At 40.7% G+C, this 63,235-nt stretch overlaps 1 protein-coding gene across 4 annotated transcripts; it reads left to right on the forward strand.

Annotated features, from left to right (window-relative positions):
* Nucleotides 1-8,767: 8,767 nt before the first annotated feature.
* LOC135467640 (serine palmitoyltransferase 2-like) lies at nucleotides 8,768-47,659 on the forward strand. Of its 4 annotated transcripts, XM_064745428.1 has the most exons (15): nucleotides 8,768-8,782; nucleotides 21,616-21,696; nucleotides 31,438-31,587; nucleotides 36,847-37,002; nucleotides 37,163-37,317; nucleotides 37,884-38,029; nucleotides 38,345-38,469; nucleotides 39,830-39,923; nucleotides 41,152-41,257; nucleotides 42,068-42,287; nucleotides 44,202-44,328; nucleotides 44,705-44,840; nucleotides 45,090-45,219; nucleotides 45,751-45,890; nucleotides 46,511-47,659. In XM_064745428.1, exons 3-15 carry the CDS (start codon nucleotides 31,465-31,467, stop codon nucleotides 46,557-46,559), a joined length of 1,707 nt encoding a protein of 568 aa, XP_064601498.1. In that variant the 5' UTR covers nucleotides 8,768-8,782; nucleotides 21,616-21,696; nucleotides 31,438-31,464; the 3' UTR covers nucleotides 46,560-47,659. The 4 variants fall into 4 exon arrangements, with proteins under 4 accessions (XP_064601498.1, XP_064601500.1, XP_064601497.1 ...); XM_064745430.1 differs by lacking the exon at nucleotides 8,768-8,782 and having other exon boundaries at nucleotides 21,068-21,787; nucleotides 45,751-45,926; XM_064745427.1 differs by lacking the exon at nucleotides 8,768-8,782 and having other exon boundaries at nucleotides 21,099-21,787.
* The last annotated feature ends 15,576 nt before the right edge of the window (nucleotides 47,660-63,235 follow it).

Raw genomic sequence — 63,235 nt, forward strand, 5'->3', positions numbered from 1 at the left:
CATGATGGTTTTAAATGACAATTCAACCTTACTGTTTTCCTGTCTATTTGTCAGAGAGCTCTTACATGGTCTGATTATTATCCACTGCATTATATACCATTCCCATCAGTCTTAGTGTCATGTTCTGACAGACGGAAATTAGCCGTCCATTCATGTGAAGATCGATGATGTATTTGTGTTGTAATAGCCCGTGGCTGAGCGTTTATAAAAGATTAGTATAGAAAATAACGTCTAGTTACGTCCTTAGAAACCATGCTCCTGCCACAAAGTTAATTCATTAGAATTAGAAATTCGTCCACTAATTCCTTCCGTTTGAACGATAGATGTACGGACGTTAGATGATACATGATGACACGAATGACAAAACATATGTTACAGGCAAATGTATAGTAAACATCACATGTACATTTGCCCACTATATAATGAATGTATTGCCCACTTTGAGCAAAGCTATAGAAGCACTCTGTTGCAGTAATTTAAATCGTGGGTTCATTGATAAATTCGTAGCCTGATACAGAAGCAATCATTTTGAAAACGCTGTCGGCGTCTTGGTCCCGCAGAATGCCGTTCATAGCAAAACAGCGACCACGGAGTTCATTGTTCATTTTTGAAAACAGGTAGTTAGAGGGTTCCAAGTCACGTAAATATGGTGGGTGTTCCATGACTTTCAATCCCCATTCCTGGATGGTAGGATCTTCCATGTGGAATTGCACTCCTCTTGTCAACCTCCCACATGGAAAATTTTTGATTTTGCCCCTTAGTTGTAGAGCTCAGTTTAGTAAACTGACCGTTTATCGGTGGTCCACCAGCAGGACTCCTGTTACATACCTGACCACCACATTGCATAAGAACGTCACTGACCTGAAGACAGGAGCCTGTGTGCTTCCACTGTGTTGACTTGTTTCGTGTCTGGTTGGATGTGTTGCGCCTAATTATCACCCATGGTTACAAAGAACTCGAGAAATTTCTCGGGGTCCGTGATAAAAATGGTAAGATTGTCGGCTGACATGTTGTGCCGAACAGGTCTCTGGTCAGGCCCAAAACGTTTCAGGACCCAAATGAGCTGACATCTTGGTCATTTTGAGCTGCTGACATCTTGATCGCTTGGAGCTCGTGGAAAAAAACTGGATGGATGGGTTTTTAGGAGACACCCAGCTCTGTGACATGTACCGCATCGTTACTGACCTATCCACATGTCAAAATCATGTCATGGATCATCCCAGTGGTCTCCTGTGTCGTGATGATGACAGACCTTCATCGACCATGTTCGTTTTCAGACTCTCATTGCCACTTTTGAATTCAGCCGTCCACTTCTTTACAAAGCTGTATAAAAAGACACTTTCGCTACTGTTGCTACTGTGTCATCGTGCGCCTCCTTCGGTGACAAGCCGTTGAGGACTTGTCCATTTTCTGAGATCGTGTTCACTTGTGCTCACTCATATGGAACAGGGAAACTACAAACATAATTGGCTTCAAGCTTTCTGTGTAATCATTAAAATTGTTGAACTGCAAGTGAATGTTGGCGGGCTGATAATTTTCCTACGGAATAACATACAACGAGCCCTTCTACATAACACTCTTAAGATCTAGAATTTCGAGAGAGCCGGGCTTTAAAAATGACTATTTCCCTGATCATTTTAAGAAGTATTAATCAATGAGGGAAGTTCTTCTGTGGATTTGGTTGTAATGCGTGAGGAAGCTGATAGCGTCCATCTAGACTGCGAATTTAGCAATCTCGTGGAGGGCGCAGTTTTATTAAAACCGCTACCTCCGCAGGTTGCGAAAGATCGGGGTGGCGGTAGTCGCGGAACCGCGCCCTCTGCGACCTCAACGCCTACTGCGACCCCCGCCGAACACGCGGAACCGCGCCTTCCACCAAAACACCCAGAACACGCAAAGGGCGCGGATCCGTGACTTACGCGCCTTCCGCGACTCCGCGGAGGTCGTGGTTTTAACCAAGCCGCGTCCTCCCCATGGTTGCTAAAGGTCTAGGTCAAAAATGGACGCTATCAGCCATCATACGAATTGCTTACAAGTTCGAAACTTACATTAAAATGTCAGATTCCTAAAGAGGCCATGAAGTAGGCACAGCATTGCTGCTTTTGGAAAATGCATCGTTGACAATCTCTATAGGCTATGTTCTTTTAATTCCAGCACGTGCTACCTTTTCATACGGTTGTTCATGGGAAGGTTTTCCAGCAACCTGCGGATGCATGGTCGTGGATTTCCAGAGCAGGGTCTTTAAACTATAATACTCGCTGCCTTCATATAAGTGAAATATGCTTGGGTATCGAATAAAACCGCATTCCGTGGATGCGAGTAAATAAATAAATACTTTCTGGTTATAATACTTTAATGAATAATTGGATTCTGCATATGCTTGTACATATACTAGCTCTGTGTCCCCATGAAGCTTGACACGATTTCCTTGTCTTGGTTTCACCATTTGTTTCCATTATTTGATAAAAAGGCCAAGGAAACTATCCCATTTGTTATGAATATTTCATTTTCTAAAAGCATACAGCTACCACTGCGCCACAGGGAGGGAAATATGCTTGTCCCGCTCAGTAAGTCGCATGTCAAACCATGTGGCCGCGTGCATCTGAATACTAATTTGGATTACAGGACATGTCACAGAACATATGTCGTATATAGATATATGTAGATATGAGTTAAGAATCATACGGGCATTAACCTAGATCGCAGGTTAACCTAGATAGCGGAAGCAAGACATGAGTCTCTCATTAAAATTAACCACATGCATAGTTAATATTCACCGAGTGGACTGATCATACACCAAACCTGACATAAGATTTGCCAGCGCGTGACATTTCACCAACAGATCAGTCCAGACGGCTAACAATAGACTACTGGTCTTGGCTTATTCAATGAACTATGCATTTTAAGTGACCCAGATATTTGTGGTGGGGTGCCCTCCTCTTTCAACACACAAGAGCTTATATTTAGCTTATAACTTATATTTTTACTATAAGCCAATCGTTAAATTCAAAATCTTTAATTTCTCGAATTCAGTCAAGGAGTGTGGTTTACTTCCGGAGCACCCAGATGTGATTGACAATCGTCGGATTTCACTTACCGCCAATGTAAACGTATGGCTACTACACAGCGTGGAGTGGTTAAACACAGCAACTAAACAACAACAACAGTTGCTCTAACCTCAACGTACCAAGTAACGACAAGCACCCTCAGTAAACTACATGTTCACGTATTTACAAAACATCAGTTCTTTCCAAAAGAAAGAGATTTGTTGTATACAGGTGTATCGCTTAATACTGGATTCCAAAAATACATATATCTCCTTACACACCATGTATACTTTAAAGTGAACGTAAAGTCAGCCACTAAAGCTTATTTAATTAATGAAGTGGTATTCCATAAATGTTCTAAAAGTATTTTTAAAATTCTACACTGCTTGTCAACAAAATAAATAATAAATAGTCAGTGCCTACGCACTCATTTGGTGATGCCATTTTGCCATGTAAAAGCTATCTAGTGTGACGTCACAAAACCTAAGAGCTCTACCGTACCGTCGGTATTAAACAATATGACAATGAGAGAATAAAAAAAAAGGGCCGGATATCCAATCAAAGAGTATATCAACTCCGTGTTCCGTGTTCAAAGGATCGATGTTTCTTTTAGTTTATCGCCCCGTGAGGGCGATGTTCGTGGACACAAGCGTCGTGTTTTAGCGGTCCTTCTCGTCTTCGTCCTGCATGGGTGTAAGCATTTGGCCTAGCTGGCTGTACCGACTTCAGGTAATTTACCAAACATAGCAGGACCTTCTGATTGATAACAGACCCTTTCATTCAGATTTTGGGAAGATATTTTCGTAATAAATCTGACTTCGCTAGGGAAAACTAATGCAAAGTCACAATATTTTTCTTCAAGCAATGACTCCTCCGAGGCGGTTTTCTTGCCAGGTCACCCTGACAAGTTACTGCAGTATGCTGCCCAACAGGTACGCATTGTGACACGGGCAGCCGCTCTCGGTTCCCGGCTCATAAATCTCTTGTTCAACATGAATCATTTTAAGACTTAAGCTAGCCGCAAAATCCACTTTATTGCGCCGATTTCTGTCTATCCACAATAAGAAACCACACTGACAATCGAGAGATATATTTCTTGACGTGACAGCCAATTATCACTTTCGGCGCGAGTGATTGGCCAAGTTCATAAGTGCTTCTTCAACATGGCCACTCGGAGTGAAATGTCCGTCAGTGCCACATGCCCAATGCTGAACTTCATCTTCTCGGTTTCAAAACATAATTTTTACATATTTTTCTGTGATAACTGTGTTCTATATCATTTCTTCTATGCATGTATGGTGGCAGACTTTATGTTCACTTTAATGTGGGATCATGTTGTGAAGGTGTCTCTTCATACAGCTTGGTAAAGAAGCTGTACCGTCAAACTTTAACGAAGGAACTATTGTAACCAAAAGTTTGATTTTTGCGTTACTTGTTATATTTACATATAGATATTCCTAGGGATAAACACGTTGCACCCCTCTTGTCATACCTGTATACATGTACATGTTCTCAAGCCGGACTGTATGCCGAAATTCTTTCAGAACTGTGTTTACTATGCTCGATCATCCTCATCCATCAGACGGTATATTCATGATGTGCGAAAGATTTACTGCATAGCAAAGGCTGAGAAAGACACATCCGCCATTACTGGATTTTATCCATGCATTTTGCACATCGAGGTTACAGATCTGGACTTTGGTAGACCATGTGTGTTGTGGGATCTTTTCAACCAACAACTACAGTTGTGTCAATTAAGGAAGTATTTAGGTTGAACAACCCATTAGCAATATTTTAGCCATAACAAAGTGGCAAGAATGTTCATCAAACGCCTTCACTCTATGTTTTTTGATAGGAAATATGGACGAAGTGTCCAGAAGTGTCACAAGGGGACAAGTAGCCTATGCATCGAGTTGAATAAAATATATGAGCAGTTGCAATCAAAGCACAATTGCCAGAGATATAAATTTTCGGTTGGCAGTCACAACGCAGTTATACTGTCTACGTAGCTGCAGAGATAAACCAGCCTGTACTTGCCCTATATCTCAGAAATGCTGCTATATCAACCAAAAAGTGAACCAAAAGATCTGTGGCATGACCTTCAACTTGGATACATAAAGATGCATCATTCATAACTCCAAGTAGAAAATGTCTCCCTTACGCCCAGATCATCGTACAAAAAATGGAGACCTCACAAAAACTGCAAGAAGTGAGCAAGAAAAGTAGTACAAAAGTCTGAGCTTCATTTTTTTTTTCTTGCCTAATGTGACCAAAACACATTGCAATCGTGCTATATATCTGACCCAAACTTCAGGTTATGTAAATTGACTATATAAGAGAGAGAAATTAAGACGGAGTTGCGTTTGACCGTCGAAGCTCCCAGCTGAAAGGCTTATGCTGAATTTCATGGATCCAGTGAAGTTCAAATAACAACGCAGAACATTATACACCTCAATGCAGAATATAGGTCAAGTGGTGGAGTGCTTGATACGGCACCACAATGCAGAATATAGGTCAAATGGCCACGTAGTGCTTGATATATGGCACCATAATGCAGAACACATGTCAAATGGTGGAGTGCTTGATACGCTACCACAATTCAGAATATAGGTCAAATGACTGAGTGTTTGATACGGCACCACAATGCAGTATAAAGGTCAACTGCCCATGGAATGCTTGATACGGCACCACAATGCAGTATAAAGGTCAAATGCTCATGGAATGCTTGATACGGTACCACAATGCTGAATATAGGTTAAATGGCCACGGAGTGCTTAATATATGGCACCATAATGCAGAACACAGGTCAAATGGTGGAGTGCTTGATACGCTACCACAATTCAGAATATAGGTCAAATGGCTGAGTGTTTGATACGGCACCACAATGCAGTATAAAGGTCAACTGCCCATGGAATGCTTGATACGGCACCACAATGCAGTACCGGTATATAGTAAAGTCCCATTTTCAACACATACACCGAATGTGCGAATGTGAGCATGATCTAGGATATATTGTAACTAATCATTTAATAAAGAATTCCGAACGTTATTTATATTTGCACGCCCCAAGATTTGAAACGTTCGTTAAATAACTGAAGCGTATGTTCGTTTACTTTTAACTTTTGACAAGGATTTATTTATTTATTTGATTTGATTAGTGTTTTACGCTATGCTCAAGAATATTTCATTTCTACAGCAGCGACCACCATAATGGAGGGAAACCTTGTGACAAGGAGTCCCGAGCCTGATACATTAAACATACAGTAATAATCCATTTATCTGATGAACATATTTATTCCACATCTAAATGTACATCAATACACTACATATCCCCATGAATCATCACATGTGACGCACATGCCACATAGTTACCATGGTTACACAAATTACGTCTATAAACGTGTGATTTGACTACATGGGGGTCCTCAAAAGCTGACATTTGAATCTCAGACATGTTACCTGAAGCATTTATTTATACACCAGCAAGATTATAAATGGCAAAAACCGAAGACCTTCCTTATATTACATATATAAAAATTAAGAATTTATAGATATCAATGCTACATTTGAACATGGAACTATATAAACACATACCATTTATCCCCGGCCTATGCATGAAGATATCCACGTATGTCGTGCAAATACATAAACTGCTCTATAATTTCAAGTCCACGTTTGATGGAATATTAAGCAAGAACACAGAGATATTATAATTAATGTCATTTCCAATACCGTATCAATCAATAAACAAACAAAAAAAATATAAAATCTGTAATCGATGATAAGCCGTATATGATTTCTGTTGTAACACAGAACTCTGCATAGTTGGATAAGCCTTTTAAGCCGCCAAATCCGTCTATGTGTTATTCAGGCTGTATATAGGTAATTACTGCTTCAATAATTAAAAAGAAAGCTATAGGATATTGTAATGTGATATGCATGCATGCCCAGGTGTATGTGCCTATACGCTGAGGCGGAATCCACTGAAAAACGTATTTAGTCCTGTTTTTACCCATAGCCTATGGCACTATACACTTATATTTATGCAAACGTCATTACGAAAAAGTTACGAGAAATACATGACTTACTACAAAGTTCAGTACAGGAAGGGGTTACGAGTGCTGTCTATACATATTGACTAACAATTCACCGTGTTTAGGCCTACTTCGAAGATATTGATCCGAGGCGATGTATGAATGGTATGCAACGTGGCTAAAATCTACCGTGCATATGGGCAGATTAAACTGAAGCTGCTGGCTTTCGAAGTTTATAGTCGTATTAAGTACCGGTACCGGTATATCAGTTATATAGTTGACCGCCGAGTCGATAGATCGATAGCGTGGACACGAATTAACTGGATGGAACTCGGTAAAATCTTGGATACGATTAAAAAAAAGGTGGGCAGGGGGATGGGGCGGTGCTGTAGGCCTACGTACAAGTTAGGTCTCCTAACCTTTTATAAAAACATTTCTCACCGACATATAAATGTGATAACCCAACGAGCTCAATGTACGTCGTTCAAAAACGAATATTTCACGTAAAGACAAAATTTCATCCCCCAAAAATTAAAAAACACAATACTATAGTATCTCACCCGTTGACACAAGTTTTCATGCAAGAAACCATGGACATGTCTACCCAAGAAGCATGCTACATTAAGCCTTATACACAGGGATGAGTGGATCGTCTTAATTTTCATGAACGAAACTGTCTTTACGAACATCTGTGTCTTGAACGAGAAATGTTTTCTTCCACAAATTTTGGGGTTTGAATATAAAATTTTTCCCCAGCGAGAAATTTGTCCATCCCATCAACTCTCTTTATGATGGGCAGGTGGTAAAAAAAAATCCACTCTCATATAGGGCCCAAGGCCTATAACGGGGGAAAAAAACGTGCTGAACTTCTGTTCGATAGCGAAAAAAAAAAATAATAATATATATATAAATAATAATAATTATATATATACCCTATGGTCACAATAACGATAATCAGCAATCATTTAGTTTTCCCGTAAGAAATAAATACAGAATAACAATAACATTAAAACACATTTATTCTGTGCGATCTGATATATATAACGTTATGTTTATGAGCAAGGTTTGTTGACATGTTGGATTGATCACCTCACCATCCATGTATCACACGGATTCAGTGACGATGTATGTACCGGTACATAACCCATCCTTGCCGGCTCTGCAAAGCTGCTGAGCATGTTTTTGTCCTCAGACGAGTTCTCTGAAGCCTTAACATCTGCCCCTTCAACACCAGCTTAGCCCAGACGAGTCGAGTCATCGTTCAACTCAATCGATTTTCCAACCGGTTTTTCGAACGTCCATCAGCGCATCTCTCTTTCTGTGGTCATGTAATGTATGCTGTTCAAAAGGTAGGCCGGTCGGTCATTCTACTATGCGACGTTCCGAGGGGGAGTAGGATAGACCGAGTGAAAATCGAGCGCCGCTTGAGAGAGATTATATTCTTTGGCCACAATCACAGAAAATCGGGTCATCGACGGCAACCTGACGTGTTGGGAAGTGAATGAATCATAGCCAAGGCCGTCTTTGCGAACAATCCAGTGGGTAATACTCAGAACTCTATACCCCCTAAGGTAATAATAGGTTCGCCTATGTCTTGTTGGTTGTGACGTGCGAAGTCTGGACCAACAGCAACAGCGTAGAGCCCTCATCTTTCACTGGTGCTGCACTTCTTCAGGCTTTACCCCCTCCAAGGATTTCACAGTGAGTACATTTTATAAACGTGAATTTGATAAGCTCCTAGGCCGTAATAATTGAGGCCGATTCTGTCTCACGAGATAAAGCCGAGCAATCGGCTTTGCAGCTGATTCCTCAGTACAGAGCCGAAATGACTGGCGATGTTTCGCAGCCATTCTCGTTCGAGGTGAAATTTGTTTACTGAATAAGGGGTTACTGGGTTCCAGCGTTTGACAAGGAAACCTGCTGTGGAAATTTACAGCCTTTTGTTTATGACCTGCTATGTTTTAGTGTGCAGTGTCTGTAGTGTCGTTCCCCCATGTCATTGGGGGCATTTGTGAAGACTTCTAACGTTGTTCATAGCGTAACATGTTCACGATTTATTGTACTGATAAGAAATATGGAACGTTTATTCTTGAATGCGTTAGCGTATTTTGTTTTCCATCGACGCTTGATTTGCTGACCGTATGTTTGATAGATGAGGAAGTATGACGTGACTAACCTCAGTTGTAGCTAACCATCAGCCGACTCAGAACCGGTACATGTATGCTCTCCGAATGATCTGGCCTGTTTTGACATTGTAGTGTGTTTAATCATGAACTGCTCCATAACGAGTGGACTCCTACTACACGTGTATTAAGAAATGTAGACTATTATATAGTAATACGACCTCTTGGGATCCATATCAAAACTGCAAACCCAGAAACCAGAGTAAGCCCGGTTAACTGAATACATGAAATGCGCAAAACATTGAACAAGGGTATGTCTTTTTCACAAGACCCTGCCAGGCATTTACACTCAAATCTGATGTTAATTGAGAACGGTGTAAAAAGACAATCAAATAAATAAATAAATTAAATGCTAATTAAATGTCTATCATCCAGATTAACATGTACACTTCAGTATGGTTAATTTGTGAAGCCATAAAGGAGAAATATGGTCGTGGGTTTCCCCCGGGCTCTGCCCGGTTTCCTCCCACCATAATGCTGGCCGCCGTCGTATAAGTGAAATATTCTTGAGTACGGCGTAAAACACCAATCAAATAAAATAAATAAATAAAGGAGAAATATAACAAAAATTCTTGAACGTAGAAACCTAATTTCCTGAGATATGATGATTTTTACTTGTCAATTGTATTTTTTTTTTTTTTTTTTTGTTAAATATAATTTTGTAGCATGCCCCCATTTTACATTAACTATATAAGTTTACCAAAGTATCACACATAGTTTATGATGTCCTAAAATCTGCATGTATCTTCTGATCTAGTAAATTTCAGCGTTCTGTCACTGGATGTTATGCTTGAGTGACCTCATGATCTTGGATGTCAACGTAGTGATCTACATGTACTTTGTGCTGTCATGTTGTCTGACATTTATGGAACTACAGGTGTGAGTTCTACACCATGGACAGAGAATTTCTAACTCTCTCTGTTTGTGGAAGTGATAACAGGTGGATGATGCTCAGATGGACATTTAATGCTCAAGTGGCACAGTTTATTGTTCATTGAAGACCATAAATTTGTCCTTCACCAGTATACCTTGCAGATTTGTATGTCACTCATGGGAAAGTTTAGAAACTTAGAAATCATGGAAATGAAAAATTCATAAATAAGACAATAAGCATGAAATAAAATGTACAGTACTAAATGTGTAATAATTATTGAAAGACATGGTGCAGTTCAGCCATCCTACATAACAAAACACTTGTTATGTATTTGCATTGTAACATATTAATATGTAACATATAACATATCAAGAGTCAAGTCCTGCAACCAGCCTTACATACATGTACAACGAATGATCACTTGTTTGCATTTTAAGCAGGACAAAAATGATATAATGAGGATAAATATAACACTTAAAATGTATGCAGTGGAAGGTAATTGTTATGTTATCATATATGTACACTGGTTTGCGCGTATGTGCAATATTTATATCTCAGTCCCTCTTTGCCATGCCCCTGAACAAAACCGCTAATTAGCATCAAGCCTGTTTTCCCAGATACATAACATATATACATTAATTTGCATTTCATTGTTTTCTTTTCACAATTGAACATAAGCCCTTTGCAGTCATTCATTCATTCATTCATTCCAATGAATGTTGAATGTTTATGATAGCTGATTTACGTGTACATGTATATATAATGCCACAATGGCATGATTTCAGCCATATCTTTATCATTATGGCTAATTATTTGTATGGTGGTAGATTAAAGTATGTATACAGTGTAGTTATATAATGATCACCATGATCATGACAAATTTAGTCTTAGGGGGATGGAATTATAAATTATTTATCACTTGAATAGTGTTCAAGAAAGCCTACGTTTTCTGCAGAGCAGACGAACACCTGCGACTGTAGACCTTTCCGAAGAAATGGAATGAAACATAAAATCATCATCACAAGGATTCGTTGGACATCTAGCATGTCAGATTCATCAAACAAAGACTGATGGTACAGCCTAGAAAGTAAATTGAGCACAACCCATTTTCATAATCTTCTCATCATATAGGTTAAACCCACATTCCCCCCACCCCCCTCCTCCCCATCCATAACCGGTGGAATGCGATTATTAAGAAAATATTCACATTTTTCTGACCACTTCATTAGTCAACGTGCCTCAGTCGTGTGATAAGTTATGTGGTTAATGACTAATAATGTGGAGAGTCTGCAGCAGAATGTTGCTGGTTGGCCCCAAATTGATCATCATAAACTATTTTTTAACTTTTGGACTTGAAACATGAGAATTTGAAAGATTTGCTCAAAGCTGCTCAAAGCAAACAACATTGGAATGCAATGCTTGGAGTACTTCTTCATTATAAGAAAAATGCTTTTCTGACTACCCATGTATTAGCTACATGTAATTGTATGAAGTCTCCATAACAATCCTGTTGCTGTCATATACCATTACTTCTCATCCTTGTGTTGTACTGTAGGCCACCGTTACATTTTCTGTCAGTAGAAAAGATAATTCCCTTTATGATGACCTGGAAAAGATGTAAGTCTGTCTAGTTGGTCAGCTCACAGGTGACATACATGTACTAAGGCAAAGTGTATATTACAATCATGCATTATTAATTACTTGTATATGTATATCTGATATACATGCATAGTACATCTAATACTCCAATGAATTTCGTCATTTTGCAGACACTTGCGATACTAAACACAAGTCTTGTTGTAGTCTCTTCTTACAACTACACGTCTTTGCTGCTCTACTGTATTTGACCTACATATGTAATACTTCACCGAAACTGGTACATTCCTAATGCGAATAAATGTAATGATATATCACTTCTATTTTTCCAGTAGGATTTCATTTTACCTGCTAAACAAACTTCAAAACACCTTTGTACCACCAAAAGAACTCTCTGAATCCAACAAAATAATAAATAATAAACAGTCAGAAACGAAATATCCTAAAAGCTCCCTTTTAAGTTTCTTTTGAAGTTTATACATTACAACTGATATTTAAATAGTTTTACAAGATAGCCAAAGGAATAACTTAATACATGTAACCAGTACCAGATTACTGGTCATTTGCACCCATAAATGGATTTGTCAAATTATAAAATATTAATTTTAAATATATTGTGGGTTTAAGAAAGATGTCTGTCTTAATCTGAGATACAGGTATAATATACTAGATGGTAGAGATTAATAGGGGGTGATTTAGTAGTCTACTACTGAAATCCATTAATTGTAAGAATTGTTTTTTTCTGATCCATTGTTTGGAAAAAGTACATTTCCAACTTGAAATATCACTCAGAGAAGTTTGATGTAGACATTGTCAAAATGTGGACCTGCAGAGGTACACTGTCTGTGACCTCATTTGTGTGCATTCTCTCCCACTGAATTCATTCACAATGTCAGAAGGAAAAGCAGCCTTTAAGTGAAAAAAAAAAAAAGCGCAGGTGGCATGACCCAAGTCTAAGGCTGTCTGATGCCTTTTCTGAAGATGTTTTATGAGGTCCTGTACAGGGCTTTTTGTAATCATTGCACTCTCAGAGCGAAGTGAGCTACTGACTAAACACCAGCTGTATTTAGCCAACAGAAGGAGTGTCACACTGACAATGGCTCCAATGCACAGATCTGCACGACTGGATACATGTGCTTATCTTGTGTAAGCAGTTCTTGTGTATTGTTATGAGCTCAGACACTAAACATGCACTGAGCTCATTATAAAACACACTCCTATGCCTCTGTACTTTGTACATGTACCAACATGTTCCTCCACTGAAATATCATGGTGGTGTACATCTAAGTGACATCATTCATGTCTCAATAACATTTTAACTGTTACTGGAATCAGCTGTTGTCAGAGTTTCTGGTCTGTATACTGTAGCTTTTGCTAAAATCAACTGTTAAGTAGTGTAACTGAACTGTGTCTGAACTACAGGTACTAGTACATGTAGCTGTTGCTGGAACCAGCTGAACTTGCCCACATTTTGTTCCTTTACATTTACATATGTAAAGCTGTCCATTCAAATGCATGTATTCACACGTTTGATAATGTGTCAGGAAGTTAGATTTGGGGTAGAAGAAATTATATCTGAAGAACCTGAGTCAGGTCACAAATTTATGGCTGGAATCTGACCCAAGTCACAAATGTATGGTTGGAATCTGACCCAGGTCACAAATGTATGGCCAGAATCTGATCCAGGTTGCAAATGTATGGCTGGAATCTGATCCAGGTCACAAATGTATGGTTGGAATCTGAGCCAGGTCATAAATGTATGGTTGGAATCTCAGCCAGGTATAAAATATGGCCTCAACCTGACACAGGTCACAAATGTATGACTGAAATCTGATCCAGGTAAAAAATATAGCCAGAACCTGACTCGGGTCACAAATGTATGGTTGGAATCTGATCCAGGTCATAAATGTATGGTTGGAATCTGAGTCAGGTATAAAATGTGGCCTGAATCGGGTCACAAATGTGGCTGAAATTTGATCCAGGTGAAAAATGTATGGTTGGAATCTGATCCAGGTCATAAATGTATGGTTGGAATCTGAGTCAGGTATAAAATATGGCCTGAATCGGGTCACAAATGTGTGGCTGAAATTTGATCCAGGTGGAAATTGTATGGCTGGAATCTGATTCAGGTCACAAGTGTACGACTAGAATCTGATCCAGGTCACAAGTGTACGGCTGGAATCTGATCCAGGTCAAAATGTATAGTTGGAATCTGAGCCAGGTAAAAAATATGGCCTCAACCTGACCCAGGTCACAAATGTATGGCTGGAATCTGATCCAGCTAAAAAATATAGCCAGAACTTGAATCAGGTCACAAATGTATGGCTGGAATCTGATCCAGGTCATAAATGTATGGTTGGAATCTGAGTCAGGTATAAAATGTGGCCTGAATCGGGTCACAAATGTGGCTGAAATTTGATCCAAATGAAAAATGTATGGCTGGAATCTGATCCAGGTCACAAGTGTGTGGCTGGAATCTGAGTCAGGTCACAGATAATACCTCAAAATACCTGGAATACCTCAGAAGATCTACATCAAGATGTGTAAACATATGTAAATAAATGTATTTTAATCAGTTTGTTACATATTTATAATGCCTGCAAAGCTATTAACAGCCAGTGTATCCCACAACTATACCTGGGCATTTGTTAATTTACATTTTTAATGTAAACACATGTAGTTTACATGAAGGCTGTACTTATATATACAATGTACACTATTATTTTCTTAAAGTTAGGACTTCTTTTTTCAAATTTCAAGACCATAAAAAAACTATACATTTCAGTGGAGAGCCATTGTCTTTCTTCTAGAGCTACATGTACCAGGTTTACTGTGTTCACAGTTCAACACATATTGTATTAATTTTTCATTTATGTTTCTTCTGAGGTGATTTCGGTCTGAGGCAAAATCAGAACTGATAGACCATGTGTTTGTTCAGTTTTCTTCCGTGGTGAGCAGGACACAGTGCATGTTAAGAGAGTTCTATAAAGCTTCCGATTTGCCAACTGTTGCTAATGAAAATAGAGCACACGTGTACACTGATACCTAGAGTTATGTCATCTGCCAGCTTGTGGGAAATGTGGCTCATTCTCATCTTATTTATGTATAGTACTCTTTGGACAATTTTTAGGATAATTTCTTAATGGAAGTTTCTATTAAAGTAGAATCAGTGCAACAGGAAAATGGATAAGGACATCACTTCTCATATCAAACTGGATTGTTGATATCAGTGGCGTGGAAACTAGTTAGGGCAAACTTGTTCAAGACATGCTCTGTTGTGTGGACGTGGTTACACATACCCTAAAGTTACAAGGTAATAAAAAAAAGACTTTTTTGGAGGTGGGGGAGTGGAGCAATTTAGAACACAGCTTACGTGACAAGAGCACATGTGTATCCAGTACATACATATAACTTACAGGCAGTTAGCATTAGATCAAGGAGCAGCCTGATCACACCACTGTAGTCACAAAGTGTAATATCTATTCATTGTAACTGAGCAGGTAGGGAGTGAGGTGCAGCCATATGCGACATGGGCCCTGTCACAAATACCTGCTCTTGCCAGATTAGTCATGTTGGGTGTGTTCTGACACATTGTGCTGAAGATACATGAGGGTGACCGGAGTGACTTTATGTGAAGGAAATGGTACTACATTGATTTTAGGTAAATTAAAAAGGTAAGCTTATATTAATTGCAGTGCTTGACATCATTTCAGAAAGCACATGTGTGTGCACACAGATCTCATCAGAAGCTGCCATCAAAACTTGTGCTATCTATGTTAGATATAGATTCATGCATGTGTATGTTCTGAGGTTGTTGAACACGTGTAGGTAATGATGTATACAAAATCACCAGCTGTATATGTACATCTATGGCTGTATAAATTTATGTGGCAGACTTGTGATTTTCAATCTTTCTTTGTATGATTTGCATTTTTATTCCTATTTTTATGAGGGGGAGAAAATAAGAAAAAGGAAATGGTGTTGTGTTCCAAGCAGGATTTTTCTTGTAAAGTAAACATTCTAATGATCATAACAGTCTTTATTGCTTAAGTCAGATCTCCAACCTTACCAAATGCATGTGCATATGTTAAGAACATAAAGCAGTGTCTACTTTTTGCATTGAACACAAATTGTGTGACTGAAACCAGAAAAGTTTTTCACCTGATGTATTCAGAAAATTTCACATTTTTTGTTTTAGCTGACCAATCATCTAAAAGTACCTTGTTTATTTTAATTTGTGTTTTGCATTCGAAATTAGTGTGGCAGCTGCCTGCAGAATAACATGTATGCTAATTAAAGTAACTTTCCAGCGTGTCGACAAGTACTGTGATACTGACGTGTATTGGATTTGTAGAGATCACACATGTAATTATAGGTCTGCCTAGGCTAGACTAGTTCATGCTTGTAACAAGGGGTTAGAAGGTGTAATGGAATGTTGTTGCCAACTGCCTCCTATTAATGATACTGGAAACAGGGGAATTACATTCATTTCATCCAGGTGAGATTCATGTGATCAGGGTGCAAAGAAGCATGATATGTTCATGGATTTTATGTGATGAAATGAGTCCTTTATGTTGAGTTCATCAAGCATTATGATCTGTCCAGAATCCTTTGTACATTTTCTGGTGTACCTGCATGTGCAATTATTTATTGGCCGTATACATGTATGTTATTCTAAGGACAGCAGATAAAAGCCATTTTGGCAGCAGAATGGCAAGTCCACAGCCTGGTGTTCAGTTATAGCTGAAGGTGAAATGTTGCCATCTTAAGATAATACTCCTATCACAACAGACTTTTTTTTTTGCATAGCCTGTGTGTCTGCTTTTGAGTCACCATATTGATCCATAGCCCAAATTAACAAAGCAATACCCTCCCTGGGTCATACCAAAGACTTCAAATATCGTACTTGCTGGTGCCTTGCAGGGTGCTCAGAGCAAGGAAAAATGAGTGGTTTTTCCAGTGTCAGTATAATGTTATTGGATGAGTTGTCATGTCTGGTGTCTTTGGCATAATACTTGAGTGGCAGCAGCATTTTTGGTTTTACTCTGTAAAGAGGTTATACGCACCGAATTTGGGCAGAAGTTGAAGTTGTGTTGTGTGCATTGATCTTTTGCCGATTTCTCAGTAAAACAAGTTGGGGTCCAGTCTGGATACAGTAACTACATGCAACTGTGTGACCAGCAGAGAAAATGTATGTGTAGGCCCATCTTTGGGACCAGCAGAGATGATGCATTGGTAGGCCTGCCATTGGGATCAGCACAGATGTATGTGAACACCTACCTATAATTGGGACCATCAGAGATGATGTACATGTGTGTCTAGGCCTATCATTGGGACCAGCAGAGATGATGTACATGAATGTGTAGGCCTGTCTTTGGGACCAGCAGAGATGATGTATGTGTAGGTCTGCCATTGGGACCAGCAGAGATGTAAGTATACGCCTGCCAATTCAAAGAACCCCAACACAGTGTTAGTAGGAAACCCAAAGTAAAAGAAGATTAACAAAATGTTAACACATTTTTTCACTGAGAATACATGACCTGATAGCACTGAAAGTTTCTGATTTAAACTTGACCATAAGGTGTTTATTTGCTGATTGTGGGAGTATACACCTCAGTCTAAGACCAAAAATGCCCTAAAGCATATGTCATTTTGCATTGTTGATGTAGATGTATCGTGAAGATGAAACCTTACGGTGGCCACAGGAGAGATTAGATCAGAGGAGGTTTGAAGAAGGTTATACTGACAGTGAGTCATTCACCCTGCTGCACAGATGTGCCCTTCTTTGCCTGTCCTCCCCACAGATAACCTGTCAAGAACACCTCCCAATAGAGGAGCAGAAATCGGCTGCAAGGGACATACACAGCAGACAATTCTATGAGGGACAGCCTGACCTAGAGAAGACAGCCCTCTTCCCAACAGAGAATGCACTACCCCGCGTGTATTACAGACACGCCATGTTGCGCAAAGACCTCCATCTCGCATCAGAGTTGCTTACAACAATATAAACCCTACGCGTATATTTAGTTTCTGGCTCTAAGTCTCGCACAAAGTTTGTTTTTACGGTTTGTAAATGCGTTTGAAACTTAAGTAAATGCGTAGAGCTTCAAGCAAAATAATAAGTCACTGTAAAAATGCACGTTAATGTAGAGTATGCTTAGGATGTATAGTTGCTGTTATGGTGCATATGTACGTTTTAACTATGAGTTGCAGCCATGCTGTGATTCTGGCTTGAAAACATTTATAATCCTATTACGTAAACGTTAACATTTCGTCGTGCCGGATGGACGGATAGCTGTGGCTTGTTTTATGTGCGGTCTGAGGTCTTCCTCTTCCCAATACCCGCACATGTAGACCCAGCGAGCCATATGGCGGTTATAGCGGGACATTCCGCTCTGTAGAGAGGAGACCTGCAAAAAATTAGCTTTGACTTTTCGTTCAATGTCAAAGAGCTTTAGAGAGCTTTTCTTGTTTGTTTTTTTGTTCCGTGACCTACGAGAATGTAACGTCACAGGGTATCCGATGCACTACATATCTAAGTCGCTTTTGTTTTCCACGAGTTGGTTGGTGGAAAAACTAGATTTCAATCTCTTCGTTTTTATCCCAGCCTCAAAATGCTATATTGTTATCTTACAGACAAAGAGGTTCGAAGGTGCAATTACCCAAGGGTAATGAACACGGCGAGCAATTGTGTTAGCGAGCTTCTCTCTCGGGCTTCACACAGTGCACTATTACATGTATCGTGGAGTTAAGCCCTCTCAGACTGTGTTACAGTCATCCGCGGCCAAATGGACTTTCCGTGTCATTAAACGGAAGACAGATTTTGAAAACAATGGTCAGTAATAATCGGCATAAATTAAAAAGCTGGATAAGTATGGAGGTCATTGTTTCAGATGTAAGTAAACAGTGAGTGGTTTTCAAGAACAACACCGAAACACCCATTCGATTCGTTGGTGTATAATATTTCTTGTGGTTTGAACCTGGTCAGGATATGATCGGCTTTATTTCGACTCGATACAGAATAGTCCTCTGTTTCAGTTATATCACCAGGCGGCCAGGTTCTGGATAGACCGCCCTTTGTTCAGTTTGTTTTGTTTGCTAATAACCAGATGTGCCTCTATGCCGTTAACAATATTTATGGTAATCATCGCCTTTCACATCCAATGGCCTGTTGCAAGGATTTGCATATACATAGCGTTGCTATATAGGTCACAGATGTCCCTTGTATTTTGTATCTTACTCAAGGACCATTTGCAGCAAACCTATTATGACAGCCATAGCCTTGGATGTGTACAACATGACAGTGTTGTGACTGAACCTTGAACTGGGCCGGAGTACATGTGTAACATATATAGCGCCAGTGGGTTACTCTTCTGACTTTCATCTTGGGGCCAAGATTTATCTGCGTGAGGATGCTCTTCTAAATCTTCTAAAGATACAAAGCTTTCGCTTTGTGTGAGGGAAATCAAAATTTTTGTACGATGTTTTGTGAAAATAACCCTTCAGCTGTGGGTTAGTGTTCTTTTTGTGTTCATAACATAATTGAAGCCTAAACTGTAAGTTTTGAGACGTAATATTGTAGCCTTTAGTACTTTGAAATGATTAAAAATTTACCGAATTGATGAAGAAAATTGTTCGGCTTAAGCGGGGACAAGTGTTCTTGTCCTCGCTCAATTGATACGAGTAATACTTGTCTATTATCGTTAATCTGTAGGGATTGCGAATGATTTCATGCTGTAACCTCGGCATGAAACGCCAGTTAAATTTTTCTTCCCGTAAACTGTATACTCACAAGACGTTTATGGCTCCAATTGACATGATCGGTAACCAAATGATAGATTACCTCACGGACGATCTTGAACAGCATACCTCAAAAACAGATAAAGATTCGTTTGCTACATTCAAACTTCATACATGGCAAGTCTTGTTTGGGATATTTTAAAGGTTATTTCCCGTGCATGTGATCAATTAATTAAGGGGAAAAGACTTCAGTTAAATAAACCTGTTGCCGATACCGAATCCGAGTGGATGATCGTCTTTTGTCCATTACGCTGGACAAGATAATTGTGGGTCTACGCAGGAGCCAGACCAGTACATCTGTGTACCATAGTATCATTGTGACAGCGACAAAATACAAATTTATTTATTTTTTTTGTAAGTTGTTAAATGTTATATGCGAAAGATTTTTTTGTAACGTTGTTTGTGTACCTCTGATATATACTCCTGACATACGTATACAGTGTTTGTACCTTTGGTATATTCTTTGACGAACGTAGACTGTGTGTGTACCTCTGGTATACTCTTGACGAACGTAGACAGTGTGTGTACCTCTGGTATACTCTTGACGAACGTAGACAATGTGTGTATCTCTGGTATACTCTTTGACAAATTAGTCAGTGTGTGTACATGTGATGCACTCACAGGTTCTAGTTTCTCTGTAGTTCTCCTGGAGAAGAGATTGTGCACGTAAGTCTACATCAAAGTAGAACACCAACGTATTCTGCGGAAGGCGATAATAATTCTCACTCTCACTTTCACACCTGAATTTCCGCCTGATGGGAATACGTTTCACAGAGAATAGGTTGCACCCAAACTCCCCCAGCAGTGAAATCACATTGCTGATCGGTCAGCCTCGATCTCGTGGGGCGAGTCTCGAGACATTCCAGCCTCACCCCACACGAGGCCAGAGGGTTGAGTAGGGGCCTGTAGGAGTAACGGTGTACATTTGTACATGCATGCTGCTAGAAACCCGAGCTTACAGAGTACATGTTTTTTGTTATATCGTCACAAATGTGTTTAGGTGCATGCTGGCGGGGCTATAGTCTATAACATATATAGTCTTAACACACAACATGCCCCTTCTTTCCCAGTGATTTTGTCTTCAGACTTGTGTCGGCTTTTACCCGCTTCATACACGGACATGCACCGGCACTCGCGTATCGCATCTACATACATTCGTGTACATATATAACACGTGTTGGTAATATGGTCTCCAGATGAAATAATACCGACCATGCATACATGTACATGTGTAGATTTGCCACCCAATAAATACGTTTCGTAGTCCTGTTACCAATATGCCTAGCAAGACGAGCGATATACGTTATTATAGGTTCATACTCAATAAAAGTCAACGGTACGAGTCAGTCAAATAAACTCATTCGTATGTGGCTTTTGACAATGACCGCCTTGGCGACGTCTGATTCCTGTCTTAAGTTCTCTTGACCAAAGGCAGTAAGGTCACATGTTCATGTCATAGATTTCAATTGTTTGGGCTGGGAGAGTACATTCGGTATACAGTTGACTTATTCGTGATGATATACATGTACAAACGAAACGGTATCTTGCCATTTATTGGGTTAAATCATAGTTAAGTTTATGTTGTTGTATTCAAGCATGGTAATAAGTGCACACCAGTGCATGTCACATGGCCGTGATAACCATTGATCAACCAGGATCACGTGTTTGCAGCGCTGTACCAGATATTTTGTATATTTGTGGAATAGTTAAGTGTTATATCATGCGTTAAGGAAGAATGTCTATATCAAAGCTCATGAGGTTAATCTTAGAATTCATTAAGCTCGATGAAAAACAGCCCTTTTTGCACGCAGTTCGCCTGATATATCGGATCCCTTTGTGTAGTAGAACATTGTATAAAGTATAGATTAGCGTCGATACATAGCTTTGACTTGTGTATTGGAAAATTGCATATATGAAGACTATAATAGCATCTACAACAACAGGCTATATATTGACATCAAAAATTAGGTAAAACGGCAACATTGTACAGAAGCAAATGGTTCACTTCTTTTGATGCAAGCTGCATTGGATTTGTTCTGCCGTCGTTGTCATTTTTTTCATTTAAAGTATTGTTTTTCCAGACTCCTATCCCGTGGAGCGCGACAGACACTAGAGGAGAGGGGAGACAGATTCGAAGGACCTGACCCACCTGCTGCCAGTTTGTGAGTTGGATTGGTCTGCCGGTTTAACTTTGTAAATGTCGCTGTAATTGCCGTCCATTGGTTACTTGAAGGCTGTTATAGCCTTCATAAGGTAAAGTACTGCATTGTTATGTATACTCACACACACACTGGTGGCGGGTAGTGACTGGAACCTAATCCACATTTGTCCCTATATAATATTGTCATTATATACAAAGCACCATTTGACATTTAAACTTACATCGTAGCCTTAATGGCCAACGTTAGCCTACGTATTCGTCGTGTATCCGCCTTCCCAGACGGAGCTGACCTCTGCACTCGCAACTCCTGCGCACTCTGTCCCATTAACCAGGGTCGTTCTTGGTTTTCCTGAGGCTTACCGTTAATTTGTGCATATATAGGAAAACATTGTTCTGGAGAACATGTCATGGTTGAGTAGCTAATGCAAGAAAACATTACACACGAAAACGTTTGATGTAGTTAATTATAAGGTTTTATTTGTGGTGTTTAAGTGTAGTTATATTTACCGAGACCGAAGTTCACTCAGGCATGGTCTCGATTTAGCACTTCAGCTACCTGATGTGAGGGATGAAGGTAACAGCGTGCTTTTATGTACTGTAGGGTTTCATATTCGCATTTTGTAACATGCGACCTTCTAAACGTGCGGTCACTTATCCAACTACGTGTGTTTCTGACTTTTTAACCTCTGTTTTGAAATCCGTTTGCCTCAAGTTCCCTGTTCCCTGTTCCGTGTTTCCAGGCATGGGACGAGTAAAGTGGTAAGCTCGTCTCCCGTAAAACTATAGTCCATACCTAATGATCATACTTAGATGCGCAATATCAAGGTTTACACTATTTGGCACATCTTCATCATACCGTTCTTATAAACAGGTCAGGCTAGGACAAGGTAGAAGGACGCATATAAATTATTTAGAAAGCACAATGTATGTGAACTGTATTAAAGTGTCAAATTTTGGTAGAAGTCAAGAAATTGGCTGGGGATTCTTGTCGAAATTGTGTTCTTCCACTGTCTGGAACTCTATTTTCATATTTCGTAAGCACCAACGGGTCAGCATCATACATTTGTGTTAGTGTGTGCAACAAGACATGCTTCCAGAAAAAAAAAAACATCCTCCAATATACAAGCCCAAGCCAGTTTGGCGACGTGTCGAATTCCTCCCTGCAGTTTTGGTTCGTTGCCGGCTGTTTAAGCATGGAGGTTTGTCAGGGATATAGCGAGCCATGACAGCGCCTTGGAGAGCTGCGACAGAGAAATGCTCTTGAGAACGGCCAAAAACGATCAGTTCAGAAAAAAATATATATATATACATATGCTACTTGTACATAACAGACCTTGCCATAAAATTGGGCCGACCGTTTCATGTGAAGCTCTCTATTATTGTATCCATTTCTCACCAACCACAATCCGGAAGAAATAAGTACTTACAACTACAGATAAACCCAATAACGGTAGAAAAGTGGACTGCATTGGGATAAAGTCTAGGCCGTCCGCCACATAGTTATGAAAAGTATACATGGTGATTCATTGCTCGACGCTTAAATCAATACATCGACCGGCGTTCAGTTCTTTGGGCCTTGGAAGGTAATATGTGTAACATAATGCGAAAGTGATGGCGAAAGCAGTTACCCCTGGTCCAAAAAGTTGGAAGGAGTTTAGGAGTTTTCTGGATTACATACACAGTTAACTGCGCCACAGAGCAAATAAAATCTAAAATATATAGTATTCTTCAAAAATATGAGACATAATTGCTTTGTATGTGTTTTTGTGGGGGATTGGTTGCACGCGGTATCAGCATATGCTCATGATACATATGGATTCACAACTTGTCCTACATTATAGACTTTCTTCAGTGTTTTTGCCTTCAATTTTTAGTGACACTATGCATTTCTGATTTTTAATTTCAATCAAAACTGAATATGACCCCTACACTTTGAAGTACTTGTGTTTTACGCGGTACTCAAGAATATTTACTTATGCGACAGCGGTCAGCGTTATGGTGGACAGATTCCGGGGAAACCCACAACACTGCTGGCAGATCCCACTTACGATCGGAGAGGATACCAGCATGAGCTGGACTTCAGAATTTGATAAGTTTTTGAACAACCATTTGTATGGTGTTTTAAACTTGTTTGACATATTCAGTATTTATAAATATTGAGTTGTGATATTTCCCCTGCATGTACCTCACCCAATGTCTGAAAGCGACGATCCAGAATTACCATAAAATGTCCAGGTTTAAATACCGGTACCAGTTTATGTGTGGACTATACATCACTGACATAAGTGACAAATTCTTGTTCTGCCCTGTTTAAACGGATTTTCCTAATCCTCTGCAATTAAGTAATAGTGTTGTAGAATTAGTATTTGTTGTTTGGATCCCGGCTTTCCATATGTTACAGTAATTGCGGAAGTCTGTAAAGTATTATCTAGTTTACATTTCAGGCTCGTTACATACATTACTTGTGACAAAAAGACCTCTTTGTGAAGGTTTCCTGTTCCGAAGACATGTATGTTGTTGCAAAATACCAAGCTAACTTGTAATGTTAAGCCAACAAACAGTATAATTGTTTTGTTAATATAGCCTGTTGTTGTTAGCCAGCAGCTGACGCATTGCTCCCACCGTGGGACGTGATGTAGTAAATAATTGATTGGAAGTCGCAATTGTTTTGGAATTACCCCCATGACTTTTGCCCTTATTTGCACAAATTCATAAATTCCAATATATACACAACTGCTATAGGAAAAGTTCATGAATGGATGACAGTGTTTGCAGTCACTTTGCGCTCAGCTGTTTACAAAGTATTCATGAGATATGTTGGACACCTGATTCCACGAGGTAGTGGCATGAGCTGGGGTGGCCTTCATTGCGCCACCCCCCCCCCCCCCCCCCCCGTCCCTTCCAATCTATGCTATAAACGTGTAACTGATATCCGACGAGCTCAAATCCAGCACTGGGTTGCTGCAGCGTTATGTCAGGCGAATGAATATAGATTATAGTGATGGGCTGTGGCATGTTCCTCAACCCATGTGCATGAAAGCGGTCGTATAAGTGAAAAAATTCAACGAAATAAATGAAGGTAATAGTGGAGTGGTTTTGGTGTTCACGTGGTACGCCGGAGACCTGAGCTCAAAGCCAGATGTGGTCATGCCTAGGAGTTGAAAATTGGCTGTCTTCCCTGATTACCTGCTTTAAATATATGGGCATTAACGGATAGGCCAAGCACCAATCTGCCAAGTCGTAGTACCCTGTGAATGACTAAGGACGTCATGCCTGAGGTCTTCCGCATTGCATTGGTACTAGTGATGTAGAACTATAAATATGTTGGCATCGGGACAGGTCTGCTGTAAAGGAAACTCAAAACACACCATGGTGATATAACTGGTTTAGATTTCGCCACAAAATTAGCCGCCAACCAAGAATTACCCGCCAACCAAGAATTACCCGCTTTGTTTTCAGTACTTCTTTGTATAAAGCCATTTGCATGTTGAATATAGGCTGTCCGTCGAATTATTCAAACATTTGGGATGGTTTCCATTGAAGCGTTTTATTTGACACAAGTAGAAGGGAGACGGGGTAGTTTGCATTAACAATGGGTTTGACACTAAAACCTCCGGGGCGCTAGCTTTTAGCCGACAGAGGTTCTATTTCCTGGAATTTTCTTTTGATGGCTGTGTTGATTTCCTGTTATCTGTAACTAATACGGTAAAAGCCTTAGGTGCTTTGCGACTAGATGATAAATAGTTCACATAGTGGAAATAATGTCAAGTGTGTATAGGATTGATTTCAACTGAAAATTATCGCTGCTAATCGATGTCCAACTCTAATCTGATTTAATCTGGAAATTTTATATGCTCAGTATCTGGGCTTTCCACCAATGAGATCGGGTGTTCAAATCCAGCGTGTGCTGTTTTGCCTTTTACCAGATGCTATGCCTATAGTAGGGTTATCTACCAGTTGATGGGCTTTAAAGATTTGCCGATCTCTTGTCACACACATGCATACGATTTATATAGGCCTTTACATATGAAATCTGAATTGCAAATATGTCTTTTAAGATGGATTTGGAATGAGCTCTTACATGGGCGGTAGTGTTCTTGTTTTATTTTATCCCAGGTAACCGTAAACCCCATTCTCACTAGGTAGTTGAATTGGGTGGATTTCTGTATAGTAAGGATGTTTTGTTCCGGACAGGATTTTTGTGTTGCGGTGACCGTTTCTGAATTAGCATAGCGTAATATAAATATCATGTCGTAATAAATAAACCGTTGAAGTTATTGCCTTTCTGTTGTGTGATGTTCCACATGCAAGAGTAGGCTACTGTGTGTAAACGGTGTATATAGATGTGTTTATAGATGTGTGTATATAGTCCATATATATTAGTACCTTATCACCGTGTCTATTTTCTAGATGTAACGTACATTTAGTTTTGGTGCACATCATTCGCTAGAGCTGAGTTGCCATTAAAACGAATCATCACCACCATCATCAGTTGTGTGGGAGAATTTGTTGAATCGAGTGAAACGCTTGATAATACTAATTTTTCCATACACTGGCGCAAATATATACCGCATGTATAAAAACACTAGTATAATTGTTGCGTTTGTTCAAGAACGCGCTCGATGTTGCTCATGTAACTTGTTATTATTTGAAGTATAAAAGCCATTGATGCAAGCCGATTGTTATATTTTGCGCTGGAAAAGCGGACTATACAATAAGAAGACCTTTGCTTTGTAGTCGGTAAATTCAGGCTCTGGGGTGCTTGTTGACATCGAGCCAGATAAGACAGTTGTCTGTATTCGCCCTCGTAATGTCTCTTCTGAAACCGAGCTGCTTTACATATTTGATCCAATTATTCGGCTCTTCTGAAGACATACTTCTTATTTGAATCATAGTTTTGGTTGATGGCTCTGCACATTAGAGGATCGTTGTTCAGCTGCCATGTTCTCATGAGTAAGCCTTAACATGTTATTATGTATTAGGTATCACCCCATCACGTGGCTTGAGTTTTCCATGCAGATGACCCTATCGACTCCAGTCCTGACTTATTCAGTTTTGTGTTATTCAGGCCTATAAAGACCCATTTATAAACAGTATACACGTATACAGTTTCATTGGAGACGTGTATTTATAGTGATCTCTTGAAGTAAGCTGCCATTTATAGCTAAGTACATATAGGTAAATTTGCTAAAATACATGTTCTTCTTAAGTCTTTTGACTTCTACCATGTACTTTTTTTACAAGCTAATAAATGTTATAAATTATTACTATTGGTGTTGAAAGTCTGGAATGATACAATCTAGACGTCTGCTGTGGGCCAGACGCAGCCGTGTGCAGTGAAGGGAGAAGAAAACATAAAATCATGACACTGGCTGAAAAGAGTGCGTTTTTTCCTATATGGTGGTGCCTGCTGCATAATTTTGCGATTTTTTCTCGCCATACACGTAAAGCCTGAAAATGGCATAAATCGCGGAGTCCATCGCGTCCTCCATCTTTAACACCCTGTAGTTTATGCCGGGGGTATGTTGCCTCTCAACTAATGAGAGGCAACACGTAAAGCCTGAAAATGGCATAAATCGCGGAGTCCATCGCGTCCTCCATCTTTAACACCCTGTAATTTATGCCGGGGGTATGTTGCCTCTCAGCTAATGAGAGTTGTTAAAATTGCCGGCTTGTTCGTGTAAACTCTGAACCTACGTCCAACATTTCAGTTTCCCGATCGTCAAGCGGAAAACGAACTGTACTGTTCGCTAGCTTATGGATAGAAGAGTTCTGCCGGAAATGCACGAACTCCACTTCTGCGGTTTCCATCGGCAATTCTCATCCTAACACTTCAGGACTAGTTCTTAGGCAAAATGGAGTAGCCCACAGCGGATGTTGACGCTGACTTTATTTATAATTTATCAACTTGAGGTACATATTAGAATTTTTTTGTATGGCATGCACCTGCGAGGAAATGCATACTCTTTTCCATGGTATTTGAGTGATATTTAAATTTTCTTCTCCTTGAAACAATCTAGAGGTCACTTTGAGACGTAGACGATTTAGACGTCTGCAAGAAGACAGACATAAGTCTGTAATGACTCTAATAGCGTATTTAAGGGATGCGTTCACAGATATACACCTAGATATACATACTCTGAGTGACACTGAACCTATATTAAAAGAGAGCCCATGCTTGTTCTGTCCGTCAGCCAGTTTAAGATATCTTTTAAGAAATACTGAGGCAACTGTAGACCTTATACCTTCATTGTGGAGACAAGTTATTGGGTTTTGTGACGCCTCGCTTGTATGCTTGGCAAATGTTTCGAAACAAAAAATAGTGTATAGTTCATTAGTCAGTGGACTCCGCAATGCGCCCAAGTATGCGGAATGGAAATCTTGATCGGGACAAAAGAATGGTCTTAGTACACAAGGCTGTTAATCTAAAGCGCTAAAAAGAAATCATAGAAAGTTGTGAATGAGATCGTGCAGTAAGCGTGCAGATCATTATAAAAATATTTTTACGTGTACTTGGGTTTTACGTCGTACTTAACAATTTTTCCATCATATTTCGACGAACAGTCATTCAGTTTGTGTGTGTTCAAATGCTGTGGCTTGTTGTGGCTTGTTGTGGCCAGGCCAAAGCACTGCCGCCATTGAAATATCATGCCGAAAACACCAGAAAGTACACCCCCCACCCAGTCACACTATACTGACAGCAGGCTCGCCAGCCCAAATTAACGGTACACGGAATAATACGAACCAACTGGGCGTCTCGGCCTTATACTACAGCGTAGCACATAATGCTGTGTGCCGTGAATTAACCTTTATCCCATTGATAATCAATCAGGCTGGTAGAAAGGTGAGGCTCGCTCACTTCGACCTGTCCACTTCATCGTTTCCCGTGTGTCAGATTCATTTGATTTAAGGTTTGGCGACTCAGATTTCCAGTTAATCACATTGTCGTCCTTGTCCCGATCGTGATTAAAAACGGATCAAGTATTCATTTTTTTTCACCGCAGACTTCACTTTCTGCCTGGTGTCTGTCGCATGGAGTATATAACATGCTGCGTGGGCATTGCAGGAAGAACGCTGGAGTTCCATTGCTTAAAACTGGGTTGTTGTGTGTATGCAATAGACACTGAGTAGACACCGATCAGGAAGCATCTGTTTGTACAGAACCATCTATATTTACTCTCTAACAGTTGTACCGAAAATGCAAGCGTTTCTTTTAAGAATATATTTTCCTGTGTTTCATGTGGATATGAAAGTACAAGGTCCCCGATATTTGTTATTTTGTTGATAAAACATTATTGCTTATAATCTTGTCGTAAAATAACATAAAAAAATCAATTACTGAACCTTAGAAAGAGTTCAGTTTAATTTAAAAGTTCCCGGTCCGACCTTTTCTTTGTGCTGTGGACATGTATAGGTAAAGAAACGCAGAGGCTTATAGATTTCTAAACATTAGACGTCACCTTGTCGTGGGTTAAGGTTATGTAATGTCTAAATGTGGATTTAATTCGTCTCAGCATTGTGAGGTAACTAACAGGACTGCTATAAAACCGTTTGGCGGTTTGAGACCTCCTCGAAGCTTTACACAGTGTTAACCTAGCGGAAGGGGCCCTCGGGGCATGCTGCATGAAGAGAGCGTGAGTGACGTGGTGAGAAATGGGCTAATCTCACCTATTCTTGCCGTGAAGCCAGACCTGAGGTCACCATTGTCCACATACTTCGAATGTGTCTGAATTGTAATCTGCCGGTACATGCAGTGTAAGCCCGGTTGAGAACATGCACGACTAAAGCTGCATGAATGGTGTGTCAGGCAAGTCACATGTCTTACTCCACACTCAGTTACGTATTTACACCTGCGAAAATCGCCTCTGGCCTGCTTAAGACAGTGTGCAACAGAGCGCTGACAAATTTACTTCATGGGTCGTCGTAGACAGAAGATCCAACAGCAACACCGAGGAGTGAGTGAGTGAGTGCTTGGGATATAACGTCGTACTCAACAATTTTTCAGTCATATGACGACGAAGGAATCATTAGGGTGCATGTACGTGTAATGTGCCTCCTTGTTGCAGGACGGATTTCCACCGCTCTTTTATTTAGTGCTGCTTCACTGAGACGACTTACCGAAGGCAAGTAAGCGGCCCCGCCCGAGCCATTATACTGATACGGGTCAACCAGTCGTTGCACTATCCCCTTCATGCTGAACGCCAAGCGAGGAAGTCACAACTTCCTCTTTTAAAGTCTTAGGTGTGACTCAATCAAGGATTGATCCTGGATCTACCGGTCCCGAAGCGGACAACACCGAGGAGATACGATGTTTATGGGATTTTGTCGGGATATGTTCTGGATTGCATTTGTGCCGGGGCTGGATGTATACTCGCATGGTGTGAAGGTTCGGATCTCTTGGATGCGTTTTTATTGTAAAACACACTTCTGTCGTCGCTTGCATTTTGGAGTGGTTCTGTCAAACAGTTAAATAAAGCACACAAATGTGTCGCTATTTCTGGTATTAGTGACGTAACTAAGTATATATGCTAAGTTTTGATTACCTTAGAAATACCAATGTTAGGCTCAGATCCACAGTTCAGTCTCATACTTTCAACAGTTTATATAGTTTCCATTCAGAACAGATAATTGTTTCAACATCGATCGCGATTAAAAGTGGCGGACATTATACCGAGGTAAACACTTAATTCCGACATTCTCCGATACTTCCCGATAATAAATCTCTGCTACAAATGCGCTAACGGGAAAGTGTTACTGTGAATAACAATTAAGTTTAAAAACAGAGAGGAGGAAAGCCTGGAGATTTTGGCAAGTAATACATGTCCATAGATTATTGTTTAAACTGTACGCAAATACGCCATATTTATTTTTATATAGCTGCATAAACTTGCACAAACAGAGTTGCACAAAGAGTACACATGCTGTCAGTGCTGCCTTTGTGGCCGAAGTGTGCCGAGCTTGGCCGAAGGTTAATCGACCAGCCTCGGTACACTCTCGAAGCCGTTAATAAGTTAGCGGTTGTAGCTTGTCGAGAAAAGGTCTTTTGTGAATTCCACTGGGACTAAATTGTGGCTGAATGAGGAAATAGCGACAGCAAATGTTATTACTGGCAGCCTGCAGTCACCAGCAGCAGAGAGCTGAGGCTATCTACGCTGTTCCATCCACCGCGTTCCGCAGTCCTCTCCAAGCCTTGTGTTCATGTATACAGCGGGTGAGGTTTGGCTTGGCCTTGCAAGTAAATAGTTGTGAAATCGTGAACACCAAGCCTGTGAACAGCAGGCGGCGTATGATTAAGCGTACAGCTTATGTAGAGGACCATCCTCATTAAGACCATTGGTCATTGTGTGTTCGCGAACTGACTGGGAACAGTCCGTCTGTAAGCTACATGTATACACTGGACTGCATAAGGCGGACCTATTTCACCTACTGCATGTCTGTGGATAGATCCTTGAGGCAATTCAACCGAGGGGTGAGGAGGGTTTTTTGTACCCTAGAGCAGCAAACTACGTGGGGCATTCCGGATATGCTCTAGAACCGGTGTTGCGGGCTGTTGTACTAGCTAGTATCGCCTGTTCCAAGTCTTCCACCCACCCCCGCTGGCGCTCGCGCCTGGAATGGTCCTAATGATATGTGGAGATTTTGTGGCGATGGCCGATGAGGCTGTATGCGTCAGACTCCAGTAGACAGCTGCTCGAAACATACGTGTTAATATTTACAATATTCCCCGCCTGTTATCTTTCAGGAGAGAGCTGCAGGCTGAAGCACTGGTATGGATACCCATGGTGACTGTACCAAGATGAACGGATCCAGCAGAAAGAACGGAAAGACCCTGAGAAACGGACAGGCCAGGAAGCACAATGGGTTCACGCCAAAGCAGCTTCCATCCGAAACGGTACGTACAAAATCTTGATTATTGATTGGAACCGAGTTTGGCACTGTAGCACACACTGACAGAAAAGCAGGCTTGAACAGAACGGGATAAGCCGCATGGCCGTGTGTAGTGTTTACGCTACCAGTATAGGCGGTTACAGCCCAGAAAACCTGCCTCGGCTCACATGCTATGGCATCAAATCAGGCTGTGTGGAAAATACACTAGAAATCTGCACCGGCTTCCTCCATTTATAATTAAGGGTGGGGGGATACGGCATAGTCGACACAGAGGTGGGTTGTGCCCCCGCCATAAAGCCTGTTACCATACGTGTGGATATAGATTAGCTGTGCATGTGGTATATAGATAGGGGTCCATCAGTCCGTTATCTTAGCCCTGTGTACATGGCCAATAAGCTCTGTGTTGCATTCGTGCTTGTGTACTGTTAGATTCATAAATGGAGGCCTCCGATCCATGATTACCCTGTCTGTTCGGAGCTGTCTGGAAAGTGTATAGGGACGTTTGTGTTTAGAAACACATGGAGGGAGAGCCGAACCGTTTATGTTAATGTATACACATTTTTAAGCAGGAAGCGGTCACATCACATATAGCAGAGCATGTGCTTGTGTGGCAGATATTGACAAAGGGACTGGAATCCTTTGTCAGACTGTTTATTTATCACGTCATCTGTGAAACAGTTGGACGTTTGAATAGCTTAGAACGATAAATAATGGTAGAGACAGATGCTGTGACATGACCTGGGAAACAGTGGACAGGAGCAAAACCTCCCCCCTCCCCCCACTTACCTGCCCCTCCCCATTTTGTAAGTTGCAGTCATTGTTTGCCTGTGAATGAGTAGCCGTGAGAAAGGAGTTGGTTATGTTTATTCAACGACCGCAGTTTCGCCCAGGATGAGAATGTAGAATTGAGCAGCCATAGGAATAACATCGGATATTCTGAGTCTGGCCTGCTTACCATCACGTTAGCATATAATGGGATACAATTTGACTTAATATGATATCCACGGTTCATATTGCTAAGCAATATTTTCAATATACAATATCAGACCTGCAGCGTGAAAGGTGTAATGTCGGTAGTAAGCTGAAATGACCTTCATGAAGTCCATACCAGTATGTGAGTCATCAGTATATGTATAGATATTAATAAATAATGACAGTTACCACAGTGTACAACACATTATTTATACCCATAATTGCCGACCTATATACTCTCTAGTTTAGTTTCTGCCTTATTTGGATTTGATTGGTGGAGATCTCTGTGATACCATCTATCTGAGATTGCTAGCCGTGCCAGGTGTGACGTGTTTTTTACGTGTACCCATGTTATACAGCTGGTCATTTAAGGGTAACAAGGCGGACATAGAACAGCTGCGAACCATGTCAGTCTTTGTCTTTCGTTTACCACTGGATTTTATATTCACGTGCCCGACTATTGGATTATAAGACGTAGTGATCCCCATTTCCTATGATGTCATTACATACTCTTATGTTAAATGATGACGAATGTCGTCAACGTCATTTTGACTTCTTTACTCACAAAACCCGTGTTTAAAACGATAAATTTCTCTTGGATAGATCGAATTTGAAGACATTTAGTCAGCTGCATTGACTGTAGTACAGATTAACTGTTACAACATATACCTGGTGAGGTTCCCAGTGGGTGGCCGCTGATAACAATACTACATGTGTAGTAATACATCCATGAATTTTTAATCTTTTTCTCCACAGCCACTAAACTGGTAACTAGTCAGGTTGAAGACTTGACTGGTTCGGTTATGGCTTTAAGTGAGGAGGCTTGTTTGGTACCTGTCCATGGGCGGTGGTTTACTCCTTACCCACCGGTTTCCCCCACCCGTCAACATTCACGTCAGTTCCAACAAATCCATATGTAATGGACTATATAATAGTGTAAGAGAAAACAATTTGTGTATGTATAGCTATATAAATTCAGATTACATCTCATTATACTGTTTAATGTACAATGCCTTGCACACACACTCACTTACACTGAATACAGAAGCAGAATAATAAACAGTTGATATCTTTGCAATTCAATCATTTAGGATAGCACCAGCTGTTAACACTCGTTGAAATATGTTTATACTTCTGTAAATAGATTTATAACAAGCTTCTGCTGTCGCAAAACATTGAAACATATGTTCCAAAAATAGCAGATTATATTCAGGAGTATGTTGAGAGCGATTAACGACACTTTCCGGCATGGATTCCATTCCCGCAGCCAGGATTCCGCGATTCCAAGTGTTGATAAATGACAACCCTCCTTTTCCCATTAATTGTTGAGTACGACGTTAAACCCCAAGCACTCACTCACCCACTCACTCCTTTTCCCATTCATCGCTCGTGCAGATTATTTTATACATTTATGTGTTTGCTGTATTGTTCGTGGAGTATTACTGTAAGGTGTTTACACCTGCGGATGTAAAATGTTCAGGGAAGAGCTTATAGTGATGTTTGCGCGGGATTAACACATACAGCATGCTAGATGAAACAGTTTGGGGAAGAAAACTGACGTTAACTGCGAGAAGAGGTATTTGGCGTTTTATTGATCTGTAGTCGCTTGGCTGTATATGATGAAGACGTCTCGTTTCCTCGCCAGAATATTGGTGTGAGCTGAAGTCACATATGAAAGAATTCAAATAGTAGTTACATATGTATATGTTATAGCAGATAAGGAGAGTTTTGACAGCCATGATGTATGTCATTAGAGGTGGATTTCCCAAACGTCGGATGCCTGTGTAATATGGTACAATCACGAAATGTGATTATTTTAAATTAGAAACTTGTAGGAGCACCTCTTCGGAATGCCTTCGCATTGTTAAGCACAGAAAAGCCATTGTATGCAGCTACTAGATATACGACTACATCCTCTCATTCAGCAAGTCAGTTTCCTGACCTGCAGTACAGATATTAATTAAAACAAAATCTGTCGCAATCCCTAAATTTCCCTTTCACGAACGTTTTTTTTTCTTAGTTTTTTCTTAATTTATTTGCTGTATCATGTATCCACTGTAGAATGACATAGCAAATGTGAACACTTAACGAGATGTATTGCGTACATGTTCGTTTGATGGAACATGTAGCCAGAGCAGGATGACGTTCAGCAAATGTGAACACTTAACGCGATGCACTATGTACATGTTTGTTTGATGTAACATGTATCCACAGCAGAATGACGTTCAGCAAATGTGAACACTTAAGGCGATGTGCTACGTATACGTTTGTTTTGTTTTCTGTAACATTTAGGTACAAATGGGTTCACTTAACGGGGTGTATTAGGTACATGATTGCCCCCCCGGGTTCTGTCCGGTTTTCCCCGTCGCATAAGTGAAATATTCTTGTATACGGTGTAAAGCGCCGATCAAATGAGTTGAATACATAGATATGAGTTTGTTATGTGCCTAATACAATCGGCTGATTCGATCTGTTAACACTGACTTGTCCTGTAGATTAAGGCATGATAAACACAAGCAGGCACGCGTCCAACTTCAGCAGATTGGCGGAAAAGTCACGTGAGCATTATATCTACATACACAGGCTCGTGTATTTTGATAACTCGTTCACAGGTCCCCAGGAAGTTATTACTTAGCCTTTGCGAATGTCATTGATGTTTAAGAACCTTGAATATCTATCCAAAACGTGCCGGTTGGAATACGTACAAGTCAAAGGTGGTCATGTACAAACAAAGTCATGGGTTCGACACCAGTGCGGACCGTTTGATGGAATACGTGAGAACAAAAAAAGCCTGCATATGGCGTGTACATATCTCGCCTTGTAGCATTTATAAGATCCTGCGTGTTGTATGAAGATTTTAATCAACGTCACAAGTTATTACTGAAAGAAAAAAACTAGTGTGTCCATCGTGCATTATGTGAGAAAGAAAACCCAGTGGACGTCACATGAACGATATGTCCATGTTATGCATCACGCGAGAAACAGATACCCAATGTAACGCCAAGAGAACAGATGTCTATGATGCATCACGTTAGAAAGGGAAATTCAGTGGAACGTCATGAAAATATGATGCACCGTGTGAGAAAGGAAACCTAATGTGACGTCATGAGAACATCGTGTCCATGATGCAAAGAGAAAGAGAGTTATCGCAGGCCACAAATACCGGAAACAATTCTGATATCACTTGGTTTATTTTCGTTCTGGCGAATATCCACGTGGCTATTTCTGAAGTGGTAATTAAATCGGTCATAATTACCCTTGCATTAATATATATGTATGTGTCCGCACATTCAACACACGAGTAGCTGTACAGACTGAAGTTGTGTGTAACTACATGGAGGTACCGATGCAACCTGCTGACCCCACCGGAGTACCAAGGAGAAGCTTTGGAATGTAATCTAGTGTTCAACCGATGCTAATTAAGGATTACCCAGGCGGTTGTCGGGCAGTATTTCAAGATCAGCCTTCCCCCTTCCCCCTACCCCCGCACCCGTCTCTCCTCTCTTACAGTCTGGCTTCCAATTAGGCTTGTGTAAGTCTAATATCTAAATAACTTCACTTACATAAAGGCTGCTACTTTGCTGACAAGACGAATTTACCGCCTAATTATAACCTTGATTTGGCACCATTGATTATATCAGATACGAATGTCTGGACATGCGCGTTTAGGATGTCCTCCAGGAGCTATGGTTGTGTGTGTTTCACAGTCATGTTTGACATACTCACTTCATAGCGTGGCAGTGTGCGCCATGGGCAGTATTGGGTGGTCGGGTGTGTTGACCTCTGTCCTACACTACATCCGTCAGGTAGTAACGCCATTTCGTGGACAACGTAACAGAAGGGTATGTATATGGGAACTGATACGTCACCTGGCACATCTCATGTCAACAGCTTTACGTGGTTCCAACGGCTTGATATTTACATGTGCTGCTGTATTGCAAAAACCACATTCTCACGGCTCTGGGCGATTTATATATCGATTTTCAGCGTTCGACAAAATGTTTGAACTTGTCAGGTGATCATAACAGGAAGGAATAGAATAAGTATGAATCATGCTTTACATACTGGTATTTGCATGTGTATTAGCGCCATGGCCACTTCATATAGGTGATGTTTTCTTCGCGTGTCTCCCTGTAACCATTACAGAATATTTCCAGCCTGGTGCATGCCGTCTCTGTAAACTCCGTAGTCCTTAACCATATCGTGTATACATCAATGCCAACACAACACATTTAATCATCCAAGAGTTATCTTCTAGCAGTTTTACAGACAATGTTTCCTTCATTTTCAGACTGGATTTGAGGAGTCGTTCGAAGAAACACCGTTACTTGTCGCTCTGTTGACGTACATGAGTTTCGTGGTGCTGGTTATGATCGGTTACGTCAGAGATATACTTAATTTCTTCGGTTTGGACAGGGAACATGGATATACAGAACCCAAAATAGAGGTTAGTATGCGTGCAGCTCATGTGCAGTAGGCACTGTTTTGTCTTTTCCAAAAATGGTCTGCCTTTCATGATAGCATAATCACTAATAAGCTTTTAGAAGCACAGTTGACATATATTCTAAATCCAACCTGCAATAAATGTTTGCGTTGTTTTCTGTCAGGGTTTCGTACCATTGTACCACAGCTGGGAATCGTTTTACACCCGCCATATATACCGACGTGGTCGGGATACCGTCAACAGACCCGTGGGCAGCGGCGCTAGTACCAAGTTTAAGTTGTTAGAGAGGACGTCGCCGGATTATTTCTGGAATTTTCAGTAAGTATTCTCACAGCAACAAAACTTTAGTCGTATCCAGGAAATTGTGGTGTCAAAACACTGTCGATGGCTTTAATCTAGTGTATCATCTTTGTAAACGCGCACATGTCCAGGCACAGGTTCAGGTTCCTGTATTGAATTATTACCAAACCAATACTGAGATAGCAAATTTGTCACCGTATCCTGGCGTTGAAAGTTATTCTCCTGTATTTGTTGTTCTAATTTGTATAATGAAATTCGTTTTGATGCTCTGACAAAAGAAAAAAAAAAATGGTATCGATTGTCATCTTGTTTGAAATCGTCATTTTCAGATCCATTAGTGAGACTTGGTCTCTAACGACTTGCCGAGAAGGCCTATCTGATATATTTGCTGTTAATCAGATATTTTTTATATTGGTTCCCTTACTCATATGCTTCATTAATGAAAAGTGCTATTATTAGTTTAACTTTCTTATCATATGGTTGGATTTGGTGTCAGAGTAAAAGTAAACTTCATGGAACAGGAGTGTTGCATTTATTAACAGTATGGCGACTTGTAAGTGGATTTCATTTTATCACTCTTATAGTTTAACAGGTAGGAAGTTAGATTGTTTGAACTTTGGATCTTACAACTATCTGGGATTTGCCGATGACTATCCACCGTGCCGGCAGGAGGTGGAGCGCACTACAGTACAATATGGTGTCGGTGTTGGCGGAAGTAGACAAGAATTGGGTAGGTTATTGCCGTCAAACGAACATTTTATGTATGTGAATTTAACGAGTAATGTCTAAAGCGTAATCCTGTTTGTGAAAACTGAAAAACGAATGTGACTGTCAGTTTGGCCTTTAGTTGGTGAGGAGAGGAGGTGAACATTGGGTTCATGTCCTTGGAAATAGTGACGTCGAATTATTAATCATTAGGGATCTAATCGAGAATTTATCTCGTCAGACTGTTAATCAAATCCCAGTTTGTAGTTTAACAATCCACACCTCGGTTTTTTTTTACGTATTTCCTTACTGAAAGATAATCCTATATTTTTGGTTTCAGGATATCAAGATATTCAGGCTGAGCTGGACTCAGTCGTGGCGCGATTTTTGGGAGTGGAAGCTGCCATTACGTGTCCAATGGGATTCGCCACGAATTCTATGAATATTCCCAGCATAGTGGATAAGGTGAGTTGTTCTTCAGGATACTTACAGTTTCATGAGGAAACTATTGTCGTGAACGATGGATGCCTAATGCATTTCAGGTCCAAGTTGTGGAGGTTATACGTCACCCTGTTGTAAATCTCACCTCGGTGTAAATCTCACATTATATGTTTTTTCGTTTTTTGTTGGAATGATTCAAGCAAGTATGGAAGCCCATTTTAGCCATGGCTCTACAGGGCTGCACAACCCTTCGACACCACAACAGTTTTCACTCTGTCGCTTCGTCCTGTCGTCCGTCATTTTTATAACAGGAGCGCTCCATTTTATAAAGAAAGTATCGTGTTGTTGCACTGAGAGCACAAATGCAGAGAACTTAAATTTAACTTCAAAATGGTGCGGTTTATACTTTTGATGCATCCATTGGAAACACCACAACGCGACACTTTAACTTAAAAGGGTGCCTTGTTGCCTGTCGCTTTAGGCAGTTAAGGATGGAATGGAGTACTTCTCTGACTTTTTGCGAGTGAAATCAAAAAGGGTGACAACGGGACATTTTATTTGTTAAATGTTCGCCTTCAAGTAACACGGAGTACGACGTTAAACCCCAAGCACTCACTCACTCACTCAAGTAACACGTTAGCACATGACCGGGAGTTCAGTCAGCAAGATTTGTTTTACAAATTTCGGACAACTCTGTGGATTGCTCCGCATTGAGTTTATTGATCAGGCAGGCACACACCATTGAGGGGAATGGAATATTTTAACTTTAAATGTTGATTTGGCGTGTCAACTACACTGCATTAACGCGACAACACGACATTGTAACTTAACGTCTTACATTAAGGGGTTGGTCACAATGCCATAACACAATATTTGAAGTTAAAATGTCTAGTTGTCATGCTGGTATGTTTTCAGAACTGTGCCAATGCCACATGTCAAGATACACTGACGTTTTCGTGCGTTGGCGAGATCGCTTTAAAAGATAGCGACACGACAACACCGCATTTTTTACTTAAAATGCCACCTTTCGCTCCTTATTACTGCGCAAATAAAAAAGATCGGATATGGCTTTCAGCCATGTTGATTTTCATTGTTTCTGGTTGACATAAATTTGTTGAATGTGAAAATTTCGCTCTGTGGTGTTGTCGACACTCGCATTTCAAAAGGAGAGACGCGCCAATGTAACAGAATTAAAGATTTCTCCTCTGTTAAAGTGCAGGAGAGAGGGAGCGATGGCGGCAAAGGGCTTCCATAAACAGGTGGTAAAATTTAACATATTCTTGAATTAACGTGTGTAAATAAGTTTCTTGAAGATTTTACGCAATGTGTTTAACAATAACAATATTGAAACTATGTCAGCTGTACATTTTGTTATCCTTTACAGGGTTGCTTGATCCTCAGTGACGAATTCAACCATGCTTCTCTAGCAATGGGGGCAAGACTGTCTGGTGCCACTATAAAAGTATTTAAGCACAATGGTAAGTCTGGTAGATATGAGTGGTCACGAGTGTTTGTAGATCTGCTCATGAATTTTGGGTTGTTTTGTTTACATTGTTTCTGTATAGCAGTTGTAGTCTCGTTCTGGACCACCAGTAGGATATTGATAGTAGTTCTTGGGTAACTGCAGTTTTATATAGCTAAATTGCACTGTGAACTGATGTCTGGCTTTTGAAATGATTAAATGGAACATCGGACAGAGACTGAAGTTGCACAGCTAACTTTTCATACTTGTGAACCAGTCAAGATCTGTTTTGATCAGCTGTGCATCACTGTGAAATATATTTTAGGGTCCGCTAGATCTGTTGATAGGTATTCTGTTATATTTAACCGTAGACTAATGCACCTATCTAAATCAAAACTTTCAGGTCTGGAGACAGACCCTGGTATTAAAAGCTCGGAATTGTTTGGATTTTGTGTTTAGATGAAAATGTAAGTACTAGACTAAGTTCGTTTTTAGACCTGAAACGTGGTTACCATGAACTGCAGTGCTTCCAAATTACACGTTGTCGACGCTTATAAAGTAAATAGCGTGCTTTAAAAGTTTTCACCTGGAACAGATATTGATGATTAGTTAATGGACTTTGAAAACAGATCAAGGGAATTATGTCACATTGTCTTTACCGGCAGTGTTTGAGCAGAAACACACCAAGTTTGTATATCAAAATGTATGACTGCTTATTCAAGAAGATTGTCTCGGCTGTTAAGCCGGGGGAGAGGATCGTGGCAAGGTGGCGAAAGGTGTTTTGTCTTTAATCGCAAGGACACACGAGGCGTGGATTCAATTATGGCCTTGAACAGGTCATCACTGCACTCGACGACTCTCGTATGTCAGTGTGCGCAGTCTAACGTTTGTTGAGGACCATTAGTCTGCCACCAATATGGTATTCATATCTGTACATCACATTTGGGAAAATTAGTCAGCAACTTGCCAAATGTTTGTTGTGTATGCCGGGCTCTCGAGATTCCACCCAAGGAAACGACCGCCTTCGTATATATGTGAAATATTCTTGAATAACAATCAATCTAATCTTATAGCCTAGTAACAATAGCCAGCGTCCAGAATGTAGAATCAATTTACCTGGCGGAGAAAAGAGAAGGAATAAAGGTCGCCTGAATTTTGGACCTACTTGGTAGTGCTTGGATAAATATTGGTGATATTTGGTGGTCATAAGAGAGTGTAACTGACAGCTTTGAGCGTTGTCACAGATATGAACGACTTGGAGCAGAAGTTACGGGAGGCCATTGTGGACGGGATGCCAGCCACCCACAAAGCCTGGAAGAAAATACTCATCTTGGTGGAAGGCATTTATAGGTCAGTTTAAACATTGTTTGTTAGTTTTTAAATAAGTCTCGCGTTTGGATAGTTTACTTCAACTAGTGTTCGAGCCATATTCACGCATACACTGGATATAATAACATATATAACATATAATCCCAGCAACTTCAGCACAGTTGCTATTAACAGCGTAGCACTGAGATGAATTGATCATGCTCCCAGCTTTGCTTCCACATTAATCGCTCAGAACCGTTATATTTACTAACCCCCAGAACTCGGCCCTGCTACTTGTCAAAAGATGTAGATGACGAAAACCGGTTTACCGTAATGTTAAAGTGATTCTGAATTCATATCACCTCTTTATACGGAAATAATACACACCATTAGGTCGCAATTAACGCAAATAAAACCGACCCATCCACTCAGAAAGCATCCAAAATTCCCCAAACCGCCATTTAGCTTCTGACTTCTATGATAAATGGCACTAGGGAAGTTTGGTTTGCTTTCGATAGGACGGGTACATTTATGTTAGTTGTGATGTTGTGGTTATTAATTTAGTCAGAAGTACTGTTGGATTACTGCAAACGCGTTTCTGTTCAGTACATCTTTGACATGTTTTGGACAGCATAGTCGATAAGAACGAGGTCCAAGTTAGCGAATGGATGAGTTCAGATCTGTCAAAGCTGAGAAGAATTAAACAGATCTCATGTCTATTAACCATACCTTTTTGGACAAAAAATGGTGAAAGTTGTATCTTTTAGGAAAATAAAAATTAATATGCTGAACAACTTACTTGTGGGTGTACTTGTTTAATGAAACGTGTAGCATTTGCTTGCCTTTTTGTAGTATGGAAGGTTCTATAGTTCGCTTACCAGAGGTTATAGCGTTGAAAAAGAAGTACAGGGCCTACTTATATGTTGACGAGGCTCACAGCATCGGTGCTACCGGCTCCCACGGTAAAGGCGTCGTAGACTACTTCGGCGTTGACCCTAACGATGTGGATATACTGATGGGGACATTTACCAAAAGCTTTGGTGCCGCCGGGGGCTACATAGGTGGTTCCAAGGTATATCGTCACGCTTTGGCTTCATTAAATCTTGCAGTGGTGTGAGATGGTCCATGTGTACTAATTATTAGAGGTACATGTAACAGGGTCCATGTGTACTAATTGTTAGAGTTACATGTGGCATGTGTACTAGAAATTTCCCATATGACTTCTTTCAGTGGCATTTAGAAGTTGAGTTGGATAACAAGACGAATATGTGGATAACAACTTTTATCCCATAAATGTTCATTTTTCCGGGTAATAAAGGCATGGCATATCGTTTTGATATGCACCACATGTAATATAAATTTCGACAATTTGATTGGTCCGTGTATCTTTTCATTCATCCTATCGACCACAGGCAGTACGCTTTTTTACAACTTTTTCTTGTCTGCAAATGTCAACATGGCCGAATTTCGACCAGGAGATATCGTAAAAATTGACAAAAAAGGACGCGCCCGAGTTATAAATGTGACAAGAGATAATCGAATCAATGTGGAAATCCTCGGCAATAACTACGACATAGCGCTATCGCCACAAAGGCTAAGCAATGTTAACGGTCCATTATCGGGTGGTGTCTTTCACTTGCAATGTTCATTACAATCCTAAAGCACCCAAACGACGACGTATTTGTGTTCTTGAATCGTCATCCGAATCTTCACGAGAACACTAGCTGATGCCAGAATTCCAATTAACCGTTACTACTGTGTAGACTGTTTCGCTTGTTCAATATTCGTTAAGTTAAACTGTCAGTTGTTCTTTGAAAGTTGCACGTGAAATTTGTCTATTTTTAGACAGTAATTCTTTCTGTAGTAAAATGTAATAGTCTTGTTATAGATATTAACGTATTGAACGATATATTGTATAAAGTAATCTTGTGACTTGTCTATGTTGTAGAAAAGTCGTTATGTAAATAAATTTTGTCTGTGCTATATTATACTCCGTCATGTACTTGTCACTTACTGATGACGCTTCACTTGACCTATATATGTGATATCACAACGCGGTTAGACGTCGGCTCAGTTTCCGAGAAGTTTAAATCGTAATGCTCCCCCCCCCCCCCCCCCCCCATAAATTTACAATAAGGCATTTATGGGATAAATAGCATATGAAATTGTTGACCCTCAAATGAAAATTACTCCCGTGTAATAAATTTGATATCTTCTGGTCACTCATTACATATCCTCTATCTGCTTATTCGGTGAGCGACGTTTCTGTATAGGTACTAATACCGTTATCATTATACCGTTGATAACGGTATTGGTACCTATACCGAAACGTCGCTCACTGAATAAATAGGTTGTTTCTATATATTCGTTTTGTTATGGACCATATGTATTTAATTCTATTCTAATGATTGCAAGCTGTTTATTCAAGCATATTCTGAGAACATTATTCTGCGTAGACTGATAAAAAAATACTTCATTATTTTATTTTAAGGCCTGAAATAGGTCAACCAGATCAGTGTAGTTTTCTCTTTGAAATCGAATTAAGAAGGTGCATAAATCTCACTGAAAGTTGCTCTTTCATATGCGAAAAGATTGAGGAGTTAGGGTACCAATCGTTAGAGTTAACATGCTAGTATATGGTAGGGAGCTATAATTCACTGGTGATATGTACACGTCCCTGCTCATTCGCTTTCGAATATAATTGAGCCATATTATTAACGTTGTTTTGAATAAAATGTGGTCATTGTATCTGCACACATCTTAACTTTAGAATAGGTTGTTGGACATTTAACTGCTAAAGTATTATCGATGCTTAGGTATTTTGCATGGTCTTGGGACTGCTTGTGTGTTTTAGATCAGGCAAATATACATGTGTTCTTCGTCTTTTTTTTTCTTTTTTTTTTGTGCAGTAGCAGCAGTTGTTGTATTTTTAATATCTGTCATGTATACATCTGAACTTTCAACTTAATTTGACGGTATTTTACAGAAATTAATAGACCATCTACGAGTACAAGCTCATAGCTCTATTTATTCATGTGCAATGTCGGCACCTGTTGCCCAGCAAATCATCAGTGTGATGAAGATACTCATGGGGGAAGACGGCACTACTGAAGGTAAGGATTGTCAGGCCAGGAAGTTCGGATCTTGTGCCTCTTGGGCTGAATTGCTGACCAAGTATTGTTGTATCGTCTGATACAGATCGTTTTCTGCTGCTGTATACATGCTGTATAATTACATTTCTATATGGCATAATTTCATTTGTATGAAATCACATTTATGCACATATAAATGGACGGATCCAACCCCGATATAATCCCAAAATATGTTGCAAGGCTGTCCAGGACAGTGACGCCTTTGATGGAAGATAAAGTTTATTATTGCAAGGTTGTGTGGAAAACCATTCAGTTTGTAGGAAGATGTCAAATTTTATGCCCTTTCCATGTCTTTCTTTCTTTCTTGTGGTAACATGTAATCTTTGTTTTGTTGCAGGACAGAAGAGGATTACTCAGCTGAAGTGGAACACTCGTTATTTCCGCAGGAGGTTACAGGAGATGGGCTTTATTATCTATGGAAATAAGGACTCCCCAGTTGTGCCTTTACTGTTGTTTTTACCGGGCAAAGTCGTGTAAGTGGAACGCAAAACAGCCTGTGGGGTGTAGGTTTGCTGCTGCTGTTGTGGACAATTTTGTCTTGAAATGGGCTACTCAGGCATTCTCTATGCTATAATTTCACATTAGGTTTATATACACCTTACAACGATGTCATTCGTCTCTTGGTGGCCGAATAAAGTATCTAGATATATTTGTGTAAATGGTTTATGATGTATATGTGTGTAGTGCCACCCTGTAGCCCAGTGTCCGTTGTATTCTTGCAGAGCCTTCAGTCGGATCGCCCTGGAGAGAGGCTTAGGCATCGTGATTGTCGCATTCCCCGCGGTCCCCTTGTCGGAGTCCAGGGCCCGCTTCTGCCTGTCCTCCACCCACGACAAGGAGTCTCTAGACAGGGTAAGAGAGCTGTCATGTCATTTGGTTAACTTAGAATGGTACCTAATCAAAACACCTGTTTGGGACGTCAGTATCTCTATTGTTTGGTAACTTTTCCAGTTTGAAGTTTTACCTGCATTCCATTAGGGATCGATCTTGTGCCATCATAACATTAATAATTGACCCTGCTTTACCAGCATTCTAATAGGGGTAGATCTTGTTTTACTGGCATTCTAATAAGAATAGATCTTGTTTTACCAGCCTTCAAATAAGGATAGAGCTTGTTTTACCGACATTCCAATAGGGAAATTACTTGTTTTACCGGCATTCCGCTAGGGATAGATCTTGTTTTACCGGCATTAGAGTAGAGATAGGTGTTTTACCACCATTTTAGTAGAGATAGATCTTGTTTTACCAATATTCCAGGAGAGAGAGAGATCACGATGTGACCTGGAATTTTAAGGCACATTTATTCTCAGGTTGTTACATGAAAAGTGTATCTGTTGTACAGAACGTTTGTACATGTGTAATCCTTCTATGTTGTCCTTACAGGCACTCAAAATTATAGATGAAATGGGTGATCAGTTGAAAGTCAAATACTCTCAAAGGCCATTGAAGCCTCTAACGATGGAAAAGAAGGAAGAGTTGGAAGATGGAGAAGAGAGTATAGAAAAAGCGGGTACTTTGAGAAGGTAGATGTCTACAACAACAACAACAGAGAAAACGGCGTGAGAATATTCCCACAATATCTCTTGCGCAGATTACTTCACTTTGACACTGACTTGTAGTATTCTGTAGAAGAGATTAACAAACGTGATTTATAATGAATACTTCTGACTTCAATAAATCGATACGTGGCATGAATGACCATCATAATTCAACTCTCAAGGCAGAGGGACTAGTTACACTAGACTTAGGAGAAAGGTGCCACAGAAAACCAAAGAATTCTACACACTTGCTTGTAAAACAAATCCCAAAATCTTTGTCCCGTTATTTAACGGAATTTATACCAGCGTTTCTCACTACGTACACATGCATATGGACAATAATACTGACAGCTCGGATTAAATGTTTACAGACATATCACAGCCTACAAAGTATCTTGCTGACATGCGATAGTAGAAGGATCAAGTCAGTGTACCTACCCTTAGTTCTAAAACATTGGAACACAAATGTGATTTTTAACAGTGCTAAACGATGATCTATGAAGTGTAACTTTTATGGCAGAAGTTGTTACAAAAAAAAAAAACATAAACATGAAAACAAATACCTAGTGCACCTATGTGAACTTATTTCCTCTTTCGTTTTCCAGGTCGCTAGCATTGACAGGCAACCGCATAGGACAAGAGGCGATGGGTTAGGTAATTTTCCTTGTTGAGACTGGTGCATTTTATTGTATTGACACTAGAAGCGGATTTAGGGTGGCCAACAAGACAGAGGGACTAGTAACTCTAGACTTAGGAGAAAGGTGCCACAGAAAACCAAAGAATTCTACATCCTGAGAAATGTTGGCAAATTCCATCAAAATATCGGACCTAGTGGGTTGGCCTAGAAGAACGACGGTTTTCCAGTCCTTTATGGGAACGGCTGTATATACCAATTATTTGTCTACGTTATCTGGACGCATCCGTAAACACGGGCCTCGACCGACATAGAACAACTTTTCAAGTGTGAATAGTACCAGTTTTGTTTTCTTGTTCGATGAACAGCAGTGCTTTTGGAATCGAAATGGAACTTTTAACTTAGTTTGGATGAACTCCTTACGAGTGGATGTTCGTGTCTTGGTCTTTTCTCAATGTCACCTAATCCACTTCTGTACAAAAGAAAAGAAATACTCGGATCGCTTGACTTCCCTTTTCCACGTGCTCATGCTGTTCTTGTTCTTATACTGTCCATGTATATAGGACAACTTTGGGGGAGGAGATTTTCCTCTTTTGACGAAGACATAGATTGGTATGGTAAAGAAGACAAGCGGTTGTACTTACAGAAGTTCTTCCCTTTGTGGATGTGGTTAACCTTTCCTCAAATGATCTGAACCACCAGTATCTCGTTCTTTTTATAAATTATTGCGTAGCGTGAAAACTTCTCACGAGGTGGTTATAATAAGCAGCAATCCCCTTGCACGTTCCGGATTACGCATGAGGTAGAATTGTCTGCCCTGTATATACGTATGTGTGGGGGAAAGTCTTATGTTCGTAGCCATTGCACACATGTTAGTGCTTGTATATAAGTGTGTGTAGGTCTTATGGGAAGGAAAACTTGTATGCGTGTGCTTTAGGCTATAGTAGTTGACAGCGTATATGGTTGAGTGAGCTTTGTGGTCATACTGCGTCTGTGTTAGTCTGCAGACTGAGCACGCGTTGTCTCAGACAAGTCGTAGGCCAGGCTGGACTCGCATTAATCCTCTCCATTACAATTACAGGCAGTCCAAAACAGTCTCAGATCAACGATTTGTGTGTGTGTGTGTGTGTGTGTGTATATATATATATATATATATATATATATATATATATATATATCCCACTTCACTGTAAAAGACTGTAAAAGAGTGTAAATGTGTTAGTTATGGTGTGCGCAAGAAGAAAATGAAAGTTTGTGCTGATATTTCAAAATACTGTAGCTTGTACGTAAAAAAAAAAATACTCTGCAGTAAAAATTGTTTGTATATAAAGATCCCACCTGTCAAAATTGTGTTAGTTACTGGTTTTATTATCTGAACAGCACGGGAAAAATAATTTTGGACTTTGGCGTGGTTCTGGTTTTCTTGACTATCATGTGAACAGAGGTTGCCTGTCCGAGCCAGCTGAAGCCACTCTACGCAGATTTTGCTGCACCCTGGCACAGAGTGATACAAAGTTTGGTCTCTACAAATTTTAAGACAGACATCTCGGCTGGCCACTGTGGTAATTATATACACGTAGATGTCAGGATTGTGAAAGTATCCTCGATGGCGTATATGTCTAAATCTAGAGGATAAGGTGACTATGACTTTGCACTAGTATGTCTGTACTTATTTCAAAGGTAAACACAGGCTGCTTTCGACAGATTGGTTTCAATCTGTTTACCCAGTAATACGTCACACTTCCTGTGTAGTTGTCGTGGTGAACAGACAATTTTTGTGAAATTGTTCTCGAAAGCAGTGATGTAGTACGTAACCATTACAGCGTCAGACTTCACCTGACTTGACATCCTTAGGTGGATTAGGGTAAAGTTGCTCCGTGTAGGAGGTGATTGGTGAATGGAATTGGCACGGGCACGGTGCAGTACTTCATTTCTTCTCGTACATGATATAGGGATAACTTCAGTATTTATGTCGTACTTTAATGACTCAGAGCTCCGTGTGTGTTGTTTTCGTGGATGTGTTCCTAAGGCATCAAATTTTCGCAATTCAAACTTTGCTGACTTGCATTTGAACACGCGAGTGTGGTAAATGTTAAGTAATCCTCAAGTGAAATCCAATCGAGAGTATCGCGAGTCTCAGAAAATGATCTTAAATGCTTTTAAGTTAAATGAAGATATTTCTTTTGCAGTTTCCTACAAGGAATCGAGGACTTATATCGACGTATATATATATAGCCAATTTATATATCGGTGTGTATGTTTATACATTGTATGCTCTCAGTATTCAAGAATTTCCCAGCTGAATCAGTCTCTTAAATTATGTAAATGACATTTTTTTTAATTTAAGGTTTTCGTTATTTTGTTCGTTCTTTTAGACGTCTATCGGTTGATTTTTTTGTTGTGTAAAATTGTTAATGTTGTTGGCAATGTTTGCAATAAATGTACATACATGAATTCTTCGGTACAAGAACAATATTGTGTTGTCTTAGTTCCTAACCATAAAACATTCATTTTGAGTGGAGTTCAACACATGGCTGACAAGCCCATATTTCAAACATTTTCCACTCGTTGTTTGTTCAGCATTAGTTGTACTTCAATGGATTCTGGAAACGTCATGCCCTTTGCATTTGACCGTGAGGACACGGTCATGTCTTAAGCCAGATGATGTCTGTTCAAACCTTCCTTCTCATCTTTAGGAATTAATATTTGGGGTTTAACGTCGTACTTAACAAATTTTCAGTCATGATGACGAGGAGTCATTGGGTATGCCTACATACACTGCGTCTTCTTGTGGCAGGGCAAGGCCGCCAAAGTGCTAAGGTATCATGCCGAAGACCCAGTTACATTATACTCACACCGGGTCAACCAGTCCTGTTTCCTCCCTTTCCTTACTTCTCAGTGCTGAGCGCCAAGCGACGCAGCAGCAATTACCATTTTTGAAGTCTTTTTGGCATGGCTCGACCAGGGTTTGATCCCTGATCTCCAGACTTCGAAGCCGAACCTCTTGTACCATTAGGTCACCGAAGCTGTCCCGCCTTTTAGGAAACATTTTGTCCGTTTACCCTCCCTAACTATGCATTCCCATCGACAGGAATTGCAACATGAATTAATTCTTGCTTATTTTGTGTTGTTTATCACACGACCAGTTTCCCTCCTTTCGAAGTATTTTCCTTTTATATTTCGTGTTCGGGCTATAACTCCAACTGTTTTGTGTTGGAGTTTTAATTTTTGGTGGTTATCTTCATACACACATGATGATGTGTCGCGACTAACATTTGTCAATTCATTTCAGAGGTTGTCATGGTTATTGTAAAAGCTGCTGCAAAGCACCTTAGAATTTCACACCCAAGCTGGGGATAATGATAAATGAATCGATCGATCAAATCAGTCAAATTCCCATGATGATCCAATGGCCACCGATGAATGAATTAAAGAACAAGTTCAATTGAAGTTCAAATATATATTGAAGGAGACATTAAATCTTCTTACAAAGTGATATAGGTGCAGCAGTGCTATGAGATGAATGGCTTAGTTAACCCACAGTTCAGCCATGGGGAGATAGCACATAGAAATTCAGGTATGCTTGTTTAAGGTATATACAATTGCATACTACTGTAATTCCGTATACATGTAAATGTGGTACTGTACATACAGTATTATATATATCCCAGGTAAAGTCCAACATAGTATAAACAATGTAAGCACCTTTATTGTTATTCCGAGGTGTTAACGGGAAGCCATTCTGATTCTATCTGACAAATAGGGTGGTGGGGGGAGATAAATTTGTAATGGCGTTTCCCCATCCAAGTTGAATGATGCACGCCAATAACGGAACGCTGAATAAATTATTTTCCCAAGAGAACTAAGCCTTTACACAGCTGTCGTAAAGAACACCGATGGTATAAGGATACACGCGTGGACAGTAAAGAGGGGGAATGTTAACACACTGAGTCCACAGAAGATGCTAGGCTTTGACCCTTGACAATTTACGCATGTTCAAACAACGATAGATAACATTTCAAGACATGCTTGGGTACACCGTTAAGTACACATGTTAGGTGTTAGAATCTGTAGCAGCGAGTGAAAAAATTGGCAACAGCCTGAAAAACTTTGTTGTGATTTCTCACCGGTTTTAAAACTGTCTTCTGACGGGTTCATAAGACCCACACGAGTTAATTCTGCGTAAAATACGCGCCTGGCGTCAATATGACGTCTACAACGAAAAAGAACATGCGCAACAGTATGTTCTACAAAACATTCCTCACAATGATCCGTGTCATGGAGATTGATTTTATGCAAATAGCTGTTTGTTTTAATGTGACAAGACAAGAGTCTAAATACGAGTATTTCGTCACAGCGACAGTTGAGAGAGAGATTGTAGCTTACAGAGATTTGAGGGTTGTGAGAGTAAAAGAATCTTCCTGTAACAGAGTTATCCCATTCATTTTGCCATACTTGTATAAATTTCGGTTTGACATAACTAATAGCTTCTTGTACAGACAACGGGATGGTGTGGGATATATTGAGTAGATCAAGGGCCTTTTTGGCCAGTTTTTAGGCCAACTCATTTCCGTCAACACCAATGTGGGCCTGCACCCATTCAAACGCCACAGATACACCTTGATAGCCCAATATAGTACAGATATACAGTATTTCATACACAAGCGCTGCCGACTTATTCCAAATAAAGTTACCAAGTGCCTGTAAAGAACTTAAGGAGTCTGTGAAAATAACAGCCCTAATCGGTCTTAACTCGAGTAGATAGTTAAGAGCTCTCAAGATTGCGGTAAGCTCTGCCGTGAACACGGAAACATAACCTGACAAGCGGAAAGATTTTTCATACCTTATTTCTGGAATACACACTGATACGCCCACTTTGGTAATGTCGGGGCATTTGGAAGCGTCGGTAAATATTTGTAAGTACTCGTTCCAGTTTGATTTAATATAGTCCTTGACACAACAACGATACATTACTGCATCTGACAAATATACATCTCGGCCAGTATTTATAGATGTGCAAGATATGTCACGTGACAGCGGTCAACCAATCAACGTTTGGTGCAATCATGATGAACTTGGCAACGCAAGAACTACTTATATAAACAATGACAAATTCTAGGAATATGGGAAGACACAGGGTGAATCTTCCTGCGGTGCAAAGGGACTTTCTTTACTAGGATCAAAGTACCCTGATAACATAGGGTTGCACCTTTTGTTTGGCTTCACATTTCCACTCCATAGTACATCAATCCATAGCCACAGAACAGCGTAGTGATATCGAATACTCCGATCGTCTAATGACACTTCAATAATTAATACAAGATTAAAACAGTAACTATGGTTAGTTAATAATATACACACACAGTCAAAACGCTATTTCAGTGCTGTTGTACACATGTAATAAATCTACTTTGATAGGAAGCACTTGATGACCTGTTTGAATGTTCCCGCTACCCAAAAGACCGCGCAACTTCCAAAAATGGTGTTCCTACGCAAAGTTAGTACCTAGCTTTATCTGCATGAAATACAATGAAATATGCTCAGACAATAACAACCAAAATTACATTGTGTTATCGAGCATAAACAAGAAGATTAAAAGTCAGTAAAATGTCAGTAGATGGCTGAAATACTTTACAAGTCTAGTCACATAACAAGCAGGGTTGGCGAAGGAAAACATGGCTGCCGAAACATTTACAAAAGGTCTTATATGGATTACTGGTACACAGAGGCAAATGCATGGGTTAATACGTGTGTCACAGCATTATGTGGATTCCAGGTAAGTTCAGTAAGTTATACGGTAAATTCCTTGCCGATATAGGAGGCTATACCCTGCAGCAAAAGGTAAGGAAAAGAACATCTTAATAAACACATCTTCAGTACAGGTGATGTCAACATTGGCAGTGAAATAGCTATGCCTGCATGCATTTAGGTACATTCGTGGTTCACAACAGCAATATAAAAATACATTTCACCATCCCATCCCAACCTAGAATTATACTTTACATTATCATATTGCCAGTTTCCCTGATATATACACTATATAAATAGATCTGATTTCGTGTCCGGTATACTACTACAACTGTTTTCAGCGTAAAGTTTTCATTTTTGGTGGATATATACACACACATACGAGGATGTGTCGCAATTCTCATTTATCCATTTGCGCGGTTGCCATTTCCGATGTATACTATATCAACAGATATGATTTCTTGTCCGAGCTATAACGTAAACTGTTTTCCACAATGAGTTTTAATTTTTGATGGATGTCCATTTGCGCGGTTGTCATGGCAACCACATACCTATCAACACCCAGGAAGATTCGCCTCAGCGACTATACTCGCCGCAATGCGGCTGGTATTCTTTTAAACATTTCGAACAAATGCATTTGTTGGGGCGTATGTTGTCTTCACCTGAACTCTTGTTACGATTGGCAATTCGAAGGTTTTTCCATATCACGCTGCGTTTGGTTCCCTCCCGGGATCTCACTGGCTCGTCCCGGTCTCTGCCATATTTTCTTTCGAGATCTGTCTGTAGTTTTCTATACAATGTACACGTTACAAATGCACCAGTGAGTAAGGTACGGGTGAGGGTCTCGGCCATGCTTGGCAACAGTGATGGATATTCTCTTAGACTTGCACTGATAACCAGAATACATCTTGCATCATCTACATCTGTGTTGGCCTTTTCTGAAATACAACTGGCGACGAGGATGGACTTCGCCCACCTCTAGTACATTATTGGGATCATGGCGACAGCAGATTTTTCAGCGCCGGTGACTTCCTGCCCACACCAGGAAGACCATGCATGCCGTGGGTCCAGTGGAGGCGTTTGTTCGAAAACTACATGCTCGCTGCAGGTCTACAAGACGCATCAGTGGACCGCAAACGCGCTATATTGCTGCACTGCATAAGGAGTCGAGGGATAGCGGGTATTTTACACCCTTCCGGACGTTAACCCCGAAAAAATAGGTCTCAACCTGTTGTCAACGTGGCTGCTGAGCGCCATCGTTTCCGTCTGAGAGATCGTCAGCCCGGTGAGTCCGTCGATACATATATTTCGGCGTTACGTGAGCTGATTGTCACATGTGAATTTGGTAATATGGGAGATGAGATGATACGCGATCAACTGCTGGAGAAAAACTACGTGTGCTCTTACCAGGGAACGTCTTCTCATGGAGCCGGGCTTTACACTTAATCACACCATTGAGCTCGCCCGTCGTGTTGAAACTGCTGTCAAAGAGGCACAGACTTTCGGGGCGGATTCAAGATCGCCAAACTCGTTAAAAGTGTCAAAGTCCAGCCCCGTCCAGGTGGAAAGAAACAAAGGAAACGTGGACAATCAGGACAGAAAGAAACAGTGCTACAGATGTGGATCTTCTAGCCATCTTGCCAATGATAAAGACAGCCCAGCCAGAGGTAACACGTGTGCTATTTGTCAGAAAATCGCCCATTACCCTACAGTCTGTCGAAGTAAAACAGTAGGCCTACACGTTGTACAAGAAGTTGACTGTGACGACAGCCCGTTCGATGTGTTAGGCGTGCGGAAATCTGCACCTGTCAAAAAATAAATTACGTGTGACATGCAAGTAAATAATGTCAGTATGACTGTGGTAGTTGACTCTGCTTCTGATTGTTCATTGATGAAAAACTCTACTCAAAGTACTTTCTGCATGATGTTTTAAAACCATGCAAAGAACCATTCGGATCCTACACCTCAGACAACATTGAAATTGTTTTTTGTGTTTTGAATGTAATGTTCACTACCAAGGAGAATGTGCTACTGCTCTCTGATATGTTGTTAAACAAGGTTCTACATTCCTGGGTAAAGATTTAACTTAGGCGTTAACATTCAGGGTAAAACACAAACCACGCGTACTCAGTCAGCTGATCAAAGCGCAGAAAGTAGGTCAAGTGATGTAACACATACTCCATACACGGCCAGTAACAAAAATTCCCTCTGCCACAGACTGTACAATACCGTCTGAATTTCCAGAAGTATTTACATATGGTCTAGTTCTGATTTCAGGGTACACAAAATACATTTGAAACCAAACGCGACCCCTGTACAACAAAAGTTGCGACCACTTCCATTCAATGTTAGAGCTAAGGTAGCGAAAGAGTTAAAACGTCTTGAACAGCAGGACGTTATTGAGCGAGTAGAGGCTTCCGAATAATGCAGTACGCGTGTGTGTCAACTTGCGGAAATTAAATAAGTCGATAATGGTTGAAAAATACCAAGTACCGAATATCGATGAGTTACTCAGTGGGTTACATTGAGTGAAAGTTTTCTCAAGGCTTGATATCAGGGCAGCTTATCACCAACTTAAGTTAGCTGAAGATGGTCGTGACCTGACCACCTTCATTACGCATGAGGGATTGTTCAAATACAAGTGTGTCTGTTTTGGACTGGCATCCGCCACAGCGTGCTTTCAGAGGCTTCTTAATTCTGTCTTAGGTAATTTACCTGGAGGCTTGTGTTACTTTGATGACATTTTTGTGTCCGGCAAAGCTCAAACTGATCATGATGTAAATTTACCCACAGCACTCAAGCGATTGTCAGATGTGAATTTAGTATGCCCAGTATGCAGGTGCTAGGTCATGTAGCGGATAGTGAAGGTATCCGACCAAGTTCTGAACTGATCCAAGGGATCGCGAACGCGACATGCCCTGCGAATTCAGACCAAGTTCGTTCATTCTTGGGTCTGGCGTCGTTTTACGCAAAGTTTGTTCCACAATTTGCTACATTGGTGCAACCGATCAGAGATACTCAAGCTACAGTACTATTCAATTGGACAGCCAAAGCTAACCAAGCTTTTCTCGATATCAAGGAGGCTATCATAAATACCTCTGCCTTCTCCTCGTTTGATCCGAATCGTGACAAGTGACACGTCCGGTTACGGTATCGGTACGATCATGACTCAAATAAATGATCAGGGGGAAGTTACGGTAGCGTGCGCTCCACGTAAATTGAACGATGCTGAAAAACGTTACTCAGTAGGAGAACGCGAGGCCTTAGCTTGCGTTTGCGCTTTGGAAAGGTGGCATACTTACCTGTGGGGTAGAAAGTTCACATTGAGAACTGACCACCAAGCCCTGGTTACACTCTTGTCAGCGTCAGGCTCTGGTCACAGACCTATGCGGATAGCTAGATGGAATGCTAGGCTGTTGCATTAGAATTACCCCGTACAATACAAACCTGGTGCTCAAAACAAAGTAGCCAATGCTCTGTCTCGTTTACCTGCCGAAACGAATGATAGTTGCAGTACCAACGTTGATAGCGAAGTCGATCGTGTCTGTGAAATACTCTTACAAGAAACTAGTATCACGAAAGCAGAATTGATTGAAGCTGCTGCTACAGACAAGTCTGGGAGTCTTGTTAAATGTGATGTCGAAAACGGATGGCCAAGCCAAGCACAATTCGTTGAAAGCGATGCAAAACCATACTTCTCTGTACGCAATGAGTTCTCCGTGATAGATAACGTGGTACAGCAAAACAAGGACCTTATGGTACCTAAATCTCTAACCGCCAGAGTTATTGAACCAGGTCATTCCGAACACTAAGGCGTTGTGCGCACAAAACAGCGTTTACGTCAGTTGTTTTGGTGGCCTAAGATGGACATACAAGTCCGTGATGCTGTCAGAAATTGTTCTGTTTGTTAGATGAATGACAAAACTAGTGTTTGTCACAACTATCTGATGCAACCTGTGCCATTACCAACTAGCCCCTGGTTAAAACTAGGGAAAGATATAGTAGGACCATACCATTCTCACGAGAATAGGTTTGCCATTACATTGATAGATTACTACAGTAAATGGCCAGAAGCTTGCTTTACACAAATTACAACAACAGAATCGGTAATTGACTTTCTAATCTCTGTATTTTCTCGCAAGGGATTCCCAGAGGAAATTGTTACTGACCACGGACCACAGTTTGGAACGTTTCTTAAAGATAGAAATATCAAACACACTCAGTCTGCCATTTATTATCCCGAAGGAAGTGAAGAAGTTGAACGCTTTAAGTCCTCAGTGAAGCTGTTCAAACTGCTAACATTCTGGGACGACCAGTCAAAAAATCAGTCAGAGATGTTTTTAGCTGTGTACAGATGCACACCCCATCTCACAACTGGAGTTGAACCTTCTGTTTTACTCAATGGTCGTCATACGAAAACTAAGTTGACATTGTCCATGCTACTAAGTTGTCTGTTTTTAACGAAGAGAGGATGGTGCGCAAACGCGTGGAATCCAAGCAAAAGAAAAGCACTACATACACCAACAAACGCAAAGGTGCAAAATCACAAACCTTAAAACCAGGTGATTTAGTTAGAGTAAAAAGAACTGGACGTGTTCCAAAGGGTGAAAGTAAATTTTCCAGTCCCATACAGATAACTAGGAAAGTTGAAACTCTTATGTAAAGTCTGCTTATGGAAAAACATGAAATGCTCAGAGATTAGCTAAGTTTTCAGGTTCTTCCATTGCTTCTCCAAATCAAAGTGTTAATCATCTTGATTTTTGTGAATCTGATGTAGCACACCAGTTAGTACCTAACTGTAATAGGCCAAGACGGACCAGAAGTCAGCCTTAAAGACAACTACAATTATTGTCTCTTGTTTTATAAAGGAAACTCTTTTGTAGAGAGGGGAAAATGTAGTGTTCTATACAATGTACACGTTATATATGTACCAGTGAGTAAGGTACGGGTGAGGATCTCCGCCATGCTTGGCAACAGTGATGGATATACACGTAAATGTGTACTGATAACCCGAATGCATCTTGCCTCATCTACACCATCTCTGTGTTGTCCTTTTCTGAAATACTACACTGTCGACTTTCTCCTGGACTATGCTTGTTTTCCTCCCGGGCTGTGCTTGGTTTCTTTCCGAACTATTCTTGGTTTCCTTCTGGACTGTGCTTGGTTTCCTTCCAGGATCTGTTCTAGGAAGATGCGACCATGTTTCCTCCGGGCTATGCTTAGTTTCTTTCCTGGCCCTGTTCGATTTCCTCGAAGATTCTGCCAGGGTTCCTCCCAGACTGTTTGGTTTCCTCCACCCATCAGCTGATGTGTTTACAGGTCTTTGTATGCTGTATTTAATTGAGGGACATCCACAGAAACCCATAGATGAGCCACTGATTAAAATGGGGTGTGGTCACTGTGACACTGGCTTGGTGGACATTCAGTTCATGAGACCGAGAGAAGAAACGCTATCTTCGCGAATATTCTACATCGACTAGCTTGCATATCCTCATCCGAGATGAAGATTGAAACAACAGTTCCACAGAAGTGGAGTTGGCAATCGTATTTTCAAAATGACTGTGTTTAGCATACAGGTAGTTATTTTAATCTAAAATGTATGAAAGCGGCAGATATAATGTATTTATTTGATTGGTGTTTTATGCCGTACTCAATATAATATTTTGTACGCGGCCAGCGTTATGATGGGAGGAAACCGGGCCAAGTCCGGGAAACCCAAGACCATCTGCAGGCTGCTGACAACGCTTCCCACGTACGGTTGGAGAGGAAGTCAGTATGAGCTGGACTTGAACTCATAGCGACCATATTGGTGAGAGGCTCCTGGGTTACTGCGACGCGCTGGGTTCCCGCTGCATGATTCTGTGTTTGTTGCATGACGATATTGCCGCTGCACGATTGCATGTTTGCAGCATGACTGTGTTCCCGCGGCACGATTCTGTGCTTGCAGCATGTGTTCCCGCTGCACAGTTCTGTGTTTGTTGCATAACTGTGATCCCTGCACGATTCTCTGTTTGCAGTATGACTGTGTGCCTGCTGCATGATTCTGTGTTTGTTGCATGACTATGATGCCTGCACGGTACAGTGTTTGCAGTGTGACTGTGTGTCCATTGCACGATTCTCTGCTTGCAGCATGACTATGTGCCCGCTGCATGATTCTATGTTTGCAACATGAGTATATGCCTGCTGCCCGACTCTGTGTTTGCTACGTGACTATATGCCCGCTGCACGAGCCTGTGTTTGCTACGTGACTATATGCCCGCTGCACGAGTCTGTGTTTGTTGCACGACCGTGATGCCTGCACGATTCTGTGTTTGCGATATGACCGTTTGCTCACTGCACAACTCTGTATTTGAAACATGACAAAGTGCCAGCTGTATGCTTCTGTGTTTGCAGCATGACTGTGCCCCCTGAACGATTTTGTGTTTGTTGTATGACCGTCATACCTGCACGGTTCTGTGTTTCAGCATGACTATATGCCTGCTGGACGATTCTGTGCTTGCAACATGACTGTGCGCACCGCACGATTCTGTGATTTCGGCATGATAGCGCCTCAGTGCAATCATCAGCTTTATAATCTGTGATGTATCCAGACTAAAATCTTAGAGTAAAATTACTGCATAATGTCGTGTGAACACAGGTGTGTTCTTATCCCAATCGAATTTCTTGTTCCTAGAAAAAAAATGTATGACTTATGTACACTTACGTTAGGTATGTTTGTTTTCACCAACAGTATTACTGAGCTTGTAAACCTGCCATTATATACTATCCAAAAAAGAAACGCATAACCCGGTTTTTTGCGGAGGTGATGCAGTCTTTTCAATTATGCATAACTAAATAAGAATTGCTATTCTGCAAATATTTTTTTACACAGATTAAGGAAGGGTCCATATCTAGACAACAAGGCCATCAACTTGAGGTAAGACACTCACAATGAGTCTCCCACTTGAGTGGAATGTCAGTATCTGTTGTGACCACCACGGGCACGAATAACAGTTCTGATGCGCCTTGTCATGGACTGGATGAGACGCTGGATAAAGGCCTGGGGAATGTTCTGCCACTCCTCCTGCAAACATGCAACTTGCTCTTGAAGCGTTTGGGGTTGAGGTTGACGTTGGCGTAGACGTCGATCAAGTTCATCCCACAGATGCTCAATTGGGTTAAGATCCGGGGAACGGCACGGCCAGGGTAGCACATTTACATTGTTTTCGGCGAGGAAGTCCCTTGTGACACGTGCCGTGTGCAGTCTGGCGTTGTCCTGCTGGAACAACTCCCGCTGAACGTCAATGACAGGTAAGAGGTGTGGCTGCAGGATGGTGTCTCGGTAGCGTACGGCCGTAAGATTTCCCTGAACGTGGACAAGATTTGTACGACCAGTATACGATATTGCTGCCCACATCATCACACTCCCTCCACCAAATCTGTCCACTTGGCGTACGCAGTTAGGGGCATAACGTTCGTGAGCACGTCTGTAAACCCGGTTTCTACCATCACGTCTCTGCAATAGGAATCTGGACTCATCACTGAACCAAATGCATCGCCAGTTGCGTAGATTCCATGCAGTCACGTTGTTACACCATCGGAGGCGATTGGCGCGATGGTGAGGACGCAGCACGATCCCAACATAGGGCCTCCTGGCTCTCAGTCCATGTTCCCTCAGCCTGTTCCGCACTGTCTGACCTGATATCCGCCTCAGTCCCGGTATGCTGGCTGCTGTGCTTTCAGCTGTAGCACAACGGTCACGCAAATGGAGGACCCTTATGTAGCGATCTTGGGCTGCTGTAGTGACACGTGGTCGACCTGAACGCCGACGGTCATTTGTTGTCCCAGTATTGTTGTAGCGGGCAGCAAGCCGTGAAATTGTGCTCTGGCTGACGTGTAGACGCCTAGAAATGGACGATTGGGACTCTCCAGCTTGAAGTCTTCCAATGGCAATATTTCTTGTGACAGTGTCAAGGCGTGGCATGTTGAATCAGCTTGAAAACACCACTTGAAAGACGCCGATTTCCGGCCCGAAGTTGCGGTTTTATAGTCATACACTGCATGCTTTCCATGCGTAAGTTCGGCGTGTAAGACTGCACGTGATGCAGTGTGGTGCTGTATTTTTTACTTCTTCCAAAAACGGCCTCCAAACTCAACATTTTCAACCAAGAAATGTTTTTGAGGAATAAAATGTGTGCTAACTGTGACTATTAACAATATTAAAACACATTTTGCTCATGAAATGAAGACAAAATGTATTCATTTCATTTTAAAATAAAACAAAACACCTATGCGTTTCTTTTTTGGGATAGTATATGTAGGAGCACGACTATTGGAGTATATGAATGATGGTCTACATTCAATCAAGTCTTGATTGCATATTTCAGGTTTAAAGTCTCCTACACGATTCCATTAGTGACCTCTTTGTTGGCATAATGGTTAGAGCGCCCGCTTTGAAGTCGTCAGATTTCGGGATCAAACCCGGGTCAGGTCATACCAAAGCGCTTGCTGCTGCCTCGCTTGGCGCTCAGCACTGAGAGGTTAGAGCAAGGAAACATCGTTAGTCGGTTCGGTGTCAGTATAATGTGACCGGGTGGGGTGTCATGTCTGGTGTCTTCGGCATAACAGTTCAGTTGTTGCTGCACTGTGGCGGCATGGACTCGCCCTGTCACATGAAGGCACATTATATGTACACACACTTAATGACTCCTTGTCGTCATCTGCTTGAAAAATTGTTAAGTATGACGTTAAACCCCAAGTATACACACATATATACATACATATACGTACGATTGGATTAGACATATTTGTAGGCGTTTATAATGCCCTATAAATCTTGAACTCAGTGATTCCTGATTAGATGAAGGCTCTGTCAAGTGCATTGGTCGCGAGTACGATTTCAACAGGTGGCACAATAATCGAGTCAAACATTTTTATGGCAACTTACGTTAGTGGCATTGAGAAGTGGGGAGGAAATACTGAGATAAGACAAGTGGGGAGATAAGATCTTCTCATCTAATTTTTAGATTAGTGTTGATCAGAGTTACTCCCCCTGAATCGATACATTTGATGGTCGGCGTTCCTGTTTTCAGCCAGCCGTTCAAATGCCATCAGCCCCATTTAACCTTTTATTTGTTTAATTTTGTTTTAGGAACTGATGATTTCCCACGAGGATTGGGACTGAGGGTTTTAATAAGTTTAATAGTTACTCCATTTCCAATATAAACCAGACTAAAATTTTAAAAACTTAGTTTGTATGATGGAATGACTCCAAATGACTCACGATTTTCAACACATTTCATTTATAAAATGAAATGTCCTCGTAACCAATTCACATTTTTGAAAGCGTATGTTCAGTTTCCTCCATGAACATCCTCCTGATATGACGTGGACATGAACACAGATTAAATCTGAGTTAAACTGAAGTCATCTTCGTGACCCTGAGAATTGCACTTTCGGACTAAGTCTGTGCTACGCGGACGTTATCTTTATGGTCCTGCACTTCAAGAATACCAGAAAGTGTACTAAGCCGAAGTCACTTTTAGGATCCTGTGCCCGTATTTATCAAGTGACTTAAGACTTAAATCATCAATTGCAAGTCCTTAAAAAGCTAGACTCAGAACAAGAAATTTTACAAGTCTTAAACAAGTTTTCATATTTTACAAGTCTTAAACTTTCTAGATCGAATCATTTTAAATGTACCAGTGTTTGAATGTTTGACAGTCTACCTACAAGTCGGACACGCGTGCTACAAATGTTTTATTCACATTTGTAAGGCAACATTGTTAATTCAGTAATCAAACGGCAATCATCCATGATCCATCCTTATATTGGCCCCATATGGGAGTGGGGAGGAAGACAAGCTTTCGGCAGATTCAAGACAATCCTGCAGATATAATGCCTAATGCGGTACGGTGTTGAATGTTCCCCTGTAAACAATGCCACACTATCATCGACTTTAAATATCAGAATGAATAGTTTGTAAAACAGAGCCGAGAAATCAGCATGATGAATGTTTTGGGTAAGGAAATAGCAAAGAGATATCTTAAGATGTTTGATAAATATGGCCCCTGGGGCCTGCGCTTCCATATTAAGTCTGTGCTAAGCTGAAGTCATCTTGATGATCCCTGAGGCCTGCACAACCAGACTGTTAGTACCAAGCTGACGTCATTGTTGTGATCCTCGAAGCTTGCTCGGCCAGACTAAGTTTTTGCTAAACTGGTGATCTTTGTGGTCCTGAGGCCTGCACGTCCAGATTAAGTCCGTGTTAAGCAGATGTTATCTTTATGATCCTCAGGGGCCTGCATTTCCAGACTAAGTCTGTGCTAAGCTGAAGTTATCTTTATGATTCCAAAGGCCTGCACTTCCAGGCTAAAAGTCTTTACAAGCTGAAGTCATCTTTATGATTCCAGAGGCCTGCACAGCCACACTGTCTGTACCAAGCTGACGTCCTCCTTGTGATCCTCGAAGCCTGCTCCTCCAGACTAAGTTTGTATTAAACTGGTGATCTTTATGATCCTTCCAGGCTAATTCTGTGCAGAGCTGAAGTCATCTTTATGATCCTAGGGTCTGCGCTTCCATATTAAGCCTGTGCTAAGGTGAAGTCCTCTTTATGATCCCGAGGCTTGTATTTCCAAACTAAGCCTGTGCTGAGCTAACGTTATCTTGATGATACCCGAGGCCTGCACTTATAGACTAAGTCTGTGCTAAGCTGGTCATTCCTATGGTCCTGAGCTTTGCCAAGCACTGGGATCACAAAGCGATCTTTGAATTAATTCAAAACTTCAATCATAAAATTTTATATGTTCCTTTCTGTTATTTTAGCTGAAAATTTTTGTACCATAAATTGCCCAGAATTTATGTTGTTAAGCAAAATTTTGACCTGTAACATGAGAAACAAACAATTTTAATGTCATTTGAAATTTTAACTTAAGTCTGTGCAGAGCTGAAGTCATCTTTATGATCCTGA

This window comes from Liolophura sinensis, chromosome 6 (genome assembly GCF_032854445.1).
Source record: "Liolophura sinensis isolate JHLJ2023 chromosome 6, CUHK_Ljap_v2, whole genome shotgun sequence".
Lineage (NCBI taxonomy): Eukaryota > Metazoa > Mollusca > Polyplacophora > Chitonida > Chitonidae > Liolophura > Liolophura sinensis.

Coding starts and splice junctions, on each gene's coding strand:
- LOC135467640 (XM_064745428.1), top strand. CDS start 31,465: ATGGATACCCATGGTGACTGTACCAAGATGAACGGATCCAGCAGAAAG. Junction 37,318..37,883: donor GATTATTTCTGGAATTTTCA/GTAAGTATTCTC, acceptor TCACTCTTATAG/TTTAACAGGTAGGAAGTTAG. Junction 41,258..42,067: donor TTGGTGGAAGGCATTTATAG/GTCAGTTTAAAC, acceptor GCCTTTTTGTAG/TATGGAAGGTTCTATAGTTC.